We start from the raw sequence: 72089 nt of genomic DNA, 5'->3' as shown, positions 1-72089 counted from the left end.
GTAACTCAAACACGTTTCTCACCCCAGTTGTCGAGCTGCATTATCCTCAACTGGTTGACTCCATAAAACGGAAAGAAATACCAGCACATTGGAATGATTGGTCATTGTCAGGCACTGTACGCCTGATGAATAGACACTGAAATGATGCTGCTTCCATTTAACACCAAGGGAGCGTAATTTTAGTGTGCAGGTATTTCCCTCTTTTTTTATTGATTCATGATTCAATACCAAGAACATGGCCCTACTCTTTTAAATAGGTAGGCAGTCACACACACACATCAAAAAGAGATGGAGAGAACAGCTCACACACTGATTCATGATATACCCATTTATACCTTTATTAAAGGAAAAATACAGTGTTTTGAACCAATATGGATCCTTAAGATGCACAACGTTCCACATCAGGTCAAATCCACAAAGGCAACATTTCAGTCCTATATTAGGATAAAAAACACTTTTTTTTTTTTTTTGGGATGTCCATATGCTACCATTTTCCTCCATGGGCTGCAGCACGGCCTCACAAATCCTGTCCAAACCCAGTAGATGTCATGGGAAATGCATAGTCATTAACCTAAAACACGGCCGTCTCTCTTAGTTCCTGAAAAGGCGACATTTGGAAGTTACGAGCTTTTCACCCCTCAGCAGTGACCTGCCGTATTTCATGAATGTGTATAACTGATTTCAAAATGTGCTTGTGTGTGTGTGTGTGTGTGTGTGCATTCAAATCTATGTCTTCTTGCACACACACGTGTACCCTTCTACGTTTCTCTGTGTGTGTGTGTGTGTGTGTGTGTGTGTGTATGTGCTCCTTCAGCCTCCCTTTGCGCGGGTGGCTGGAGCTAATATCAGATTACGGATGTAAATTGGCCGAGTGGCTCTCTCTCATTATCACTAATAAGACTACGGCCCCGCTCTCTGCCCCCACTCTCTACGGCCGGATAGATGAGAGAGATGAGGCGATAGAGGGAGAAAGAGAGAGGAAGGCCGCCGCAGCCCGATTCCTAAAAGCGAGACGTTTGAAAAAGGCTCGCACGTACACCCGCGTGGCAATGACTCACACTGACACAGCACACACACACCGCAGACCAATATCAAATCATTCACATGTTCAGAAAAATCTTTCTCTCTCCTTCTTTTTCTCTGTGTCTGTCACACACATAGAGACACACTGTGTAAAGCAATAAATTAAACACATAAAGGTCCTCTCTCTCTCTCTCTCTCAAACACACACACAAACACACACACTCAATTACACCAGCAATCCAAGGACACTGCATTAACTAACTAATGCTATTTATTTATAGTTACCAGGGTTTCTGAGGCAGAGCTAACGCTTCATACACACACACACACACACACACACACACACCTCTCCTCGCAGCACAGACTGTAATTGAAGTAGCAATTCTATTTCTACGCATGTATCGTGCTGGAGATATGATTAGGCTGACGGCACCACTGAGACACACAAGCAATTCTGATGCCATTGCAGCGTCAGTCATAATCAATCATTTAGTTGATTGGATATATGGATTTCTTCCAAAGACTTCAGAGATACTACCGTAAGTCATTTGCACATACGCACACGTGCTCATTTGCAAGCATGCCGCAGCTCACACACACACACACACACACACACACACGACCACCAGTGAATGCAGTGAGTTTTTCACCATTCTTGTCACACCATTGTTCAGCCAGTAGAAGTGACCTCTCTCGCTCTCTCTCTCTCTCCCTCTCCCTCTCTCTCTCCCCCCCTCTCTCTCTGTGTGTCTTACTCCTCTCCCCACGTTCATTCAGTAATTACATTACAGCCATTATTCTCGGCTGACATTTCTCTGCAGTTAATCATGCCTATTTTGCCATCATGCACAGGTCAAAGTGTGTGTGAAAGCAAGAGGAAGAGAGTGATGGGGAGTGAGAGAGAGTGAAAGGTAGATAAAGAGAGAGGGAGAGAGAGAATGCGCAAGACAGGGATGGAAAGAGGGGAAAAGGAGAAGGAGCCAAAAATGTAGAAATACATCTATAAACAATATTTGGAGTGTGCAAAATATTGAAATTAGCTGTGCATTTGCATGTCATCTATCTATCTATCTATCTATCTATCTATCTATCTATCTATCTATCTATCTATCTAATGATATCATATCAATCAAAAATCTCACCATGTATCAGTTTTCAGAGTCATTAAATTTATCTCTGTTGGAGAGCCAATCTAATAAATCTCATAATTTCTTTCACAGCATCACTGTAAATAATGTAATATTTACATTTATGCATTGCAGCGTGTGTATGTGTTTGTTTGGCTCTATACTCATGGCATGGCACAATATATGGCCAGGGTAATGATGTGTAAAGTGATGATGTGCAGCCACCCACTCTCACCAGGAGGGTCACAACCCCTGGCCTTGGATGCACTCCTGCATATGCTTGTGTGTGTGTGAGTACATATGCATGAGAGTGCGCGCGCGCGCGTGTGTGTGTGTGTGTGTTTCAAGCCAATCTGGCTGGCGTCTGCTGCCTCCTCTATCCACTGCAGGCCGTCTGCTGTCTTTTATTTCTGCTTTAATGACCTATAAAGGGACTGTTACTTTTTAAATAAACCATAAAGCAAGGGTCATAAAAGGGGAGTGCAATGCTGGGCACGGGCCAAACTCTGAGAGGGGAATGTGGGGGTGAAACAGAGGGAGAGAGAGCCTGTGTGTGTGTACGTGTGTGCGCGTGTGGGTGGGCATGAGTGCACGTGTTTGCATATGTTACCAATGTGCCACAGCAAACTCTGAACTTGACCCGTGCCCTTGCAGATATCGCAATCTGTGAAAAGCTCGGAGCTGTAGCTCTCAATCATTTCTATCAACTGCTCGTCAAATGCAAGTCTGTAATGGGAAACGTACATAAACGGTGACCTTGCTTCACACAGAGCTGAGTGGGAGGGTGAGGAGCAGGTCCAAGGCTAGAGCTTTTTTTTTTTTTCCAAGCCACTGTCTCAGAGCTGCTGTAGTGGGTGTAGAAAGAAACGTGCCTGGGGCTGCTTCAGTAGCACTCTGTACAATGAATAAGTGTCTTTACAGCAACTTGTATCATGGAATACTCTTTCATATTGTCAAAGACCGACAGACGAAGCTCATGAAAGTGCCTGGAAGCGCTGAGAAGTAGTCAAGGCAGGTTCAACCAAGCACTAGTGACAGTAATATATGGGTCCTAATAGGTGCATGCTGGTGATATCTGCAGGAGGTGTAATTTCAGTAACGCTTGTGACAGAAATTAAAAAAAAAAAGAAAGAAAAAAGTTTAGGAAACAGTAAAGCGCCTGTCTTAGAAGAAAGGTCTGTGCGCCATGCATATTTACGTCTTAGTTAGAGGAGTGTGTGGGTGCAAGTCATCGTACCCGTATCTCCTCTACCACCTCCTTATGTGCTGCGATTCCAAAAGCCGAACATGAAAACGGGGGGAAAAAAATAATTGCCCGTTTTAGCAGAGTGTAACGTCGAAAATGTGTGTCGCTCACGCAGAGCTTCAAACGGGCTCGGCGAGGAACAGAGAGCAAATCTTAGCACGCTGCGTTTAGGACATCAAACGGGCCGCAATCAAGCGCTTCACAGGAGGGGGAGGGCAGCTTGGAGGTGAGGGTGGGCGGGGTGGGTGTGAGGGGGGGGGGGGGGGGGGCACGGGGCGCTCATTTCCTTTGACGTTCATGCACTCCTTCTCTCATAAGAATCTCCACTGCTCTTTAACTACCTCAAGCTCCTATCATGAAGGAGAAGATGGAGAGAGAGGGAGAGAGAGAGAGAGAGAGAGAGAGAGAGAGAGAGGGAAAGACTGAATTGGAGGCAGCCTATTGGGAGATAAAGATGTTTTAGGCCGAGATGCTGAACAGGAGCGGCAATCGGTGAAAGGTGGTGCAGATGGATAGAGGTGATGGGTAACACAGGGGAGGCAGAGTGGAATTCATCCTTTTGATTTTACTCCAATGTCATCATCCTTTTGTAATCTTTTTATAATCAGAGGAATCGTCTTTTAATCCACACACAGACAATTTACTGACAAATTGTACTGATATAGCCCTCATAAATATAGCTCTTTTCTTCTGTGGCTGCTTCACTTTTGATCACCTCTCAAGAGAGATCATGTGATGGAAAAACCTCACGTATTAGGGCAGAATAGATGCCGGGCTGGGGAATTCAATAATGGCAGACATGGAACAACAATAAACATTCAACTCTCTGAGAAAACGATACAAGACCAAGTTTAAAAATCAAAATGTTGGCCCCTATTCTCATACAGTATATATACCTTGATCTGTACCTCACAGCGACAGAAAATAATGTATATGCAGAAACAGAGTGGCATGCAATGACGCAAGGAGAATGCTTTTGTCTGTGCCAATGCTTCGTTATAATTGTCGAATGTTTGTCGCTGTGAATGTACCAACTATGCATTAGTCAGAAAACTTGTTTAAATGCATGTGTAGGTTGGACAGCTGAGATCATATCACATCACTTGAAGTCTTAGTAAATCCTCATAAAGGAGTCCAATTTGAAAATGGGTAGGAGGCAGGATGATTTATGTCCATTCTCCTTTTGTAATAGTTTATATATTTTTTTATAATTCTTTTTGTTTTTAGATGTGTATTATGTGTGTGTGTGGCTTTGTTAGTTTTCTATGGCCCTTGAAAAGCATCTGAAACAAAGCTATCAATCAATCAGTCAAAAAAAATATCAGTCAATATGTTGATATGGGCTGCACAATTTGTACCATCACAGTTTGCATCATTAGAGGGAGGTCTATGTATCCCAAATGACAAATTTGTACCTTAAAGGGATATTTTGACATTATGAATTTTAAATAGCCATTTTTTTCTTCACCAGTCACTTGTGATGTAGGAAAATATTTCTACATTTGTCCTTCAGAGTCTCTAAAACAGCCTTTTAGCACGGGGCGTGTGGTGAAGAATGCTAACAATGCAAACGTTATTTAGTGAAGGACTGAAACATTTTTTTCTCCCCAGAATGTGACAAATATCTAGTGACAAAAAATAACCAAGTTAATTCAAAATGTCAAGGTATGCCTTTCTTTTGAAAAAATGCACTTTTTAAAATGGTACAAATTTGCCCTTTTATGGGCACTGGCACAGGGATTTTTTTAAAGGTATTCTTTAAAACACAGTGAAAACCTGCAGAGAAAAAAAACCTCTCCTCCGCATGCTTTCTTCAGGGTAACACAGCCTTTTATTCCATAAACCTGCAGTAGATTGACAGGCTGACAAACTGCAATAAAACACTCTTTGATCCGTCTCATTCTCACAGCTGTACTCCCCTCATTCTAGTCTGCAACTTAACCTGTAACTTTTACATTACAAAGATCCTTGCCTCCAATCACCTCTTCAAACACAGCATCTCTGCATCGCTCTTTCTCTCTCTCTCCTCACCTCCCTTCTCTTTTCCTCTTCGCCCTATCCTGACGAGTTGCTTTGTGCCTTTTCTGCTCAATGTTAATTCACCTGTGATCTTTCCCTTCTCTTTCTCTTTCCTTCTTTTTTTCCTTTCCCCCACTCCTTGCATCTCTCCTGCACTTCTTTTGTCCTTGATTACCTAGTAGTGAGCTCCTGGCTGTGTCTCCCTGCCACTGGGTAATGGACTATTTGCATGCAAATGGCAGTGCCTGGAAAGATTAGACAGGGTGGAGAGGATGGTGGAGGGAGCAAAGGAGGAGGAGGAGAATGAGGAAGGCAAAGAGACAGACAGACAGATTTTATTGAAGGAGGGAAAGGAGACGGAAAAAAAGGCTCAAACCCAGATAAAAGACGGGGCTGAGTGGGTTCTGCTGCCCTTACTTTTTATCGTTTGGGCCGTCTGGAGGTCTAGACGATTGTCTTCTTTAAGATGCTATTATTGACAGTTGCTTTGTGTGTGTGTATGTGTGTGTGTTTGTAAGTGTGCACTATACCTCGTGCATGAAGCCTCTGTGTGTTTTTGTATGTGTGTGCTCAAAGAGCGAGAAGGGAAAAAAGTTTGAGTGCCTGTGCCTCAGTATTTGCATGTTTATGTGCGCCTAACTAGCTTAGCTCCGAACTCGGGGAAGATAGGGCACTGCGGCATCTCTATTTCTGAAAAATTAAAGCTAGAGACCAAAGGTTTTTTGTCTGGAGAGAGAAGCCCAGGCCTCGCTGCCTCCTCCCCCTCCTCCGACTCCTCCAAATAAATAAGAATTTTTGATTACAGTAATCAGGGCCATTAATAATGCAGACGCTGTGATGATGCAGAGGAGATGAAAGATGGCTCTTCTCAACCTTTCTGTGTTAGGAGCGAGGGGAGATAGCTGCTAGCTAGCCACACACACACACACGCACACAAGCACACATGCACGCACGCATGCACACGCACACACACACACACACACACACATACACACACATACACAGATACACGCACAAGTACTCCGCGTCTGAGGAGACTTTGAGACCCAAAACACAACCTAAAAGAGATATAAAGTTTTAGGGCTATTTTCAACCATCTCCCAATTATATTTGGTACAACAGTCCCAAATAGTTTTAGTGTTCAACAAGGGTTACTTTTAGGTCATTGTGAGAGTTGTTGATAGACGTTTCACATAAGAGAAACCACAGTGAGAAGCTCTTTATTTTTATTTTATTTCAGGAGGAGGATTGGCGATAGGAGAGTTGTGAATTGGATTTGCAGCATCTGATTGTTCTCTTTAGCACTTTCTGAATGCTCCCTCTCGCACCTATCTCTCACACACACACAAACAGATACGCACACCGAAGAGATACGCACACTCATACGCACGCACAGAAAACACCTGATTTGAGCGTGTTACCTTTCCTTCCCGTCTCTCTCTTACTCTCCCTCTTACCATCTCTGTCACTCACACACACACACACTCATACACACACACACACACTCTGCACAACACGTACACCTCTCCTTCCCTGAGGGTGAGTTGGCAGTGAGCCAACAGTGGGGAGAGAATGCATAAAGAGCTATTGTGGCTGTTGTCGTTAATCAGGCCCGTATGCTTTCTGACAGCAGTGTGCGAGGAAGGAAGCCTGTCTCTCCTATAGCCTCTCCATCCACTCGCTCACCTCCATTAGCTTACACCAGCCAGACAGACAGTCTCCAGTTACAAAATGCTAACACGTAATGGCACACAATATCGAAAGAGAGAGGCAGAGGCGGAGAGAGGGACGTGGGAGAGGGGTACGTCGCACCAGGGTGGCATAAACTGGATGCCCCTCAGCCCCAGCAGGGTGAAAGTCACGTTTGTGCCAACACTGACGTATGGGGGGGTTTAAGAATGGAGTGGTGCGTGTCTGCCTGTCTGTCTGCAGGTTTGTCTCTCTCTGTCTCCTTATCCATCTGCTGGTGGATCCATGAGCACGTACTCCAAGCGGGCGCCTGGACACGTGCGTTGGGATGCATGCGCGTGGCCATGCATACGTGCTTGCGTGTAAGCAAGTGTGTGCTCATCAAAGATCCGCAGAGACCATGTCAAAGACTGTTCCTCTTACAGGTGTAAGCCCTGAACATCTGGCCGGCACATTTCAAAAGCCGGGGAAGGGAGGAGGGGTGGGGCAAAGCCACGGTGGAGGGCTGTACCACGGCGTAGCGGGAGAGGGGGGACCGCACCACTTCAGCATACACCTGCTCCTTGCACGTCTGTCTGTCTGTCCACAAACCAGTATTCCTCCACTATGTGTGCAACGCAGTGGCCACCCATGGAAAAGGACAACAAGGCTAAAAGGCAGACATCTGGAGCCAATTCTCACTTAAACCTCTGGGGGACTGTGAAGTTTCATCAGCAGTAAAAGAGGAACACCACTCAGTTAAGGAATTCAGATGTTGTTTGCCCCGTATCTCAAACCAATCAGGAATAGTAAAATGAACGACTCTCATTAAAAGAGAACAAAGAGTAAAATCTGTTAAACTGTACCAATTTATAGCCTGTGAGGGTCATGACTTCATGAACTTAGACATACAGCAGATGTCTAAATCTTTATCCAAATGAAATTCATATAGCAGCAATAGGGCTGGCCGATATGGGCAAAATCAAACGCCACATCATTTTTGAACAAATAGCTTGATATCAGTGCTATGACGATATTGTGCTGATGATTCTTGGTGGTTTCATCACATATTTTGACTTTTTAGAAAACAGTCATTAGTAATGTGCATATGGTGACTAAACAGATAGTGGTAAATAACAGAACAGCTGCAACACTCTAATAAGTTCAAACACTTTGAAATAGCATGTCATGGGGTCACCAGAATTGCCAGGTTTAATACTCGAGCCAACATGAATTAACATTATCACAAAATGTTATGGCAATTCATTTTGAGATATACCACTCTGGACCTAACTGCTGACATATAGGCCCCTGCTTCCCAGTCGGGCAAAAAACAACAACAACAACAAAAAAAAAACACTTTTACTGTAATTCAGCCTTTAAAACCAGGAAAAGATCATTTATACCATATCATAACATTACAAGATCCAAAATCCCAGATGATATCTTGTGTAATATTGGGGTATCAGTAATATCAGTGTATCAGCCAGCACTGAATGGAACTGCTCCAAAAAAAAAAAAAAAATCAACCACCTTTACTTTCTGCTGTCACTCAGGATATTATCACCTTGTTCTTTGCAATTCATTCTCTTTACACCTATTTGTTAGCATTGCATCAGAAAAAGGCAAAAAGGTCAGCTCTTGTTTCAGACTGAAGGAGACAGGAATCAGTGTTCACTAATGCAGATTGAAATGTCTCGAGGCATGAGACATACAGCTGAAAAAAACAGTGACATTCCCCTCTAAATGCCCAGTGTGTGTCCAGGTATCCTATGAGAAGATGCTGCAGAGAGAGAGAGAGAGAGAGAGAGAGAGAGAGAGTGAGAGTGAGAGTGAGAGAGAGAGAGTGTGAGTGAATTAATTTGGCACCCTATAAAAGTGGAATGTTTGAAGGGTTTCATTAAGGTTTTGCGAAGCCTTTGGGCTTTACTACACTGAGCCTTCACAAATCCTTCATAAGCAGATTCACGCTACAGGGGGGTGCAATAAAAAGATTATCGCTGCTGGCAGTTAGTGTCAAATGACCATATGAATGGAAAACCACCTTTTTTTTTTTTTATTACATACTGCCTATAGCATCTTCAAATGTACAGCAATGGTCAGTAGAGCCTAAGGCCTTTATGGGCTTTTTATAAAAGACATGAAGAATTATGAAGAATCAGATGCGATGATGTAACTAATGTATTCATTACATTAGAGGCCAGTAGTTAGCTGTGGACAACGCATTGGCCTCTGTTGGTGTGTGGTTACGTCATCTCCAGTAAGGATTAATGCACTGTACACATACACAACATGAGATTCACACATGGATGATGGAGGAACAGGGCTGGATTTAACATTCATACTATAGGCACAAATACGCCAGCACACATCATCTGGAGTTAACCGCACACGCAGAGTATGTGATTCACATGACAAGAGCTGAGAATTAGGCTCGGAGCAAGGATTCTCAATGGGTCCATAGTGTCGGTCGTGTCAGTTCCAATCGAATCTGGCTGAGTCAGATTGAGAGGGTGATGCATGGCTGGACTCTCAATGCGAGCTCTGTTCGATCTCACATCGAGCCCACATGGGTTTAACTCAAAGTCGGTTCCAATTCGCCTCAACGCCTGCCCAGATTTGGCTCAGACTCGCTCCAGTCCTGATTCAGACTGATTCAGACTGGACTTCCACTCGGTTTATCGTCTGTTTTCAGAGTCACTTTATCTGACAGCAGATTCACTCCACCACGACTCAGCATGAATGTGCCAGGCCAATCTACCCCAGTCACAGCCTGCGAGTCGTGTAGCATGTCATCTGATGCCTGCTGCGCCTGCAGATGCCAGACCGGCTACCTCTGTTGTAAGATACTGCCCAGGTCACATGTCCAACCCACCCCTCCCCATCTCGTCCTCTCTCTCACCATTACTCTCTTTTTCTCACTTTTTCTCTTCATCCCTCTCTCCTTCAGTCGCTCTCCCTTCCCTTTTCCTTCCCTCTCTCTCTTTTCCACTCCTCTGCACTTGCACGTTAGTCAAATCTAGCCATTACGCGCTCCGTTGGCCATGCACCGCTTTTTATATCTGGCATAAAACAGTCAATGACACTGAAAAAAAAGAGCTCACAAAAAAACCATCCACATAGAGAGGGGTCTTATGGTTTGGTAGCCTTTAAGTGTAGGCATCAGTGTCATCAGCGTTATTGTTTGTTTTCCTGAAGGCTTCCTCATCATTGATGTGTACAGACTAAGACAGAAAGCTTGTTACTGTAATTATACACTCCACAGTGCAACCTGTCATTGGACACAAAAGACAGGAGAAAATGTCTCAACCAGAGCAGGCTGGCACCAAAATAAACTGCTGGGGTAGATGACTTTGTAGAAGTGCTGCATGACACATAAATAAAACGCACACTAACAATATAGACTTACACTTTATGTAAGATGAACCAGTGTGAACTTTGTCTGCGTGACAAAAAACGAGATTGTCAAATTCAAGTGCGTTCTCTTCACCATTTGGACAAAAACTAAGATGAGACTACAAATCAAATCTGCTGCTATACTCTCTTTTAAATTAAGGTTGGGAACAGTCTAATCCAATTTGATGAACAGAATTGAATTCATGCTTGCTGTTCTCAGCCCCGTCTTCATACCTCTGAATTCATGAAGGTCCTTTAGGTCACAGTGCACGCTGATTGAATGATACATAAGCTTTTTTCTCTGGACATTACGCCCGACAACATGGCTATGAAATTTTGTTCTGGGAGGTCAAAAAATGAAACTACTGGAAATGCAAAAGCAATTCCAGGCCTTGCACCGTGTTGCAACTTTTTGAAATATAGGGCTTTGGCTGTGGCTAGTTGCCTGCAATGGGAGTGAGCTGTGAAGACTATAATCAGTGTCAGCTCACACAGCCAGAACTGACACCACACACTGTGAGAAGCAATCTCTCTCTCTCTCTCTCTCTCTCTCTCTCTCTCTCTCTCTCTCTCTTTCTCACACACACACACACACATACACATACAAATGCAATCACATATGCACATGGTCTCTCTCTCTTTCTCACTGTCTGTCTGTCACAGTCACACCCACATCTTTCTCTCACTCACTCACACACGCACACGCACACGCACACACACACACACACACACAGACTGATGCAGGGATACTATTACAGTGAGTGACCAAGCACCAAGCACAGGCATGAGGGGGTGGGGGGGGTGGGGGGGGCAAAGAGATTGTCACACTACATTCAGTGTGTTGAGTTTGTATTGCTTTCGCCAACAAGAGAATGGCAGGACCAATGTCTGTCTATGTGACAGCGGATGTGATTCCCAGAGAAGACTATGTGTCTGGCGCGTGCATGTGTGTGTGTGTGTGTGTGGGTGTGTGTGTGTACTTATGTGCATTCCTTGCCTTTTATCTGGGTATAGCCTCAGAGCAATTCACAGCCTGTCAGTCACTCTCTAGGACTGGCAGCAAGAGAGAGATAGGGGGAACAGAAGAAGAAGGAGAAGAAGGAGAGAGGGTGAGAGAGGGTGAGAGAGAGAGAGAGAGAGGAGAGAGTGAGAGAGACAGAGGCAGGAGAAAGAAGAACAAGTATAGGGATAAGAAGGCTGAGAGTCAGCGAGAAGGAGAGGCAGAAGGAGAGAGAGTGAGAGAGAGAGGGAGAGGCTGCTTGCTCCCTTGGGTGCATGGGTTGGGGCAGCCCGCGGGCACAGTTGGCATGCAGCTGGGCACACTGTCGCTCTGTCCCCACGGCAGGCTGTGTGCCAGCACTGCCTTCCCTCAGAGAGCAGAGGTCGAAGGGAAAGAGGAGCTTGTGTGTGTGTGTGTGCGCGCGCACGTGTGTGTATGTGTGTGTGTGTGTGTGTGTGTGTGTGTGTGAGGTGCTGCCTCATCAAAAAATGCCCACACTACTCCATGTATCTGTTTATGGGCTCATTGCTCAGTCCTATTGTTGCTCAGGGGGGACATTTGCAGTCACACTTGCACAATGATAATAATAGGGTGAGTTGGAGTAGGTGTGGGTTTGCGTGTGTGTGTGTGTATACACTTACTGTCTCCTTCCTTCCTTGTCTCTATCCGTCTGTCCTTCCCCATCTCACCCGTACTCACACTCTCTGCTGCCTCAACCAATCCCCCCTTCCTGTCCCGCTCCTCCCCTTAACACCTCTCCGCCCTGCGCCAGTCTTATCCTGGGTCCCGCTGCCAAGCACCCACACACATGCCCTGGCATGACCCTGTGGGCACACCGCAAATGCCTGGGCACAGCCCACTTTAGCCGTGCGATGGATGAGAGGTGCAGATTGCATCACCCCCATCGGCCGCCTCCCCTCTCCTCCACAAAAACCAACACCCCACCAACCCATCATTAGCTCCACGCATACCACATTGGGCACACTCATTTTTTCCCTCCCTTCTTCTAATTTTACAGGGCTGGGATTATTTTACACCCGGTGTTTTTTTATTTTTATTTTTTTTAAACCAAACCACAGGGTGGTTTGTGTCTGCATTGCATTTTACAGAAGGAAGGAGAGAGAGAGAGACCAAGAGGGAGAGAGGGGCCCTGCTCTGTGGTCAGATTATATACAACTCCTGCTAAACACTGTATCGTGGGATGAAGCTATAAAGGCTATGGCGCAATGTTTGCAGTGTGTGATGCTCATAACAAATGCTCTCAATGTACAATATTGTTAGACCGGTGTTACAGGTGTCATTTCTGCTTGCAAGGACTTTAACCGTCTCTCAACATGCCTTTATCCAGTTTCAAGGCTGCCTGCTAGTGTATGCTGGTGCCACATGATCCTGCTAATTTAAAATGGCACTGTAGAACAAAACTGAGTCATTTCTATAAAATTTTGTGTTCAATTGAGATAATTACACAATTGTCACTGTGAATACTTGAATCTCTCTGGCTGGAAGGTGTCTGTTAAAGCCCTATATTGTGACACCTCAATACAGTATATGCATCATTTGATTATAGTCGGGGGTGGAAAGTCCGAATTTATGTTATAATTGACATACATGTAACTGACAAGCTTGCTGGTGTTAAAACAAATGCTGAAAATGGCTGATAACAATTAACAAAAAACATTTTTAAAAGCAAGCATTAAAAAGATTATACTATTTTTACCATTGACAGTGTGGGCGGCCCTAGTTTTTAGATCAACAACTAGTGAAAATGACAAGGAACTCTGAATTAAAGTGATAGTTTGGATTCTTATCCATATAGTTGTATTTTCTGCTGCAGGTGCAACACATCCTCCAGGTTTGGTCCATTAAATCCTTCCCTGTGGCAAGAACAGGAGCTTCACCAGGAGTGTGCTGCTCCAAAATAAATGAAGTAGATGCAGACCAGGAAACAGCACGATTGTGAGCGGCGACACAAAAGCTGAGAAATTGTTTTGAAGGATGCACAACACACATTTGCTTTGTTTTTCCTATCAGTGCTCTTTTTAGCGCCTTTCCAAAATGGCAGTGCAACTCCCTGCCCTAGAAACAAATTTTCGGCTTTGTGTAGCCACTCAAAATTTTGTTAGTCTTTGGTCTGTATCCAATTCATTTTGGAGCAGCACACGCCCAATGAAGCTCTTGTTCTTGCACCAGGGACCGAAAAGTAGGTGGACCAAACTTGGTGGCTGTATTACACTCACATGGAGCAGCAAATATGGGTAAGAATCAGAACTATCACTTTAAATGACCAATCTGTTTGAGTTTTGATTATCACACAATCGCACAAATCCTGCTTTCATACCTATAACTGAATGCACCAATAGTTCCTCTCAACAGTTTGTCCACCTTTCTATATCATTGTCCACTAACACGTTTAACTCATATAAAATGTACTGTAGTATGGCCACCATTTGTTTACATGGTTTAAGAATTATTAATAAAGCCATTAGATGCCACAACTGCCCTGTTTTTAAAATCCTGATTGCTTCAAATTGTTATTATTTCCCAGCAATTAACACTGGTGTAATGTTAACACCAATACTGAGCTAGCTGAGCCATTTTTGTATAGACTTGTGCTATATTGAACTGATTTTGGCAAATCCTAACGATAATGCGATGGCTGAAGCTCAGAGGCATTAGTTAGATCAGCTGGTAGCATCTCCCACTTTTCCAGATATTAGTCTGACCCATATGAAAATATCGCAGGCAGGAAATGTTTGTTTTCAGAGCATCAATTAATTAAATCGGCCTAGTATTTAAATTGTTGGCAAGTGGCCGTGATATAGCCTAAGTGCGATAATGCATGAATAGACTCGGCTTCAGCTTTGTCCTCCACCTTGTCCATTTATCCTCTGCTGCAGCATGCCTCAGCGTGCATAATCACTCACTTAGAACCCAGGTTAACCTTCATTACACAAGGTTGTTGTTTTTTTTGTATCCTGTGTCTTACCTGACTTGACCCGTCAGCTCACGTGCTTTTGTGACGCATTTGTTTCGGTATGTATTCAGCTCCCATATCATTCACACATCTGCGCACGCATGGGTCTGTCTGAAATGTGGAAAAACTGTGCGTCTGCCATGCCACATACCTGCCATCTGACAAACCACATTCCTACCATAGCCTGGCAATTAGGAGGCTTTACCTTGAAACCCCCGCCACAAAGCCTAGCCCAGCAGTGAACTGAGAGCACAGAAAAACCATTAAAACGGGACATTCATGCCAGCTTCTTAATCGAAACACATGTAAGCCATTAAGAGTACACTTTGAATTCTTCTCTGTGAGCTACAGGGAGAAGCGAGACACACACATACAGAAACAGAGATGGAAATTAAAGAGAAAATGGGTTTCTCATCTCATTTAAAATGAGGACTTAGAATGCAAAAGGGTGGGTGGGGGGGAGGGGACAGATAAATACAGTGTAGAAGGACAGAAAGTATAAGGGCTTTGATCAGTGGGTCAGATGATAACTGTGTTTGGGGGTTGAGTGGTGTATCTACACTCTCACTGGGTCTTTCCATCCGTGGGTTCTTTGAATTCGGTCCCTGTGGCGGCAGCCCGGCTGGCGGCCAGAACAACACTCCTTCCTGATGCTGTTTGGACGGCAGGGATTACACAAGGCCACTTCTGAGCGCTTGCTCTCTGCGCGAGAGCTTTGAGTCTGTATCTCACCCTGCCTGGGACTCGCTCTCTCTCTCTCTCTCTCTCTCTCTCTCTCTCTCTCTCTCTCTCTCTCTCTCTTTCTCTCTCTCTCTCTCTCTCTGTGTCTCCTTGATGCTCTACCTCTCTGACTTGACAGTGCAGGGAGAATTCATTAAAAGAATTAAAAGTACACATAACCTGAGTGTGTGTGCATGTATGCGTGCGTGCATGCATGTGTGTATGTGTGTGTGTGTGTGTGTGCAAGTGTGTATGCAGGGCCATTTCTGAACATTTTGGGCCCCCAAGCGACATCTCGCAGTGGGAGCCCCCGCACACCCAAACTATTATCATTTTAATATGCCTGAATGAAAATGAATAACTAGGCATACTTTTGTGCTGTATAACCGTTATGCCATAAATCGTGAAAAAAAAAAAAAAAAAATGAAAAATGCAAATTGAATTTCTTTGATAATTTCCTTTACAAAATAATTAAAAAATCTTAAATGGAATCTTTATAGAACATTTTTTCTAATTGCCCACAAGTGTTATCAATCTGGATTCATAATTCTTTGCTCGCTTTCAATGGTCTCTACACATGTGAATCCAGCATTATGCACACACGCACACACACACACACACACACACACACACATACGGCATCCTCATAGGATCTTTCTCTCCATGCAGACACATACACATTTAGAGCATCTGTGTTAGTGTTTGACTGATATGAACTGAAGACTCTACTGATATTTACTCAGTTGAAGCCACCAACATCTGTTACATTGTGTCAGCATTCAATATCTTTAAAAGTAACAATTTCCTTGTCAAAAAATGGAAGAATAAGAAAAGTTTCTTCTTCGAGTTTGACCTAAAGCATGTCCAAAAAGCCTCTTAAACAGCAAACCACACAATGCGACTCTCCATTGAATACCAAGATAGGACTATTAAAAATGTACGCATAATATAATTTTATACATGTTGGCATAGAATCCAGTCAAATTGTCACATTAAAAGAAATTCAATTCAGCAGCTTCTTATTGTCAACCAGTGTAATGATGATCAATTTGGTGATCAACGTGTAATTAAATATACATCATAATGCATCATGTCATCTTAATGATAGGAGATTTTTCATAAAAGGCCAATATCCCATTTGTGTCATCAAACCCAATATATCGGTCTGATACGGTTTGTCCTCTAGAAGGTTTTGTGGAGGCAGACAGAGAAATCAGAACTGGCAGCTGCATGGAGCACGCACGCACACACACACACACACACACACACACACACACACACACACACACACACAATTCTTATGGGCTATTTCCAAAGTTTTCCTCATCCCTCTTTGCTTCTTCTTTTGTTGTCCCTTTGCCTTTTTCTTCCCCTTGTTCTTTTGACGCCACTGATGCTTGTATATTCTTTCTCTTTTTCTCTCTTTCTTGTTAAATCCCCCATGCTTTCTCTTTGAACATGCACACACAAACACACACACACACACACACAAACACACACATCCAAACTCTCATATATACTTAGCTCCTGTCACCTTTCCCTGTGTCCATCAGCTTTTCTTGTTCTGTTTTCATGACTGATAAAATCACTTTCTCTTCCCGCCTTCCTCCCTCATCCATCCCTCCCTCTCTCCCCAACTATTCTCTCTCTCTCTCCACTAAAGGTAAAATAACCCTCAAATAGTCCTGTCCCTCTGTGCATTCCTTCCTCACCTCAGCTCGCTCCCTTCCGTCCCTCTCGCTTTCTCCAGCGCTTTCACTCCTCCCTTTCTTCCCTCCTCTCCCGTTACTCCTTTCTTACCCGCATCATCTCTTCCCTCCCTGCCTGTGTGACTGCCTCCTCTCTATACAGGTGCCCCGTGAGAGGGCCAGGGTGGCCGACTGCTGCGGGCTAGTTGACCAGGGTCGCAGCAGACGAATCCCTCCTCTACACCCCCTTGTTCCCCTATACAACGTTGACATGTCTGTAGTCACACTTACCGCTGGCATTAAAGGCCCTCCTCGCTCCCTGTCTCTCTGTCAATCGCTTGTTACAGTATCTCTCTCTCCCTCTCTCTCTCTCTCTCCGTCTCTCTGCACATTGTGACCCTTTTACACTGCCAGGCGGGTGCACTCGAGGGAAAAAGCCAAGATCAAGGTTTCAGCTCACTGTGTAGGTTTAAAGCGCCTGGGCTTTGTGTGTGTGTGTGTGTGTGTGTGTGCATGTATGTGTTTTGATTTCTTTGTGGATGTGTGTGTGTGTTGTGTGTGGGGGGGGGTTGTGTATATGTGTATATGTTCATATTTTGATTTGCTTGTGTATGTGTGCACACGTATGTGATAGCTGTGGATGCATACTTGTATGTATTTTAAAGTGCTTGTGTGTGTGTTTGTGTGTGTGTGTGTGTGTGTGTGTGTGTGTGTGCGTGTGTTCCTGCAGCTACATTCATGGTATGTTCCCATATGAAATGCTTGCACATGTACTGTATATATATGCACAGTACAGTATGCCCGCCACTGTGTGTACAACCCCCACTCCTTCTGCACACATTCATCCATACACTCTACAGAGCTGTGACAGCCAACAGACGGGGGGACTGACAGACTGACACACACACACACACACACACACACACACAAACAGACCAACAAACTTAAAAAGGCGGGAAAAGAGTGAGAGAATGAGGAAGTTGATGTCAGCTGCCCGGTGACACAGCAGACGGATAATTGTACAGTGGCTGGATTCTTTTGGAGGGGTGCATGTGTGTTTGCGTACGTGCATGCATGTGTATATGTGTGTGTGTTGCTCAGTGTGTGTGTCTGTGTGTGTGTGTGTTTGTGTGCACTGCGGACCCAGGCAGACACTTGGGAGCCTGAGGAGCAGTGAATATTACAGAGGAGTGGACCACAGAGGGACCAGGCCTCCAGCCAACAGACAGGCCCCGCTCATAAATCCTCCCCACACTGACGCCTCTCTCTCTCTCCCACTCCCTCTCTCTGTCTCTCTCTCTCTCTCTCCTCCCTCCTCTGTGTCACTGTCTTTGTCCATGTCTCTCTTCCTCTCTGTCTTTACCTTCTCTGTGCATGTGTCTTTCCCTCTCTGTTGGGCTGTAAAACACATGTGGAAGGGTTTTTCCCATGTGAAATGTTCAAAACCATGTGTCCAGCATGTGAATAACTTCATTCAGGTGGGAATTTCATGTTAAAATCCACATATTTAAAGCATCTTGGTGACTCAGTTAGCTGGAGAACAGTTTGAAACTAGCCTTGGACCTCTGTGCCATCGCAAACATCTCTCTGCTATTGTTCCTGTCTGTCTTTACAGTGAGCTATAATAAAATAGAAATGCCATGGCTTATAATAAATGAATAAATAAATAAAATAATAATAATAAAAAAAATACTCATGACTGTTTTTAAAGATTGTTACTATTTTGTTTCAAACATTTCTTGGTGTGAATTTTTCTGCAACAGCAGCAGCAGTTTTTTTTTTTTTTTTCTGAATAAATAGAAAAACTGGATACTTAGCATGAGAAGTGAAGGCCACTGTGGCTGAACATAAAAGAAAGTGCCACCTACACAAACTTAAACTTTATCAACAGATTATCCAGGGAGTGTTACAATATTGGACACACAAGCTGTGCATGCACAATATTCCTTCTATTCAATTTAAATCCTTCCCCTCAAGATTTTAAATAACCTTCTTACATGGACGGCAGAAAAAGTAATCTGGTCAGATGTGCATATAAGCCTTAAAGCATTTAAGAAGAAGAAAGACACTTTTGGAACATGTGCAGAGTGACTCATTCTGTGGATAGACTTGTCAAAGATGGACACGTATCAGAATAATATTTACATTTCTGATATTGTCTCTAATCTCAGCAGAACATATTCGTCCTGCAGTCATTAAACAGAGGGACGCGAGTGCAAGAAGAGCCTTACAACTCATCAACCACGATAAACCTGATGCCCTTTTCTCCGCCATGGGCCAGGACTCGAAAAAGCGAGAAAGTTGTGACTGAGTTTACCCCAGAAAACTCATCAAGATCCCTTACAAAACCCCAAAGAGGACGAGCACACACTGAAACAATTAAAAAAAAAAATCCAACCCAAGGTGATGATTGATTTAAATGTTTATATTGCTATTAGGAGCTCATATTTCCTGTTAAATGAATGGATTATGAAATGTTTACACCAACCATCTCATGTCGGTTTCCTGTCAGCTGGGCCAATTCCTCCCTCATGGTGACACAAGGCATTTTTATTCTGATCAGGCTATTATTCTGATTATTAGTGGAATATTCCGGTCCATGTTAATGCGATCACTGATTACCAAGTGATTTCTGGGAAGTGCAGTGCAAACACACCGCAGCAACGAGCGTTTAACGTTGAAGATGTCAATGAAACGAGAAAAGGAAGAAGTTTCTGCTCGGCCCTTCTCTGTCCCTCGACATTACTTCCCATCTCTTAAGTTCTTTCTCTCATTTTGCTCGGCCTCTGGCAACCTCTGGATTTTTTTATCGTTTCCGGCAAAACTCTAACTACCCTACTCACTTTCTTGCCCATCTGTCCAGACTCACTTCGTGCCTTTTTCTCTACTCGGTCCATCTTTGAGTCTGTCAAGCAATCTCCATCAGTCTTCTCTATCTATCTCGGTATCTGACTCTGCGTGCACCGAGACTGTCAGGATCAGCAGCTGGATATCAAAGCCAGCCGACGTGTCAGAGAGGCAGAGCTCTTTTCAGCTGGCAAAGTGTTGTGAGTGGCAGAAATGAGATTGATTTTAATCAGAGAGCCTATAATTACATTGCTTGTTGTCGCTGTTGCCGCTGCCGTTGTCACTGATGCTGACAACAGCCAGCCCCCCGTCCGCCTGTCTTTCTCCACGACTGTGTCTGTCGGTCTTGCTGCCCCCGAAGCCTGTCTCACTTTCGCTTTCTTTGCGTTGTTTGTCTCTCACTCCATCCGTCTGGATTCCTGTGTGTCAACCCGCTACCTGCATTCCTGTCTGCATGGTTGTCAGTTTGGCTGCAGTTCCAGCTAAGGTATTCTTTCTCTGCCTGTGTCTTCTAAGGGCATTTCAATTGTCATGTAATAAGCGGTGTAATGAGGAAGTTGCTCTTTGTCCCTCTGACACAGGTACACGTACATTTCGCCAGAGGGGACAAAGGGCAAGAGCAGCCGGGAGTAGCAGCTCAGAGGCAGTGACCTTGATGTGATGCACAGCCCTCTGATCTGCAGTCAGACACACTTCGCTACCACTGTGCCATGGCCCGGCTATCTGTCTTTCTATTTGACTGCCTAAATCCTGATTTTCTGTCCGTCTGCTGATCTATCTGCCTCACTTGTCCATGTGTTTTGCTATCAGTCCGTGTCTCTGTCTCAAAAGAGGCTTCGATCATTTTGTGTCCTGCCCTGTGCAGTGTGTCATCTTATGCAATTTAGAGCCCTGTCCTGTGTGATGAGGGTCTTGTGCTACTATATGGTTGCCGTGGCCAGTCCTGTCCTGTATCCTCTTGGTCCTGTCCATTTTTTTTGTGTCTTATCCTGTGTAATGTCTGCCCCGCACCAGGAGCTGGCTATTGTCTTGACAAGCCACATTGTTGTATGCATTTAGTACAAGGGATCTTCTGTGTAATTATAGGACAAGGCAACACAACATACAAGATGGGACACAAGGGACACTGTCTTTTTTAGTTGTAGCTAGTAGGACTACAGATCGCTCTGTCAGTTGCAGAAATTTAAAAAATTTGTGCCATTGCAAGATACAGCTACACAGACTTATCTGAGCTTTACTTTGGGTTTAGCTTGTTTGGCAAAGTGGAGGTTAGTTCCACCAAGGGTCCCAGATGGTAGGCCACTATCCACCGGCCTGTGCTTTTGACCTAGCATTTAGAAGTTGGTGCTGAATCCAGTCACATGTCACTCAGCGTTTCTTTGTCCACCAGGCTGAGTGTGGGTGCAGGACGGGAGCTGCACGGCATGTTGCACAGCCAGCATTTCTCTGTTGTTTTTACATTTCTTATTTAAATTGGCCAGGGCCACTTGTGTCTGTCAAGCATGGTAAAATGTCACTTTGACTTTTGGGTGCATCTATACACAACGGAGAAATAGAGAATCGGTCTAATTATGTAAGCTTGTTATTTATTGCACCAATAATTCAGCTTTTCAGTTGAAAGCAATGAATGATGATACACTCTCATAAAGTCACAATAGAATCTACCATCAAACACTCTAAAGTTACTAAGTTAAAAAATAAGAAATGTTATAGTGGTTTTTACTAGGTGGTTACAGGCAGTATTTTAGCCTACCTTTTCCCTCTGTGTTAGATTGCTCTGTAGTCTAGTTTACATTTTATCAGTTCTGTGGCTATAAATAAATTTATAGCCTAAAGTAACCTTGTGATTGCACCAAGAGTTCAGTTTCCTCATTGAAGCCACAGTCTGAACCAAAAAAATGTGACGTGACTGCCACACCCTGTGAAAGCGCCATGCTTACATCACAAAATGTGCGCTTGGTTTGGAAACGCCCTGCTTTACATTGATGCATTCATACCTGGGAGCTGCACAGTGTAACCACAGTTATTCTGTCTGCGTGTCTTAAATAGGGATGGGTACAAATAACTGGAATTAAATTGGTACTGGTTCCCAAGTGGTCAGCGCTGAAATACTGATAAGCTCCTGGATAAACAGTGCTGCTCTCAGTATTTATGTAACGATAATTCATTCTAACACAGCTGGCATTTTCAAATTCCTAACCATCCCCTAATGGTGACGAAGCTGGAGGCATCGGGCGTTGCGTGTTTATATTCTGTGCTCTCCACTCTGTGCAATATTATGGGAGCATGTAATGATGGCAGTGTTGCTGATTTTGGGTCAGAGCGGTAATGGACTGTTGCATGCTTTTAATTAAAACAACTGATTATTTTTTAATAAATAGTACAAGTAATAAGTAATATGTAATTTGTAATAAAATGTAATTGTACTATATTCCTTGTTTATAGTGTTTATATTGCTTGTTGCTATTTATTTATTATGCTTCATATTTTGCCATCCACTTTGCTGCTGTAATGCTGGAAATTTCCCCACTGTGGGACTAATAAAGGAATATCTTATCTTATCTTATTGTAACATATAACTTTTTTTCAAATGGTGATACTAACACTGCTGCTTGCAATGTACATGTTGACTTTTTTTTTTTTTTTTTACCCCTGTCTAAGGTTATAAACTGTCTTTTATCAAGGGGGAAGAAAAGCCTGGGCATGGTATTTACAAAGGGCCAACATAGTACAATGTCTATTTTTACAGTCTACATTCACAATGATAGCCAAATAAAACATCGACAAACAAATAGTAGGCTATGTGTGTCCTTTACATAGGTCGAGAAAGTGAGATGCAGTGTATTTTTAGCTGTGACGAGCAGCTCCACAGCTCATTCAGTCGCTCGGTTGGTCCACTAAAAATTTCCCACCCTTTGGCGGCCACAGCGTTCGCCCTGGTAGGCTGAAAGTTGGCGTGGAGGTCAAGTGTGTGTGTGAAGTTGTGTGTTTGTGTTCATGCCACTTGGCTAAAAGGGGGCGTGGCAGTTGGGATGGTGTATCACAAAGGGGAACATAACTCCCAGATGGATTCACAAATTCGCACAACATTTTTTGGAAAGACTGGTCATGAGTCAAAGGACAGGTGATTTACTCTTCATGGCTGCTGGCAAAAAGGGGCAGTGGCCTATATCAAAAAGGGTCACTCCTAAATAGATTCACATAGCATGGCCAAACTTTGTAGAAAGACACACACACACACACAGAGAGAGAGATAGACAGACATACACATAGACACACACACACAGACACACCATTTTGGCACGTCCCCTTTCATAACTTCTGAACTATTTGTCATTGAGCCTTGCGGTAAGCGTCATTGGACTGGAGTGCTGTGGGACTGGGTGGTGTGCTTACATTATAGCAACCGCAACTTTCTACCTATGAGGCTGAAATTTCCCATGGATGTCAAGTGTGTGTGAGGTTGTGTGTGTGTGTGTGTGTGTGTGTGTGTGTGTGTGTGTGTGTGTGAATGCATGCGTGTACATGGTTGCAGCTATTTAGAATTTGCACTTGTTCTCTCACTTTCCCTATGTGGAACTTTGATGAAAAGAGGCATTTCCATATTTTCAGAAGTCTGCATCAAAATTTGACAATTTTAATCGTCTCCCACCTCTGATTACCGCTGACAAGTCACTGCGATCCATGGATGCCTCTTAGCGGGTGTCTGTCAAGCTGCTGTACTTGGTGGCTGTTTGTTGCTGTATTTCTTTATTGGGGATCCCCATTATCTGTATCACTGGAGAGAGGCTTGTCTTCTTGGAGTCAACATAAAGAATAAATTACAAATCTAGAGAAATGGATAAAACCACCTAAATAAAATATAAAGAATTCATAAAAGAATGCGCTAATAATAATTACAAAAACACTTAACTGCAAACACAATAATAACCATGTTTACAAAGTTAGAAAACTAAAAACAAAATGAGATTAATTAATTTGACTTAAATAATGAAATAATCTCATATAATAAAGATAAGGAAAAATTAAAGCAAAAACGGTGGTTACAAAGAAAGGCACTATGACAATATCACTGTTGTCACTGGAAACTATAATTGCTGTTGGTGTGTGTTTACAGCACAAATGACTACTTTGTGGTTGTCTGTTTGGCAGAGCCTGCATTTATGGCCTCTACCTGAGATGCACGTCACTGCAACATGATGCTTGAGAACATGAGAGCTCCTTGCATTATCCTTAAATGTGTTGCGTGCGACGCGTCCACGTGTCAGTGTTTTTCAAAGTGGGTTCCAAGGACCTCCAGGGGTCCTTGAGGGGATTCCAAGGGGTCTTCAGCACCAAAAGGGGTAGTTTAATTTAACAATAATTTAATTCACTAGAAATTGTCACTATATATAAATGTATGAGTGGTTATTTTAATATGTGTAAGTCTCACCACTTTGAATCTATTTCAGTTCAGTTATGGCATCTTAACAATTTAATACCTAACACAGACCAAAATATCTTCTCATGTTAAGGTCCTGCAGCAAAATTACTTTGAATGGGGGTCCATGGCTTAATGAAAGACATTTGGGGATCTGGAGGTTAAAGCCCACCTTTGTATCTCTATATCAGTACCTTGAATTGAGCTGTAAGGTCCAACACACACAGCACTTTGACGGACTAGCAGTCTATAGTTGGCAAATTTTTAATTTTTTAATTCTGATATAACTTACGGGCTATGAAATAACTACCTGCCGTTCCAATCCCCTAATCAAAATTTAAAAAGGGGCTTTTAGACAAATACATTGATTCTGAGTTCATTTATTGAAATCTCTCAGTTTAATTTTGTCTTAAAATGAGGGCCACGAGCCTCTAACGTGAGTAAGGCAAACGTCCCGGGGCACCTCACGTGCTCAGGTGCAAACATTCCCGTGTGTCTGCCTGTTTGTCCACCTCCATGTTTTGGCACGGCAGGGTGCAGTGTGGTGAACCCTGATGCCTGCCTGGTGGTGCAGAGGACTCGTGATACCGCTTATCACCATGCAGAGAGACACCGCCGCCGCCATCGCCGCTGCCGCCGCTGCCGCCAGCATGACGGAACGGTCAACTCTCCTCTTCTCCCTCTGTCACTCCCAGTGCCAGCCAGCAGAGCAGACTCCAAATTAGATGACTGTAATTCCCCCATAAACAAGGTCAATGCAGGGAGAGACAGAGGGAGGGAGAGAGGGAGAGAGGGCAACTTTAGACCAGACAGAGAGATAGAGAGAGAGGGAAAGATGGGACCAGAGAGGGGGCAAGCAGGAGAGGAGGAAGAGAGGCAGAGATTGGGTGAGCCAGAGAGGAAGGAGGGAGCAAATGGGAGGAATAGAGTAAGAAAACAGTGAAAGGGAGACAGAGAGAGAGAGAGAAGAGAAAAGAGAGGGAGGTTTGAGAGACAGAGGGAAAAGGCAGTATTAATATTCACAGACTCCCAGCGCTTCCTAAATATTTTATTACTTCCAGCTGTTTGATGTTAAGGAGACTCACCAGAGACCCCCCCACCTCCCCAACCCCCCCACTCAAACACACACAGACACACACACACACACTTACAAAAATAGATACACACACAACCCAACACAAAGACACACTCACCAACCCACCGTCACTTGTATGTATACATACCAACACACATACAAAACCCAGCAAACACACACAGGTACATACTCAAATAAACACATACAAGCACGCACACCAAAAACACACACAGACACGCCAGCTCACATGCATGTAAACACCAACACCAACATACACGCTCATCGACACATGGAAGTACACACACCAATACACACACACTCACGCACGACAATCTTATACATGTACACATCAACACAAACACTCAAACATATATGGATGTGGACACTAGAACACACACACGGACAAATATGCAGGCTCGCATACATAAACAAAAAGCAAACATGTGTTTACAAATGCAAACATACACACACACACACACACACACACATACACACGTACATGCATCAAACATAGACACACACACATACACATATAAACGCATGCACACCACCACTGACTGTACATAGATCATAATCTGTCTTTCAGGAGTTCTATCACGTTTATTCATTTATTTATTGGTTTATTTATTTATTTGTGTATTCATTATTCGTTGGGCTGACTTTCTTTTTATTTGCGAGCTCGGTTCCGAGGGGAGAGTGGGAGAGCATTCATCTTCTGATGAGAGCAGTCATTAATTCAGAACAGGCACATCTCTCCTTCTCTGCCTCCCTCTCTCTCTCCATCTCTGTGTGTCAGCCTCTCTCTCTCTCTCTCTCTCTCTCTCCCTCTCTCTGTCCATCAGTCTGACTTTCTCCCACGCTCTCTCTCTGTCTCTCTTGCTCTCAGTCTAGGTTCCTCTCTCCTCCACTGTCAGTCTACCACTCTGTTTCCTTCTGTCTGTCTCTCTCTGTCTGCCTGTCTACCTCCATCTCTCTCTCTCTCACTTCTCCCTATCATTCCTTCTTCTGCATCTCTAACTTGTACCCCCCTCTTTCTCTCTCTCTCTTTCTCTCCTCCACTCTGATCCATCTACCCCCCTGTGTTCCCAAGCCTGTTAATCAGCAGATTGTTAATGAAGGCCTGAGTTCAAAGACGGAGACAGAGAGAGAGAGAGAGGGAGAGAGAGAGACAGAAAGGGAGAGAAGGAGAGAGAGAGAGAGAGGAGAGGCACAGAGCAGCAGAATGGGGAGGAGTTTTGGGCCAACTGTCTGTTTGTCGAAACATGTCCGTCCGTCTGTCTCTCTGCCTGTCTTCTCCTCTGATGTGCGTCCCTCAATGAGCTCCCCACAAGGACCACAACACAGCATTTGTTCTTTGGGTTTCCCTTTCATGTTCCATTAAATGGGAAAGAGAAGGAGACAGAGAGACAGCCAGAGAGGCAGAGAGAGAGATTAATAACATGTTTCAATAATGGAGATTAATTAGTATTATTTAAACATTGACAGTATCAACTAGTTGTCAAGCATTTTGCGAGGCACACACTAGAGTTGTCATTTTAATTGGTAAATTTGTGTCTTTTCTGCCAGACTAAAAGTCCTCTCTTCCCTCCTTCCTCATCCCCTTCAATACTGTACATCAACGCCACTGGCACCTCAAATTGTTGTTTACACACATATCATTTCAAGTTTCTACCTGCCTATATTAAGTATTGCAAGCTTGAAATAATCTTGTTGACATTTATCTTTTGCATTTTCCTAGTACACAGATGAGCCACTGCCTCTATGAGAGACAGCAAAGCAAAGAAAGCGGTGAAAGTGGAAATGGTCAACTTAGAAAACATTGACAAGTCAAAGCCTTCCCTCCCCCCTCTTCTGCTGCGTCAGGCCAGGGTGGTGGCATCCACCATAAAAGTGAAAATACAGAAAGAGCGAAGACCGCCAGTCAGACTAAGTGGCCTTGAAGTTGTCACACAGCCCCAGAAAAAGCCGGCACTCTCCAGCCCCGGCCCCAATTTCAGTGACTGACAACAAACGGAGACGGGAGACGGAAAGAAGGGAGTTGCTGAGGAGAGAAGAGAGCGTGAGCTCTGAAACCGCATCCCGACACCACAGACCGACTTCACCCCTTTTAACGGCACCATATTTCCCCCAAAATGTATCAGCCATAGCATGTGACTGCCAAATGGCAGTGAAATCTCTGATAAACATGGGGACTGTTTTTTCTCTTGAGCGAAACTGGGGGATTGTGTGGGCATTTCTGTCTGCTAGAGCATTTACAAGGGAGGGACAGGCAGATCCATCACTGTACAAATAACTAGAATAACTAAAAATAACTGAAATGGGCTGGCACGCACATTCTTCATGGATGCTTATAAACTCTCTCTCTCACACACACACACACACACACACGCACCCATGCAAACATATGCACACAAATGCCCGTACACACACAGACACAAACACACCTGCATGACAGAGTAGGCAAAATCAGGTAAAGCAATTGATTTTCAATGAGGGTGCCTATTGGATGGCGGTTGAGACGGGCCTTACATAACCCTTTTTGCTTTGAACTGATATGAATGAATGCTGCCGGAGAGCAGCAGGTGTGAAGTGTGCACGCGCATGCATGCATGCATGTGTACACCCACACCCACACCCACCCACACACACACACACACACACACACACACACACACACAAGGCCTAAAAGGAGACTTTGGGAGTGATCTCACCAAGCCAGTCTACAAATTAAAATGCAATCATCTATATCTGCCCGCATGTGAGGCCTGTCATGGAGCTCTACCACTACAGTCTTGAAACTGGGATCCAGGGAATGTTTAGCTGTGCACACACGTTCTTTTATCAACAATAACCTGCCTCACATTCATACAGCTACACGCACTGACACCTGGGAGCTGCCCAGTGCAATTCTCTACACTTCTTTCACCTTTGAGCAGCTGTAAAACCTGAAGAACAATGCATAAAATAAACTCATCTGTGCCGACATAGGTTGGTATGAGAGTTTGAGATGCGTACTGAAGTAACAAGATCTCTGGTTGAACTCTCACAAGACGGAGATGAAGGAAGTGCAGAAAAACCAAACAGCGGGCATCCGCCTCATACTCTGCTCTACAGGGTGCATTTGTGTGCGTGTGTGTTTGTGTTGTGTGTGTGCGTGTGTGTGTGTGTGTGTGTGTGTGTGTGCGCGTGTGTGTGTGAGTGCGTGCTTGTGTATCCTTTCTCCAGCAGGACCCCCAGATCAAAACCGCAACCCACTCTCCCTCCCCATGCTTCTCTCTTTCTGTCTCTCTCTTTCTCCATCTCTCCACCCCCTCTCTCATTAAAAACTGCAGGCCCTGGCTTCTAATTAAATCCCACTTGAAAAGTCTTAAAGTCAGACTCAGATTGATTCAATTTGCATTTCTGAACAGAGAACATTGCCTAAAAGGATTAATAAATTGGACGAAAAAATGCCTTCTTTCTGCACCATGCCGTCGGAGCTTGTAAGACAACATCCAAAGAGAAATATTCCCCCTCAACAAACGTCTATCCAACATATGCTCTCGCTCTCTCTCTTGCACGTCCCTCCCAGGATGCCAGCAGAGATGGGAAGTGTGCATGAGGACTGTGTGTGTCTGTGCGCGCATGTGTGTGTGTGTGTGTGTGTGTGTGTGTGTGTGTCCTCGTCTGTGGAACAAGCTCAGAGTCCTCCGAGGCATAGTCGGGAAGGAACACACACAATTTTATTTTCAGTGTGTGTATATGTGCACATGCGTGTGTATGTCTGTGTGTGTGTGTACGTGCACACATGCGTGTGTGCGTGTGTGTGTGTGTGTGTGTGTGTGCGCGTGCGTGTATGAGAGCAGAGACTGTATTGCGTGTGCCAAAATGCTGAGAGTGACAGGGAAGCACAGGGGGAAAAGATCCTTACTGTACCCTCTGTATATGCAGAGGCAAACCATGCTGGTGGAGCCTTGCCATTGGCTAGTGGACACCTACAGCAACATGTTTAGAAATCCAAAACACACCGCCAACTCAGAGAGCCAGATTCAATTAGTGAGATAAAATGAAAAGAGCAAGTAAGGCATTCCAAACAAACCGAAAACTGATAACCACGGCCAAACAGAAAAGAGCAAACACTAATATAAGTGCTGGCATTTGCATTGACACAATAGGCCTTGTTCAGGGCTGTAAATTTACATGTTCTTTGTATGTTTATATAACATGTTACACTGGATCCCTGATAACAAGAGGAAATTAGCTCTGAAATTTCTTCTGATGACGGCTATCAAAAGCATTTGCATCTGCATATCAAACAGCACAGAATTTGTATAAATGATTTGCGTGTGTGTTGGATGTTATGAATAAGCTTTTTGCCAGGCATTTCCTGTCTTACAAACTTCCAAATATTCTGAAAAATTATCTTATCTTCTCTATCTTATCTGTACTAACTTGATCAAAAGCTTATTTTGTGATGAGAGAAACCACAAACTTATGCCCTTGTAATTTTCTAATCTTTAAGTCTGTGATTAAGAATGATGCTTTGCATCTATATTGTTTTTACTATATGAACAAAGCAGTGACTGCAGGTTTTTTCCTCCGTATTTTCGTAAATATTATTTAAAAATATACACAAAAAATGCTCAGATGCTCTACAGTGCTAATGCTTTGTGACTAAAGGGCTCGAAATAGCAGTGTTTTTAACATTTTTTATCCTTAATAACAGCATTTATTTTATTAGACGCACGTGTTTTGTGACCTCCAATGTGTTGAACCTCGACAAAGCGTGTAATGTGAGAGAGACGTTAAATGGCAGAGTGTTGGATGGGCCGCATCCTCAGTGTTATTATTTGCCAGGCTAACTGGCTTGTATAATGGCTGATGGACTTTCATAGACTGCCAGTAGCTTAGTGGTTGAAGCTTTATTAATAAAGAACTAGAAACACATGGAGATCCTGTGCAACAAACAGGGAGACAGTGGAGGCCACACAATACATACACTGCATGTAACTGGAGTACTGTACACAGACAAAGTGTGATATAAAGTTTCATGGTTGAAGAGTAGGCTCAGTATACAAATACATCAGATACAGAATTACCTGAAAAGTAATAGGATTAAACAATTACATAAGCAAAGAGAATTTTTTTTTTTTGCCTGCTGGCATTACAACAGGAGAAAATTAAAGATTAGGAGGATAGTTAAAGACACAGATGGACAATATGCAGTTAATAAACAGGAATGGTAAAAGCTGCACTATGCTGTGTTCAGTGGAAAATATAAGTTCATCAAGCTGAAATGAATACAGAGAGAGGGAAAGAATGAGAGTGGCAGAAATGTTTCCCCCTGCTTTGTATAAAACAACACTGACCCCTAGTGATATTACTTAGGATCATCCATGGTGTGATTTGCATAAAGCCTGTGTGTGTCTGAGTGTGTGTGAAGAGTGTGAACATATACTTGCATCGGTGTATATGATATGGTACTGTACCTCTGTGTGAGTGTTCATGTCTGTGTGTCGTGCGTGTTTGCGTGTGTCGTATGCGTGTTCATGGGGCATGAAACAATAAATGTGTCATATCTTCAGTGTGGGAGTGTGTAAACTCCTACACAAACGTACAATCATGACAACACTGAATCTTAAGTACAGGCTCTGTGTACAGTGCCTGTCCATGAGGTGTGTGCATTGTAATAATGGTGCCTGGTGGACTGGGGCCCCTTTTGATGCGATGAAGGTCGACAGGCGTGAAACAGGTCCAATCAGGCGCGTGGGCGCTGCCAATTAACCCTTTTCACCGTGTGAAACCAAACATAATTGCCTGGGGTGCAGGGGGCCACTGGGCCATGGCCTGCCCAGCGTAGGCTGAAATGGGCATTAGCAGTGCTGCCAGGTGACCATTACGCACAATTGAACTGCTGGGTGTTCCTCCAAATCACATAGTTACTGTTGCTATCCAGACCTAATTGGCATGGCATTACCAAATGGCCTCTATTTCTAATTTTCACACCTACACAATTTATCTGGAATATCTGCTGAGACAGTGTACTGTGCCCGGTATACCACACTACATACTGTATATCAATGATACTGCACCACCATTTCATTCTGGGGGTGCAGTGTTTATGTTATCTTTGAAGTACAATTTATGGCACTTTTTGATGTTACTATAGGTCCAGTGTAATGTCATAATCTCACTGTGAGCTTAATTAAAATAAATGCCAGTTAATAAATTAAGCTTGATGTGTGAACCTATGGCATGAACTGATAATCAAATTTCATTCTTTTAATGCTCAAGGCAAACACCCAATATTTTTAGGCAAACACCCAAAACTGGAGCATGATTTAAAAGAAACTAGATCAGTGCTGGCACTGCTCACACAATAAATTATTTTGCTAAAATAATTTGTTTTTATTAGTCTATAAAAGACAAAATCCTTCTGTAGTTAATTTAATAGTGGTGCTATGAGTAATAACGATCCTCGATATTAATATCATATGGCAAAATGATTATTTAATATTAGGCTTTAACACAAATAACAGAGCTGCAAAACAATGAAAAAAAAATCAATTTCTGCAGTTTACTAACTGGTAACAGCTGTCCTCAAATAACATGGGCATTGTTTGGTTGGCTGATGTTTATGGATGCTATTTTTGCTGGGCACTATTTTTTGATATTTTATAATAACTGTAATAACCAAAACATGTTATTAGTTGTTATCCAGAATGTTTTCAAAAGCCATCTGTTTCAGTCTATGCATGTCTCAGTTTGTATACTACATACCTGAATGTCAAATGAAAAAAAAAAAAAAAAAAAAAAAGAAGAAGAAGAAATACATTTGCGTAATTTAGTTTCATATACCTCAAATGTGATATATATTTAATACACGATGTCTACTATGATAACACAGACTGCTCCATTCATACACACCATTCACAAATTCAGAAAATTCTATATGACTTCCTCTGTCCAGGCTGTTTACCATGTGTTAAGGGAGGTCACTCATTTCTAATAGATTTTTCAAGTTTAAAACCATGGCATTTTATTTCCGAAAATGCATGTTTTGTATTGTTTTGTTTTGTTTTAGTAGATCACATCCTCCCCTTAGCAAAGGCAAATTATCTGTCTGGCTAATTTATGTGGACATTTTGCCAGTACACTCCTAAGCATATACATAAAAAAAAAACCTAACGCATCTTAAATAGAAATGTTGTGGTGAAAACATGAGATACAAAATACTAGAAAGTATATATAAGTTATAGGAATAGAGACTATTAGGCGTTATTTGTGGAAAATAAACATACCTTCATGCAGCGGCTGGATTTCACACGCTTGCAATAGTCATTTCGGCCAGCAGGGGTCTCTGTTTTCCTCTTTCTCCATCCTCCAGCTTGCCCGTCTGTCTGCCCGACAAGCAATGTTGGCAAAACACCCCCTCCTCATCGTGTAGGGGAAAAAATGGCGGACAAGCACTAAATCCACATCAGAAACAAACACGTATTACAAAGCAAGGTAAACAACCTCGGATACACTGAGAAACATCTCCTTTAATGCACGACTTAAGCGTTGTCCCCACACTACCAACTGGCTGAGTCTAGTGCGCTGATATTCTCCCATTTCGCTAATGCTAATATTTATAATCAGGTCAACGAGCTAGCTAGCCATTTAGCATGCTACGTGAGCTAGCATCTGGGCAACTGGCAATGGGCATGTCTGCTTAGCATAGCATGCTAGACGTGATGTCTGCAGGGCTGCACTGGATCCATGCCTGTTTTGTGTTCATTTTGAGAACATGTCCGTTTCATTGAAAGCCTCAGGTGACTCCCTCTGTGCTGTTGAATCGGGAATAACTCGCAATTAGCATCACTGTCCATGCAAATGTAGCCTAGGCTAAAGAGAGGGGGTCCCGTGTGCGTTGGCTTTGTGTTTTGAATGGAGCGCAACACATTTCGGCAATGCGGGAGTTGGTATTTTGGCTATAAATGGCAACATGGCTTGTTTTAGATGTGAGGCAAGTGGCGGCGGCCGGGTAGTGAGTTTTCAACACAGGATAGCAACAGGAGGAAGGTGTAGCCGCTCAGCCCCCCTAATGTCACTCCTGTCACTTCACTTTCCCAGTCGGAAAAACAGGGAGCGGGTCGCTTTAATTTGGACGCCATCCCCCTTGGCGGAGGAAAAAGGCGCACTTCTATTGAAAAGAAAATCAACTGGAGAAGAGGAACGTTTCTTAACTGTTATGAAGTTTTAAGGTATGTTTTTCTCACTCTCGCCCTTTTTGCAGTTAGGGTCCATTGTCAGTGCTGTTTTGCTCATTGATCTGTAACCTGAAATTACAACATCGCTCATACAGGTTAGCCTTTTTATTATCTGCGTAATAACATTTGGCAGAAAGTTGCCATGGCTGGCTGACTTGTCTCGATACTAAAATCACATGGATGGGGTTGTTTTCGCGTACAGTTATGAAAAATACATGAACGTGTGGGGTGTTTTTTTTGTTTTGCTTTGTTTTGTTTTTGCCTAAGACCCAATGCTAGATGAGTATAAACCAAATTTCAGGTATTTTGAAATCAGTGGAAGTCTTAAACTTGTCAGATTGGACTGTGTGCGCCAGCTGACAAGAGAAACATCGATTTAAAGGATTTGTTTATGTCAGTCTGACCTGTTGACCTATGTGTTGTGTCTGGCTGCTGATCTTAGTGAAATCCACGTTTTGGGTTACAGAGGTCACTGAGCCTCAAAGATCCTTACCCTACCAACAAAAGATCAACAAACCCTTTAGCAAGCAATCCTCATGGTATTTTTTTTCTGCAATGGTCAACAATACGGGTTGTCTTTTATTTACTTTTAGGTGTCTATAATTTTAACATATTTATTTTTTAATGCACTTTAGATTTAAAAACAAATGTACGAAGTGACAGAAGCAAAGGCGGTTTGAACCAGGTAAAATATGTGCTAAATTTCAGGCATTTGGCTGATGCTCTCAAACAGAGACTTGCATTGCGCCTCTTGCTCAGTGACACTTTGACAGGTCTCTTGGCTGTGGCTGGGATCCAATTTGTATCCTTCTGATTATGAGATGGTCATTGTAAGGCCAACCTGACACCAGTCAGTCAGTCAGCCACTCGGTTAGCCTGCTGCAGCTTGTTTTGTGTTCGGGGTGACTGACTGGGGTAAGCTGACATCTTGAGCAATATCTCTTTTCTTGTAACCTGTCATCTGCCTCCCACAATGACCCCCTGCCTGCACCAAGCCAAGGACAGAAGGCCAGTGAGCTAACAAGGCCGGCTGTCCAGACTGCCATTAAAACGGTGCACAGCAATATGCCGCTCAGTAGCCTTACCATGAGACTTAATTGCGTCAGTGTTTCTAGTTATATGACCTGCAAATTTGAATTTGGATAAAGAGAGATCGATAGGCAGGCATTTTGTTCAACTCAACTCAGAGGAAAATTCAGTTGTCAAAGCAGGATCAAGCATGTATCGTAAAAAACACAACACTTTACTCACACAATCAAAGACAGCTGTAACATAGCCACTGTTTTCTGTCTTTTTATTTAACTTCTCAGAGTGAAGGCCAGTGTCATTTCGTGAACTCGGTCAGTATTGTTAGAGCATGAGGAAGCCAGTGCCACAGAAAGGTAAGGGTGGATGATGTAATTCATTGCACTTCATCCAATATTTGACTTCTTGGTTATAGCTCAGCAGGTAAATTATTATTATTTTGTCTGTCTCTTCTGTTTAGCTATCGAGTGGAAAGATGCCAGAAGTATCAAGCATGCACGGAGCGGACGGCCCTCCCGTGTGCCGTCCCAGTACCAAGGAGGTACAGCAAATGACCCTGTAAAGGCAGTGAAACAGAAACATTTCATGGTTTATCACTATAATGAAGGTTGATGCGTAAAAAATGAGAAGAAATGTTGAATTATATCTCAAGAGACCCATAAAATTTTGAATTTCTGTTTCTGAGGGAAAAAAAACATCCATCCTAAAACCACTATAATAAGATGTGAACTTCATGTGCACTCTTCCTGTTCTCCTGCAGGTCATTTCAGTTGGGAGAAATACCTGAAAGAGACGGGTGCCACTGCCGCACCTGCCTCTTGCTTCAGACAGGTGAGTGAGATTGCTGGATCATCCCAGAATCACCATATTTATTTATTTATTTATTTTTATTCAGCCTATTTATAAACATGTATTGTTTCATTGCATCCATCCCATGACAGTTTGCCAAGACCCTTTAGTGAGGCAGTGAACATCTGTACTGCTTAAATATTCCAGGTTCACTGTTTTATGGACTTACTTTTTCCTCTTCATTATCCAGAGCTCCTCGCCTCCGTTGAACGAGTTCAAGGCAGGTATGAAGCTGGAGGCCCAGGACCCGCGGAACACCACGTCCACCTGCATTGCAACGGTGGTGGGGCTGACAGGTTCGCGGCTGCGCCTGCGCCTGGACGGCTCAGACAACAAGAATGACTTCTGGCGCCTGGTGGACTCCTCTGAGATCCAGCCCATCGGCAACTGTGAGAAGAACGGAGGCATGCTGCAGCCCCCGCTAGGTGAGCACAAAAACTAATACAAAATATATGGGCTTTATAAACAGAGAGTACAGTTTCCATCTTAAAATAATGATGGAAGAAGTTTTTTCTAGCACTACCTTCTTATATATGACTTTTTCCTCCACTAGATGTCAGTGATTGACAGCAAAGAGCACATAGTTTGATGCCAATGCCTATAAGTAACTTGCTCATACAACTAAGAAAATGTCCTACCCTGGATATTTCAGTATTATTGCACTGGCACATTGTAGTGTGAACAATTAGACATGGTACAAAAAGACTATAACCAAAAACAGGCCCATGTTTGGGTTGTAAGCTTTTCTGAAACCCTATTTCTGCAGGAAGTCTGTACAAAAGTGTTGCTGATAGTTTTAACCATGATTTATTTGTTGAGAAGCAGCTTTCCTCCTTCAGGCCCCAAGTTTTGAAGAAGTGTACTCAGTTCACTACACTACTTGAATACTGAAACCATTATGGTTACAATAACATTTGTTTGCTCCCTCAGGTTTCCGTCTCAATGCGTCTTCCTGGCCCATGTTCCTTCTGAAAACACTCAACGGGGCTGAAATGGCACCTTCTCGCATCTTTCACAAGGTACCTGTACAAGGCTCACAAGCTCAACATGCACAAACACTCATGAACTTGTTGCCATTTATCTATATCAGGGCAAAGTGGCCTGTAGAGTATGCAGACCTATAAATCTGCCCGCCAAAATATTAAACATTTGGCTCGTTTTAGGCTACTACTCTAATCCATGTGCATGCATAAACAAAACCACATTCACTGATGGCAACTTCCATACCTGACCCCCTTCCTCTCCCTCCCTGTTTCCCAGCAGGAGCCTCCCGCCCCGGAGCAGAACTCCTTTCAGGTGGGCATGAAGCTGGAGGCGGTGGACCGTAAGAATCCCCACTTCATCTGCCCAGCCACAGTGGGTGCATTGCGTGGTGTGGAGGTGCTGGTCACCTTTGACGGCTGGCGGGGAGCCTTTGACTACTACTGCCGCTACGACTCACGCGACATCTTCCCAGTGGGCTGGTGTGCCCTGACCGGGGACAACTTGCAGCCTCCTGGCACCAAAGGTTGGTACCTAACTAGGGCCAGGAATGTCTCGGTCAGGACGGTGTGTTGCTCAGGTGATGTTGTTTTGTTGGTAGAAAAAAAAAAGAATAAATTATATCTCCATAGGACTTCAGATGTTGGTCATATAATTCAGTTGCTGCACCTGGGTTATCGCCTTTTCATTGTCCAGATCCACCACATTTTCTGTTTTGTGGTGTAGGCCTACTATTTAGCACCAGCTTGTAAATTCTGTTGCAGAGAATGGCAAAAAGTGGAAAGTTTTTTTTTTTTTTTTTTTTTTTAATAAAATATACTGGATTGTTACACACAGCCTACAAATACAACTGTGCTCTCTCTCTCACTCTCTCTCCCGCTCTCTCTCTCTCTCTCTCTCTCACACACACACACACTCGATGTAATTAACCCGTTGCTGTTGTTGGCACCTCCACCCTCCATTGTTGGGAAGCTTTGAATACCATTGAATTACTGCTTAATTTGCTCAGTCTAGCTCACTGATAATGCTCAAGACACGTTTGTAAAGTTTGGTGTTTGATTTTGACTGTAGACATGACCGAAAATGCTTTTTTTTTTTCTTCCTTCCTGCATGCAGCCAGTTCATTTCTATTTTCAACTTGTGCACACTGCACTATTGTGGTAGAGGAGAGAGCATTGCTTAACAGCAGTGTTTGGTGGTTTTCTTCCGTATGTTTGGCTTTAAATCTGTTGTTGTTAGAAAGCAGCTTGTTCCTAACAGTGACACAACAAATTGCATCAGCACGCCTGTAAGAGTTTTACGATATTGCTTTCATGGAGCTCGTGATTTGGTCATTGCATTGTGGTTTTCAGTGGGCAGGCTGTGAACATTGTATCAGTAACAGTGACTCAAGCCATCAGCATTTGAGTTTATATTTCAGTTTTAACTCTTGTAGTTTGAAATTAACTCCAGTTGGTGATATCCTGCATTATCTAACTAAGCTCATGAGGTGTTAAAGTGATATACTATTGGTCTTTATATGTTGTTTCATAAAATTGTCTTCTATTAATAGCAAACAAGGAGTTTTATAGCCACTCCTGCTTAAAATAAGCTGCTGTTCAGATGTTGTAGCCATGATAACTGATTCGGTATGAGAGACAAGAACTGACCAAGGTCACCAGAGTTATGCATTTTGGAAATGACAAGTGTAAAAAGGAAGAGAGGGATCAGAGGGTTATCGGCCACAAGGTCAATTGTATTCATCATCTGTCAGATTCCTCCACTTCTGTATGTGGAGGACAGGATGTGAAGGAAGGGAAAAAGAAAAGGGAGGAGGGAGGACATGTCTTTGTAGCCAGTTAGTGTTTTATGAGGGCTTGGCGCTCACCCAGTTGGCGCAGTTGGGGGGCATGAGGCGGTTGAAACGAGCTGGGGTGCCCCTCCACAGGCCCCTTGCTGGCACCCTGGTAAAAAGGCACTGATTAGACACCCCAGAGAGGATTTAGTAAATGGGGGTGGTGGGAGTGAAATGAAAAGAAAAGAGACATATGCCGTGAAAGGCGGACTGTTTACATTGTCGGCAGAGGGTGGGAGGAGGGAAGAAGAGAAGGGAGGAAAGGAAGAGAAAGGAGGAGCAACATCGAGAAAGAGTGGGAGAGCAGGACAGGGCAGGATCAGAGGGTGAAGGAGAGGACAGCTGTACAGAGGACCAGACACATTAGACGTTCCTCGGGGGAAGAGAGGTGAGTAGAAATGAATGAAAGAGATAGGACACACTTTGAGAGGCATTGATTAAAAACTCTTGAGAAGTTATCTTACTGTAACACGAAGCTGGGAGTCGTGGTTGTGGTGAACCCGATGAACTCAGTGCACTCAGGGGAGAGGGAAAAACAAGGGATTGCTTGTTGCTTGTTGTGTGCTTGTTGGCGCCTGTGTTGACGAGCATTTGCCATTGATCAGCATGTAACCCACAGCTGTTTACCTCTTTCTAGACACATTATCCAGGAATTATCCAAGGTGTTGAGGATCAATTGTGCCTTTTTTTCTAATTTAGACTCTCATAGGATCACTTATTAAAAGTACCAGTCGCCTGCAGACTAAGCCTTGCATTGATTTGTGTGTCCATGTGAAAGTGTGTTTAATAAGTACAGCGTATTTAGCACCACAAGCCCCACAGGCCAAGACGTGTGTTAATGGATGTGGCCGCTCCTCTCGTAAATCTGTCCGGGGTTGATCCAGGACAAATACCACTGCAGTTTAGTCTATACACCCTGTGTGTGTGTGACCGTTTGTGTGTGTGTAGTCTTGCAGGTGCATGTGAAGCCAGCTATCTTGGATATAGTGTGGCACTGTTTCTTGTGTGACTATGCCTTGTATGTAGGCCCATTGTGCAGTCAAACCTTGAGTGTTTTTGAGTGCACACTTTGTTATGTTGGCAACACATTTGTGTTTATAATGGTTGGTATTCATGTAATTTCAAAATGCTACACCATAAGAAAGGAATGGTGTGCACCCATGGGTGGGAGGTTTGGAGATAAATCTGAACACTGTCTCACAGCTGTCAGCAGCTTGCGTCTTAGGCTTTGTTCCCCGGGCATGCATGGCGTTCACATATTTGTTCTTCTTATTCAAGACGACAGTGATTTGTAAATGGAGCAAAATGAAATGATCTTTCATTTTCAGTGTCCCTTCTTTTGAATCAGAGCTCAGTTTTTTTATGCATTTCATTTATGATTACTTTACAGTTCACATCTTACCCGTTCCTCAGTCGCTGTTCATAATTTATGGATCACAGTTTATGCATTTTTTTTCTGAAAATGAGCAAGTATCCTCTTGAATATCAATAAAAACATGTAAAGGTTAAATTAGCTTCAGCGGTATGATGCCCATTATTCAGAGATGAGATTTTTACTTTTCTCACATCTTCAGTCTATTATTACATGTGATGAAGCTAACTATGGGGTGAAGCAAATTGACTCTTAATTGACCACTCATAGTCTGCTGATCTACTCACTTCTCATTTTCAGCCTTGATTTCTCTTATCTTGCATGTATTTCATGTAATCAGTAAGTAGTTTCTCAAAGTAAACCTGGGGGCTTTTCCACAAAGCAGGATTAGACTTGAGTGTTAATTTTAGGAATGATTCATTCTGTCTTTCATGTTGATGATTACTAATGAACAACATTTCAGAGTAAAGTTTTAAATTAGTTCTCTTGCTAACCCGCTAATCCTGATTTGCGGAATAGCCCCCAGACCTCTGTCCAGTAGTATATAATCAGCAAACCAGTCTCAGAGTTTGTTTTAGTTTGCTTGCAGTACCAGATGGATCGAGTTTGTCACATTAGATAGTAAGGTGCCAGAAGGTTTGGACAACCATACTAAAGTATTTGAAAGTCAGTATAATTTATTTTTCTGTGATTCACAGCTAACCTGACATTGCTGAAATTGTCTTGATCTGCTAAGCGTTCCCCATCTGGCACTCCAAATAGGTTGTAAACAAAGCATTATCTGCAGCTACACCTTTATTTTCTCTCTCTGGGCAACCTGACTAGAAGCCAGAGCTGCACAAATAGTTGTGTGAAATGTTATACCATGGTTTTATTTTCCACAGATCATACTGGCACATTGGTATCTTGGCATAATGAAGCATTGAGAATGTTGGTGGTATTGGAAAATAATCATGTTTATAGGCGATGCCAGAAGAGCAGTTGTCGAAGTAAATTTTGTTCCTGAAATAGTCCAAATTGATAATCATGCTTAACAGGTTTTCGTTGAGTGTCTAGTAAAATTATTTAGGCCATTATCTTGCAGCCATAGTGAGAACATACTCTTATGTGCTAATGAACTGAACTACGAGGCAGGCTGGAAAGTGAATCACACTTTGACTGCCGTCCAGCAAGGTCTAAATTCAGTTAATTTCAGAGGAGTGAGGTGTGCGGAGTGGAGCGTTCAAATGTGCACAAAGAACTGCCAGCTAAACCCTCCGACTTCACTGAAAAGGTTGAATCAGCAAGAGAGCAGTCTTACAGTGCGTACAAGAGCAAACACCGCTTGATGTAAGTGATACAACTACTGTATCTGTCTTGACCTCGCTTGCCCTCTCACCCTCTTGTGCTTTTTCACCCTGTCTGCTCTCTTACTGTTAAACACTGTGCAGCTCTGGCAATGTAGTTTGATCTCCCGAGGTTGGAGGTGTGAGAAGCGCTCATAACTGAGGAGTGGAAGGAAGTGGGAGAGAGAAAAGCTTTTTTTTTTTTTCCCCTGCTGAGATGTGTGACCCTCTCTGCTGTTCAGCTGTCTCTCTGGGTTATTTTGCCACAAGATTCACCAGTTCAGTTGTTAGGGAAGGTCTGTATTCAGTCATTCAGTATGGAGGAACAATTTTGATGACAAAAGTTACTTTTGGTGCTTAATATTGTGATAATGAAGTGAACACAGCTGTTTCTGTGTTTTATTTTCAGTACTTGGAGGAAAAATGGGGAGGGAGGTTAAGTGAGAAGAAAATTAGATGATAAAGCAGCGGATCTGGTAGAAGTTAAGGATTTTGGGCACTGGAAACCTAGCCTGGACAAATTACTAGGCCAGTATAGATGATGCAATAGCCGGGTCTGACGTGGCAGATCATGCTCATTAAATTTTATTCACACATAGAAATCACAAGTTTCTGTTCTTTTGGGCATGGTTGTATTATTTATATTACCTTTGATTACTTACTCAGATTTTGCCTATGTTTTATTGTTACTAGCTCTGGATTGTAAATCTATGAAAGAATCCCAACTTTGTTCATTTGTATGTGTGGTGGTTGTTTTGTGTTGTTTGGATGAGGTTTGATCTGAGTGCAGCTGCTGCTGCTGATGTTGTTTATGTTACCTAGCTACATCTGTCAGTGAGCTTTCCTTTATTTTTCCCTCTCCACTGATTCTTATCTGATGAGCCACAAGCAGTGAGAGTGCAAGTGTTTGTGTAACACAAGCTGCCTCTTTGTTCGCTCCAGCTGAATCCAAACTGGGTTATTGTGGCCTTCAGCACTTTTTCAAGACTTTGGAAGTGTGTGTGGTTGGTTTGTGAGTGTTATTAAGTTTTTGTTACGCAACCACAGGGTGGTAGACTCATTTCTGAATGAACCATTAGTTATTGTTCCTCTCATTGCTTCTGGATTATTTTTCCATATATAATGCTAGTTTAGTTTGGCTGCTGTCTGCATTTAGTCGAGTGTGTCTGTGAGTCTGTCCTCAGATAATCTCACAACCTACTGGGCCTATTAGCCTAAATTTTTTGTACACAGTAATGACTGTATGATGAACCTTGCATGGTTGTGGAGTCATTGGTTCCTGACCACTGGCGCAATGTGTGTAATAAATTGAAACAGATACTGAGAGAACAAGAAAATGCTAAACTCGAGGGCCTTTTGGAGTTTTATGGTAAATTGTTTATACTGTACTGAATTATAGTTGAACCTTGCAGTAATTTATTTTGGAATTTGAAAAGCGTTGGACAATACAGTGAGCTGCTGAGTCTCCCCTGAGTTTTGCTTACCGCATCGGGTAGCCTCTAGCTCAGAAAAGGGGAGATACACCTGGCAGAGATCTGCACTCTACTGAATGCACTCTTCTCTTCGTTTTATATAATGAGATTCAGAAATGAATTAAATCAGAATTCAGAGTTTGGCATCAAAATGTCATGCTGTTAAGGCCAGTCTCTTTAGATGTTTTCATTTATGCTTTAACTTATTTTTTGTTCTTTTTTTTATTACTGTGCCACAAGACTTCTTACCAGTCTCCTTTGTTCTTGTTCGTCTGTCTGTCCCTCTTTGCCTTCGCAGTAGTGTTGCCTAAGAGCCTTGGGGCCTTGACAGACGGGAGTGTGGAGAACCCAGCCATGCACCCCACCCCCACGGTGGGCAGACCTCCAGGTCAGAGAGGACGTAAGCCAGGCCGCAGGAAAACCAAGCTAACGGGGCCCTGGAGCCAGAAGGGCTCAGTGGTGGGACCACAGAGCACGCAGCCAGGCAAAGGTCTGGAGCCCATCAAGATCCCCAAGAAACGTGGGCCCAAGCCTGGCAACAAGGTAGGAACGAAAGCTTGAACTTATGGATGGATGGTTACAGCTCACACTATACATCTCTCATATATTCATTGAACACTACACCTTCTCATAAGAGAATCCATGTATCCGAGCACTGCTGTATGATGGCTTGATGTTGTCTACACTGCAAAAGTCAAGTCAAAATGTAAAAAACAAAATGCAGACCAATATGTTGTAAGCTTCAGCCTCAATTTATATGCTTTGGCTACAGCAAAATGAGTTGAGAAGTAGCAGAACAGCAAAAATAGAGTCTCTGCTATGGGGAAAGGGTGTGTCATGTTCCTCCCTATGCTCAGGACCTACCTAGACAATCTCACTGAATACAATGGAAGTGTTCTTTTAAGCTGTGCTCGTTGTAAAGACGAGGTTTGAGAATTTGCACACACCACATCTTCAAAGACTGAGTGGTACATGGAGCAACTTTTTGGGCAGTTTTCACAGACACTAGTGTTCAGGGAGCTGTCTCAACATTGCAGCCATATTAGCACAGAAACATCTTGTTGTCTAGAGACATTTTAATGGATTTTTGACCTCCAGTCTCACCTTATTGTATGCTGGTTAGAGCATTGCCAGTGTACGTTGCTGCAGCATTTTTTTTTTCTAGCACCTTTCAAACAAATGCATGATATTCAAGGTTCTTTACATCTTGATTGACAAATAAGCATAAAATAAGAAGTGAAAGGACAAGGAGACTGATGCACACTCATAAAATATGGTTAAAAAAAAGGTAATAAAAAGATTTAAAAACAATAAAAACAGCAATACAAGAAAACAAAAAACTCAAGACTCAAGCATTTGCCAGAATTTGCCCAAAAAATTGGATTGTTGTGTCACTACCTTACAAATGTTTCACTTGACTGTTCATATCTTTGTGTGCCCTGTGCTCTTTGTTTTTAGCTGGCCTGGGCAAAGAGAGCTGGTTGGCTGGAGGGAGCCATGGCCGGCCCGGGACGGCCAGTGACAGGCCCAGGGCGACCCAGGGGCAGACTCCCTGCCAACTGGGCACAGAGGATGGCTCTGCAACAGGCCCAGAACCAGGCAGAACCTATCAAGATCCCAAAGAAAAGGGGGCCCAAGCCTGGCAGCAAGGTAGCCATTCCTTACATTTAAACACAGTGACGCTCTATCAGTATACGCCACCTTGAAATTTTATGGATTTGATAAAAATTAAATCTTAGAAGTTTTGAAAAATGAATGGATGGCCTTGGCGGTACTTTTTCAAAATTTTAAAAATAGTGCAATTCATTCACCTCAGCGGTCTGGGCGTCTCTCCGTCCTTGCATCAACACTTCACATCCTGAGGAAAATCCTGCAATGAAGGTTTGTTATTGATACAGTAGCAGTTTGAAAATGATTCATCTCACCTTGATTTCCTGACATGACAAGGTCATGAGTAAAAAATGAGGCTTCTGTGCCGTCCAACCCTGATTAGAGAGTTGCATATGTCAAACAAAGCAGTCGGTACTCAAATTGCAAAGCTAAAAGAAAAAGGCATTTTCTTTCATCATGGAAACATCGGTGTCCTTGGGTTGAAGATGAAAAATGATTGCCATATCCTTTCTCCGTGATTTCCAAGTGAGATGGATCAAGCTGCCTTATTTTTAAAAACCCTGACTTTGACAGTTACCACAAACACACCGGTTGTACACAACAAAAGCTGGTGGCATAATGTTGGAAAAGCAGGTAGGTGACAGCCTCTCGTTGGGTCATGTTTAAGTGCAGGCAAGACTGAGACTTCATCAGCCTTATGAATTTTCCTGAGGTTTTGCTTTGTTTTTCCATGTTAATACTTGTTACATTCACAGAAAACAGTTTTATACGAGAGTTCAACCACTTACAATTCTGTAGGTACTGTAAGAGGCATTTTGGAGTAGTTTAAATCAAACATGGTTTCCCATATAATCTTGTCTTTTGAAAGTATAAAACAACTATTTTATAGGCCCACATTTGAGACTCTGGTTGCTCCCGTTCAGTTGTGTGTGTGATTCTCTGCCTGCTAGACAAATGCGGGTTGTTTTGCTTATCTCTGCTCATGTGCAGTGTTTTATTGTGCAAGTATGTGTGTGTAGCCAACCAACTCTTTGCCTGTAGGAGGCTACTGTGACAGACTTTTGCTAAATTTATCTAGAGGTGGAGTGATGTCGCGATTTGATTTAATTGTGATTCTCATGTCACAATTAGATGTAATCAGGACTCAGTTATTAACTGCCATGTATACAGTATATTTCTGGTTTGATTAGTCTCTTTACATTGTCTTTGCAGTTATCCGTCAATATCTTATGTTCCTGAACTCAACAATGAAGGTTTTATCAGTCAGTATCGTCCTATTTTCCCTGAACTTAGCACAGAAGGTGAAACTAACTTCATCCTGGCAGCATCAGCAGGTCCAGTTGTCTCAGGTTGTGCCACATTACAGCAGCTAAAACTCTTCTCACAACATTTTACCAAACAAGCATACACATATTAGATATGGTAATTATTTTACAGTATACATTTTGCAGATCTTTTCAGCAGGTTTGTCTGTGAATGTCAAGGAAACATTAACTGCCAAACCAATTTTACTCTGAACCGTCTATTGGAAACCCTTCATTATCACCAACACTGTAGGGGCATATGTCTATTGAAATGAAAAAGGCTATGGACAGAGTTATTTTCTTCGCCTGTTCAGAATTGCCTAGAAATATTCTGCACTGCACTCTTGACTGCACTGTGGCCTTGCGGCAGAGCTTCGTGTGGTGTATTTAGCTGTGAGTGCACTGAAACCATGGCATGAGTGAAGATATTCATGAATCAATTCAAATCGCAGAAGATAAGAATTCTGATTCTTGCGTGAATTGATTTTTCTCCCCCTCCCCTAAATTTATCCTCAGTATATTCAATATCACATTAATTCACGAATTCACCTCTGCGATTCTTACAGTTCAGGAACCCATCGAGCCATCCAGAATTTGTTCATTACATTGTCGTGTGGTTAAATAAAAAGATGACGCTGTGCTGTCATTCAGATTCAGATTTTGGGAATGTATAGACTTTGATGGTATTGTGAAAAATGCTAACAACATAAGCCAAAATACAAACATATAAAGCACAAACAGGGCAGTTAGAAGTGTGACAGTGAGTGTGTTTTGTGTGTGTATCCATTCCAGAGAAAACCTCGGGTGGTCCCTAACCCAGTGCCCACGTCCCCCACCAGCAGCACCCCAGAGCCCGACACCAGCACTGTGCCCCTGGACAACGCCACCATCCCCAACTCTGCACTACAGGCTCCCACAGGTACCTGGCACTCTCAGGATTTAACATACACGATATTGATTGCCTAGGTGTTCACCTAGATTTCATGTAAAACTCCTTTGCAAGTGTATGTAATTAAGTATACCTGTAGTATAATCTTTTTTTATGGTTAGACACCACACATTCTAACATTTTGTATCAGCGCGTTGTTGTGTAGTGCTGAAGTGATCTGTCATTTACTCTAATAGTCTGATGGATCATTAATTGATTATAACCTTGATAATCAAACAATAGTTGTAGTCTTTTACCTGTAAAAAATGCTGGTTACAGTTTCATAAATTATAAGATTTGCTTGCTTTTCTCTGTTTCTTCTAAATAGAAAATGAAACCCTTGGGATTTTTGGCAATTGGTCAGACCAAGTAAACACTTTTAAGACATCATTTTGGTTTCTGGTAATGTGTGATGGGTATTTATAATTTTAGGAGATTTCTAATTATAGGATTGACATTTGACAGAAGGAATTATTAATTATTTAACTGAAAAAAAATTAACAGTGAAAATATTGATTGGTTGCAGCTCTGTTGCTGTGTAATGAGTGCATGTTTTGCTTGTGTATACATACAGAAACTACATATATATTGTACATATAAACTGTGTTGAAAGCAATGCTTTGAACATGCAGTGCAGTTGTCATTGTTTATTAGCAAGCCTACCATGAATGTATTCCATAAGCTTATACAAAATCTGCACATTTTAATCGATGTCAGACCTCTGCAATATCGCAATCTTAAGAAAAGTAAAATTTGATTTATTGGATTATTTATTTATTCATTTATTTTTTATCTAGACTCGGTTTTCCTGATGATCACTGCCTGAGCATGTTGTTGTGTGTCCCACAGTATGTGTGTACCTGAACAAGTACGGCAAGGTCGGACCCCATTTGGACCAGCGGCGCATCCAGCAGCTGCCAGACCACTTTGGTCCGGGCCGGGCCTCCTCGGTGCTGCAGCAGTGTGTGCAGGCCTGCGTGGACTGCGCCCACAACCAGAGCACCGTCTTCTCCTGCCTCAAGTCTGGCCACGGTGGAGAGGTCATCTCAGGTATGGATTACACTTTGATTTAAGTTTGAAGTGGTTGGTATGCTTTAGCTATTTTTCCTCCTCCTCTCATCTGCATTTTATTTTTAAATTTTAAGCCTTTAAATTATTATTTGAAGGAGTAATTTTTTTGGTGTTTTTTCTGTCTCTCCTGTCTCTCCTTGCATTCCAAGTTTATTAGTGTGGAATTTTTAATTCAGTATTCAAACCTGTAGAACTATCAGGTTTTGATGATGAAAAAAAAACACCACACTACCACCAAGAGTATTTTCTGGTTATCTTTTCCACTGATTTTATCACAGATTTTTGTTGCATCAGGATATGCAGTACTTTTTCCATTAGTGTTGCTCTTCATTAATGGACATTTCATAGTTTCATATTTGCATATTTCATGAGTGATTTCTTGTCAGGTCTCTTGTCTAACCTTTGCCCTTTGGCCTGTGTGTGTCTCCCCTGCAGGCTACTTTGACCAGAAGCAGCACACTCTGACCCTGCCCACAGTCAGCAGCGTCACCTATGTGCTTCGCTTCCTGGAGAAACTCTGCCACAACCTCCACTGCGACCCTCTGTTTGGCAGCCAGCCTGTAGCCAGAGGAGGCCTGCACTACGACAGCCACACATACACAACAGGTCAGTGCCGCTGTGTGTTTACATGCACGGTGACATTGTGATATAATATGGGACGCTTGCATGCTCTGTTTTGTGCATGTAAATTTCGTAATGTACTTACAGTAGCTTTTATAAGCTCATGCTAGAACACCAAATATGAAAGCTGGGATAGGACAATTTTTTTGCTGAGATAGTGCGTCATGTAAAACTACTTTATACTATCTCCAAGAACTATCAAAACTGCTTTGGTTTATCTGACTATCTATCTATGGATATATGTAAGTGTGTGTGTGTATATGTATATATATATATATATATATATATACATATATATTCAAAGATATAGACATATGTAGTTGTTGTTTACTTTCTATTTTTTTATTTTCTTATTAGATAAAATTGTTCCACTGGCAAAAATGCCTAATTTATGTGGAGATTTTGGCAGGACACTCCCAGGCAGCAAATCCTATACATGTTCAAGGGAGACAGACCATGGGTTTTATACTGTTGTGCAGAGGCAAACAGTAATAACTAGTTTTGCGCGCATTAAACTTAAAAGGTCCATGACTCAGAAACTTCAAAGGTCCAGGACTAGGGTTTAAATTTTATGTCAAGAACAGTTATACTCATAACTCAGAAAACTGAAATTGTGCCGACTGCCTGCTATGCATCCATGCACTGTAATCATAAGTGGGAAAAAAAAGTATGCAAGTCATTTTTCAAGTTTTTTAACTTTCAGAAAATGATGGCACCAGTGCCATCATGGCGCCTATTTTTGTTTTATTGTTGCCATCACTCCCCTTGTAAATAGACTTGTGGTGTGAATCTTTGTTCTTGTGTGTGCCCACTGTCAAGTTCGATTCATGCACACATGAATTGTCGACAGCTAGGTGGCATCAATAAACTGTTGGCTTGCGAGCCCATGTCCAAGTTCGAGCCCATGCAAAACAATCCACAGGCTTTCCAGTCAGACAGGTTCAAGCAGGTCAGTTTTGTTTTCAAAACGTGCCGAATCACAATATTGTGTCATTGAGCATGTTTGGTGGTTTGGTTTAGCCAAGTCTTTTAACCTCAACTCCATCTCAGAAACTACAGCCCTGCTGGTTGTCATTCTAACCATCTAGTCGGGTACTGTTGTGTACACCTTTGGTTGCAAGGTGAATGCATTCAGCTACTTGGTAGGATAGAAACCCAGCAGTAATCAAAGTCCCAAGGACCAGGACTGAGAACCGCTGGGTTAACACACAATGCCAGAAGTCTGCAATCATGTTTTTTTTTTTTTTTTTTTTTTTGTAAAATAGAGCTGAATAAGTTAGGTTTCCTCCAGAGAGAAAGGGAGATAGACAGCAAGAATGAATGTGAATGTGTGTGTGTGTGTGTGTGTGTGTGTGTGTGTGTAACTAGAGAAAGATGAGGTAGACAGAGTGCTATAAAATGAAGGACAGGGCAGTATGTATTTGTGAGACAGCATAGTCATCAGCTGTATTACCTGCTTGTCTTTCCTCCACCTGTGCTGCTTTCAGAGAGGAGAGGTTTTGGAGACGGCCTGACAACTGGCCCCGGCCGAGGCACCAAGCGGTTCCTCCAGGACTCCTACAACAGCCCCCTGCCTCCCAAACTGGCCAAAACCCACCGACACTCCACTGATGGTACAGCACTGTTGCATATTCTGGGTGAACTTCTTGTGTTACGTCTGTGAACTGTTGACTCAGATTTGACTCAGATTTACTAAATGAACACTGAATGTGCTCAGGGTTCCCACCTGTTCATGTAATTTCTGGAACATTGTGGAATTTCAAAAAGTGTATTCCACCCAGGAAAAATCTAGGAATTTAAGGGAAATTGGACTGGGGTTCTCAAGTGTTGTTGATTTATACCAGTTGCCTCAATGTTGTCGCCATGGCAGCTGAGATTTCGAACTCTGACAATAGCCAAGCTGTTCCACCTGTTTTGATCTGTTCCCAGGTAAATTCCTTTCCTCCCGCTCCCCAACACCCACACATAGCCAGGCTGATGCTGACTTGGTGGGTCAGCGATTCTGGTGTTCACCGCATTTTTAGACTGAAGTTCAGAGCCAAACAAATCCAAATAATCCAACTGAAACTCTGTGAGAGCTAAATCCACCGTCTATGTCATAAAACGCGCTTTTTTCTTTATGTTCAGTTTTCAACTGATGGTGGACAGCTAACACTGGCTCAGTCGAAAATACGCTATGCCAGGTCTATTCAACTAGCAGCCTGCGGATCAGATATGGCCCTTTTGATTTTTTTCTATGGCCTGCGAGCAGCTACGAGTAAATCAGGCTGGCATCCTTGACAACCTATGATAAATAAATTAACATAGGCAGCAGGCCTACCTGCGCTATGGTTAGTCTGATGGATGGTGTTTTACTAAATTCATCCTGTTTTCTATCTATCCTGTTTTTCTTTATGGATGTGGACTGGTCAGAATAAGACAATGGGCCTTTGTGGCATGCTTTGTTTTGGTGTTTTGCACAATATACATATGCATTGTGCAGCCGGGGTGCCAACATGGCTTTTTAGAGGAGATGTTACACAGTGAGGCAAAGAACTGAATGTGATGATGGTAGTGCACACCAACGCACGGTAGAGGAGAGACCAGCTGGCGGCAGAGTTGTAGCCATGGAATGCATTTTCTTTAATGCATTAGTTACATTCTTTGCTTGATTTCTGAAAACTTCAGTAATGAATTACATGTCTGCTTTATTTATTCATTTATTCATCTGACACGTTGATTTCCATGAAGATAATAGTTGATCTCCAAACCTCTGTAATGTATTCCACTATAGCCAGCCCCTTTACACTAAACGCGTGTGGGCAAGGCTGTGCTCAGATTAATGAAAATAGCAAGTGAGTTTGGTTTTGCCTTCATTGACCGTGCACAAGGACACAGAGCTTAGATAGTTGCTGCTCTATGTAATTGCGGAGTCAAAACAGGGCCCCATGTCTCCTTGTGTTTTTTTTTTTTAAATGTTACCTAGCCTTTTGTACTTGTGTATCAAGCTCTGCAGCCCTATCTGCTCTTCTTATTTGTGTGGACTGGCTGGATGCTGTCTGGAATTGATTATTATGATGCCAGTACAGTGGAATAAAAGAAATGCACATGGCTATTTTATGTGTTAACATTATACTGGGATAGTAACTATCAGCTATGCTCTTCATATGTTGACAGAGTTTGTACTTATGACACCACCTACTGGTTTGAATGACATACTGCACCTTCTTCAAGGACGTGGCTTCAGTCTCTTACGTAGTCCGTCACATAGTATTGCGCAGCACAGCTAAAAATTTGTAAAAAGCCACTTATCCAACGTGATGATTATTTTCCGTTGTTTTCATGAAGCCAGAATGATGTCCAATATCATCCCACACATACAAGCATTTATGAATACAGGTTCAAAAGAGATAAAGCCTTTCAGACAGGCCAGTCGTAAGATAATTGTTTTTTTTTTAAGCAGAACACCATGTTAGTTGTACTCTGTTCACAGGTGTATTAAGTGACACACTAATAGAAAAAAGGTCACACAAGTTCCAGTTTAACAGTTAGCCAAATATCAACAGTTCAAAACTTATTGGGTGGTTATCAATATAGCTTTTTAAAACTGATATATCAGTCCGCCCCTAATAATAAACTGTAATGAGACCTCTGAATATGAAATGTACGTAAAATTTTGGGCAGGGAAAAATGGTTAGGTTACATTTACATAGGTGCTGGAAATGCAACATCTTAGTCCTGGAAAATTCGGTGAATTTTACATTTGTCAGTGTGGCAGCCTTGTGTACTGCACCTGGCTATGTTTAGACAGACAGTAAATCGTGCTGTAGATATGTTTTTTTTTTCTCCTTCAAATGTGACAGATATAATTTTTATGCCAGAATGAACTGCAAAAAAAAAAAACAATGAATGTGGCATTCAGTGTGGTCCTAAATCAGATATGTATCTGATTCCTGCTGAAGTGACGGCTGTGTGAACACTCAGATCAGAATTCATGTGTTTTCTTTTTTTTTTCCCTGTGAGCACGCTCACATCACTGTCACAGCATCATTATTCACTAATTGTCAGCAGCGGGGGACAAAACATAACATGGAGGACAGCAGCAACAGTGACAGGGAGACAGGAGGTTACAAATATAACAGATATATGAAAGGCCGCTTCAGTCAAAACCTTTTTTTTTTTTTTTTTTTTTGCCTTCTTGCCCTCAGTCCAAACTGACATACTGACACACCACACCCCTGTTAACCACAGCAAAAAACAAAAAACGGATGTCTGCACCACTATTTTATTAATTGTGATGATGGGCTGCCATTCTGCTGCCTATGTTTTGTTGGTCAGCAGCATGTTTGTTCTGTTCACTGTTCAGTGTGAACAGTCAAGGCAAAAGATCAGATATAAGAAAAAAAAATCAGAATTGGCTCACTTTCAACTCTGTTTGAAGGTAGCCTGTGTCCCAGGGGCATCAAGTTACTAAACCCTAAGATGCTGTATCCAATAATGTTTTCCATCGAAACTCTGAACAGAGCTTGTGTCAGATCAATTTCTGTGATAGTTTGCTTTAGTTTTTGGTCAGTGGCAAATATAAAATTTTGGCTCACTTAGGCTTAGGTATGGCGAGAGCCTGTACCTTTCTATATGCACCTGATGTCCATCCTTTGAACTGCTGGATCTGTTTATGTACAAAGTATTCTGCTCAGGGCTAAGAAAAATCTCCTCTTGTTCAGTTGGCTCAGTATTTGTTCCTCGGCTGTGATAAGAGACTGGAAATAAGACTTGGATCAAAGACTGTCACTGATTAAATGAGTTTTCCCATTTATATGTATAGACTCTAGTATTTATTCAAGATCAGTGGGTCTCAATTCTTTTAATGCTGTGGCAAATTTATGTGAGGCACTTAATCCTAAAAACTGACTGCTCAGAATTGTCCAATAAAGTCTATTATCATCATTTAACAGGAGATAGTAAAATATATGGGGCTGTTGGCCCAGGAGCAAATGGCATTAACTTCTGCGACAGGAGGGTTAATCGTTTAATCATAGTCCAATTTCCTTAGGTTTTAATTAAGTTAATGGAATATTTGAAGAGATTTGTTCCTAAAGGAAATATCTCTGATTTGGCGAGGGGGCTTCCACTTTTGCAAAATGATAGAACACACACACACACACACTCACACAAAGATGATGTTTATTTAATTTTTTTTTTTAATGCCTGGTTGTATCACTGTGATATGTCATGTGTGAATAAGTGAATTTTCCAGAGTTACATTCTTGCTTTATCACCTCTTTATATTGTTTTCTTGTCTTTTTATATATACCATACTGTATCTTGTTAAGCTGCTAACCCCAGCTTATTCTTGATGATTGATCAAGTATTGATCTGTCTATTAATGTGACTGCTGAACCATCTCGCCTTGATACTCACAGGTGAGTCCTTCGTGGAGAACGGTATTGGAGGCCCAGAGCACTTAAAGAAAAGCCCCCTCTCCCCAAACTCCGCAGGACAGACCCCCGGCCTGAGGTCCCCCACCAAGCTGCTGCATCACAACTCCACAGGTAGGGGGAGACACTGATACATCAAATTAATGTAACTGTCCACAAAGGTTGCACAGCACTTCAGTACTACCAGTGGCATGACAATAATCTTAATAATACCTGTGACACCAAAGATTTTAAAAGTATCTTGTTAGTAAATGTATTGTAAATAGGGCTCAAATGATGTTTTTTTTTTTTAAAGGGCTATACAAGAACTGATATTAATAGATGGGGGCTGTTTATAGTTGATATTTCATGCTGATGTGTTGTGGAGCTTGTATATTCTGCATATTTAAACATTTCCATTCCAAAATGAAATAAAGATTCAGTATCTGCTCAGTGTTATATTGTTTGCTGGGTGGAAAAATCTTCAGAAACAACGTGTATGTCATGGGAGACTAAAACTTTTCAGTGAAACCCATAATAATGAAATTGCTTTGGCAGTTCCTTAAGATTGGGTGAGTCAGGTTTTACGCACCTGGAGGATACACACCTGGCCGATATTAAATTCACAGTTTAACTTTGATTGTTGGTAGCATCAAGAAAACCAACCTAGCAATTAAAGTTTTTGACAGGACACCACGGCTGCATACCTAAAGCAGAAGAAATACTATTTTTCAGTGTGGTGATGTTATACTAGGTGGTGTTCTGGTGTTTTAAGTAATTTTGCATCATGGTGGGAAAAAACATGATAATTTGTATTTTTCTTTGTCTTGATATTCTTTTTTGTTTCAGGCAGTTTGGACGGCTGCTAAATTGCTCTCGTTATGGGTTTATGATTATGATGGTACATTGTGACAACTCATGCTCTCTTCCCAGGCTCGGGTGGTTTTCGGGAGAGCCCCAGGCCCAGCGGTCAGGACCCCAACCTGTGGACAGTAGAGGATGTTATGCAGTATATCAGAGACATCGACCCAGTGCTGGCCCCACATGCTGACCTTTTCAGAAAACATGTGCGTATTCTCTCATAATTTTGAACAATGTGAAACTTATCTCTTCCAAAAGAGTCAAATGAATTGTCATTTAAAAAAAATATACTCATGTTCAGTATTATAGATAGTGAAAGCATCTTTTTTAAAAAAATATCTAACTATTAGTCTAACTATTGCTATGTCTTCTTGACCTATACAAAAACTAGGGATTTGTCCTATGCAGATCATTTGGATTATTTGAGACCTCAACTTTGATTTAGCACTTTCAGTCACTGGTTTTACACACTTGACTTGGTGGACACTCCTGAATAACAATCCTGTTCTTTTATATCTCCCTCCCCTCTGTTACAGGAGATTGATGGCAAAGCCTTGCTGTTGCTGCGTAGCGACATGATGATGAAATACATGGGCTTGAAGCTCGGCCCCGCCCTCAAACTCACTTTCCACATTGACAAACTCAAACGCCCTTAAGAAGGTCAACTCACCACCCACCACCTTCCCGAGGACTGAACCCACCCCCCATTCCCACATTCAGTATATCATGCACTGCATATGGGACATATACTGAGCATTACATGTAGCAACTTCCATAAGACTACGATATCTGGTATTATATACCCCTTTCCCGGCCTCATCCAATGAGGAGTGTTTTTTGTGTGGCACAATCCAGCCCTAAGGCAGCATGGGATATGCAGGATCACCCATTTCTTGTCTTTCATCATCTGTTTTGCATTTCAATATGACTTGACGAGTCAGACGTGGCCATTTTAACTGTAAAAGGCTATTTTTGGCCTGATTTTATTATGTTACATCTATTCTGTACATTTCATATTTTATACCCCATGAAAATATGGACTTGCATTTTTGCCTTTTTCAGCGTTTTGTGTCAGAAATATTAAAAGGAAAGAGAAAATCCTAAAGGAAGAAAACAAAAAAACACTAAGTTCATCCCAATAGTTGGGAAAGCTTCTGATTGATGTCTCGGTTTGAGGCATGGTTTTGCAATGATGAAATTAACTATGGGGGAAAAAAAAAAAAAAAAACATGTTTTATGAAATGAAAAAAAACTTTATTCAGAAAATACTGCCATGGTTAAATCGGTTTCTTTTATCTTGTTCTGGATGTTGTTTACAATGCCTTGTCTTGTCTATGTTGTTATTTGTACTTTTTTAATTTTTTATACTATATTATTAGAGTTCCTACATTGAGAGCGCTATCATACTCAACATTGTTCAATAAATATATAATAACTCGATTTTGTGTGTACTGGGGAATTATTCATTCAGTGTTTCAATCTGCATTTTTACACCATCTTTTACACACAATCACTCCATGACTGGTTTAGTTTTGGGATTTATTGGCTTAAGGGCATCATTTTCTCCGAAATTCATCAGACTTCTAATTGCAAAGCCTGACAGTACGCATGCCATGTACAGTAAATATGAATTTTACATCTTGATAGTGTGAAAGATGTAACCTGTTTATTAAGATAAATTAGATGGGTTAAAGTTAACTCGTCAAATACTTAAAAACATGCATAAATATACCGAAATAAAATGTCTTGTAAGTTCAGGATTACTGTTTGGAGAAATGCATTGTGGTGTCCTAGATAAATATTTTATTGTGTTTAGTACCCTTTTAATACGTCAGCCTACACAACTGTGGTCTTCTTCACTGACAGATCTTAGACAGCAGGGGGCAGTAGAGCTCCACCGGCTCTGTGCAGTCTCGTCTCCTTGCTGCCTCTCCTTGGGACTCACTGACATGCACTGCCATAGGTGGCCGAGTCTCCATCTGGTAGTCTCAGCAAGATAACCTGAGTCATATTTTTATACCATGTGAAAAGGCCCTCACATGGTTGATACTGAACTGTTAATGTAATCAGCACCTTTGTTGTCCTTTATTTTGAAGAATCCTCTCATTCCATGTTGTTTAACTGATGATTCTATGAATATTTTTTTTTGCATTTTCAGTAGTTGTTGCTTTCACTTGATTGCTGTTCAGCCTGCGGGTGAGATTTGCAGTTGCCTTGTAAATACGAGGACGCAACATATAATACTGTAATTCTAACCACATCCTCATAGTGAAAACAGGAAGACACATTACAGGGTTGAAATCACTGACCAAACCTACTTATTGCAACTAACATGGTTGTGTATGAATGTGTGTTTACTTGTGGATGACAGAGCATGCATAGACACATTTAATTTGCGCAATGTGATCGTGCATGTGAGTGCGTGTGTGTGTGTGTGTGTGTGTGTGTGCTGGGCTCAGGCACATGTGACAAGCTCATGAGTGATGGCTGTGTTTGTTGATGTCTAATAGTAGCCGAGGTGTTGTTCATGCAGCCAGTGCTATTTAAAGAAGTAACAGCTCCTTGTCCTGCATATTGTGTTTGCAGAGGATGTGAGGTGAGTTTCACTTTAGCTCCAAACTCCTGACCTCACAGAGTCAAACGCTACTGTGTGATTTTTATGTGGTACCATTCTTGCTTTGCTGATGTCGTGTGGCCAGCAGAGATGGATTGTTTTTCTTCTTTTAGATCTAGAGTGAAGATAAATATGAAACTCCCCTGCTTGGGTTTCCTGAAAACACATTTGCTATGTAGATAATTTTTTTTTGGCTCTGCTCTGACATACAGTGGTATTATTATTTTGTATACGCCAAGGTGCTTTGGGGAAATCCTACTTTTGATATTTACCAACAATCCTGGGTAGTGCACCTGAGTCATTTTGTACTGTAAATGCCCAACGCTTGTATACCATATAGGGTAGTGAGCCAGTTTCATTATGTATGGGAGGAAGTTCTGCGGACTAGGAGATCAGTCACAGACTGTGAGAGAAAAACATTTCTCAGGCTTTGAGTTTGTATGGCCTGAACCTAATCTACACTCGCACTCATGATAAAAGAAACAGGCTCTTTAGAATGAGCCAGCGTTGCATTGTACAGGCAAGTACTGAGTGTGGGCACAGTTAGAAAGAGAGAGAGAGAAAATGTAAAAGGATAAAGTGCTCAGTCCACCAACTCTTCTCCAGCTGAGTCATTCACTCCACAACTCCCAGCATGCCTTTGGGCTGTCAGTTGAGCCTAGTGTGCAGTCAGTGGGGGGTTCAGGTTTGCCTGGCCTCAGATCCTGAGGGCTCAACCATCAAAAAATCTACCTGTACTTCATTGTCAAGTTAACTTGGAATCAGCTGTCTGATTATGCGCACACCTGGTTTAACATGCATACAGTGCATGCACTTTCCATCTGGACAAAAAAAAAAAAAAAAAAAAGCTAATGCCTCAAGCATTTGAGTGCACTCCACAGTTACCTTGGCTGTAATCTTAATCTTAAACAATTTGCCATTGATCAATGCACTGTGCTCCAAACAAAATGTATTTACTGCCAAATGTCCCTCTGTCAAGCGAGGTTCCAACAAGTCAAGGAAAAGTCCAGACGGGGGAAAGTAAGGGAAATTCCACATACAAATCATGGACTATCATTGAATTATGTCACTCTTAATTGAGACAGGATAATAAACCCAAGCAGGATGACAAACTTACCTCTGAATCTGGAGTGTAATGAATTAAAACACTGAAATCGCCATTTTAGCCATGGAAAACAATGGTAATTTACATTTGACTTGAAGTGGAAATTTTACATTTGACTTAAAGTGGAAATCTTTGTCAAGTCAATGGCTGACAAGTCATGACTGTATAACAAAATTGCTTCTGAAATGAGTGGAGGAGAGTTTTCATATTCTACCAAAGAACTCATAGGAGGTGAAAAAGGTGGGCACAAGAAAAACATGGTAACACCTAAGAACCATGATCTCTCATAGACCCAGGCCCAAACCTCCTTTTTTTCACGAGAAATTGAAAGTTTCACACTGAGATCTCTGCCCACGTGCGTTTCTAAAATCAACTTTGAGGTTCATATCTTTCTATAGATTGAGCCTGAGAGCCATTATCCATTCCTAATTGACTTCATTTAGAAGACAATATCAGCTTGCTGCTTCCCAACACCTCCCCCTAACACCCCAACACACCCCACCAGACCCCAGCCTACAGATGGTGTACACCGGCTCACGTCAGGATTTTTTTATGCTGGGAAATCTTGCAGCGATGTTGTTGCTGGGAACACGGATGCTTTGTCACGTGGCAGCATGGGTATTATCTCTCCAGGGGTGAGAAACCACACACAGAGCTGTATAAACACACAAACACAGGCAAGCACAGGCACACACAAAAATAACATGGTCAAACATATTACACAGTGATACGCACACGTACCAGCAATCACCATGCACATGCACGTACACATGCTGGCACGTACAGCTTTCCCAGGCATGCGCACAATGATATTATGTGGAGAACTGGCCAGCAGGATAACACTTGTAAAGCCTAACAAGAATTAGTAGAGCTGCTCTCTTGCATTTATTCCACCCCCCAGCCTTTTCCAAGTATATAGCCTCCTACTCTCTCTATGGTAGCATGTGTCTGCCACTGTCACCAGATTAGCATACAGGCTTAAAGCCGTGCTCACAAAGACACTGTGTACAGAACACAGACTAATTCTGTTCCTCTGTGCTGTAACTTATAAACCTGCGACTCTGCTGTCTGGCCCTTGTAACTCCTGAGTCAAATATCACTGCAAGTCATTGGCTGATTTTTGTCCCATCAGACAACTTAATTAGCATGAAATACTTGAGGAATGTATTTCAAAAGCAACTGAAACTACTTTTTTTCTCTTTTTTTTTTTTTTTTTTTTCTCAGTGACTGAATTCATTTGACTTGTGCTGATGCAGCAAACCACACCCATCTGCTACTCGAACAAGTTTAACTGTTCAACTCTGCCGGTCCCATCGGTGGGTTCATTATTGCAAATGCAAGCTGTGCAACGAAGCTTTGTTCCAATCCACAGAGCTTTATTTTAAATTCTAGAGGAGAGCTCAAGGCTTCCAAAGATACCAAATAATTCATGTTGAATTACAGGGAAATGTGTATAGAATGATGCACAAGACGGACAGATATTTTGCAGTCGTAGCGGGGTGGCATCTTGGGTTTTAAAATTTGACGCAACGTAAGCATCACATAGCTTCAAGAAAGCATTGCAACAAGCATATACAAAATATGCATATGTTGTTATTCAATACAGAAACATCTTTTTCTTACTTAAGGGGAAATTTAAGGGAAAATCAGAGATCAAGGTTAAAAAAAAAAAAAAACTAAGAAAAGCAAGAACCATTTCACACATTTCTGCCAGCAACAGTGCGTCAGCTCTGTATTTAACTATTACTTAAGCTTACCAAAGTAAACATTGTGCTACTAAGATAGTGTTGGGAAACCAGGGCTCAGTTCAGTTTGGTTGAACAGTGTAAATCACCCAACTCTTAAATATTTACCACCTTCAGACATTGTTGGGACACCTCTACCTGTTTGAGCCGGCTCGGTGGAGAAGTGTCAGCTGTGCGCAGGAAAATAAATTATTTACACCCCCTTCTTTACTTCAAAGAGCTGGCAAACCATTCAACCCCAGATTTGGGGAGGGGGGCGAAGGGGGAGTTGCCAGTCACTAGGCAACCTCCGTGTCACCTGCCCCAACAAGCCAGAGTCAGCCAGCTACCTCTGGAGAGTACATGCAACGGGGAGCAGGGCTGCACTTAAAGGCCTCAGCAGGATTCACAAAATGATTACCGAGACACGGCTAAACTTTGCGGCTCCAGGAGAAGCTTGTGTGATGTGATTATGTTGCTTTTTTTTTTTCGCGTGTGTGGGAGAGATGGAAGGCTGCGTCGCTGCTTTAGAAGACTCTGAGCTTTTACTAAACACCCGGGAGCAATACTGCATTCAACAGTGCAACAACTGATGTTTTAGTGAGAGGGCCCGTTGCATTTACTGTTTGTCTTTTAAAGAGGGGAACTTGAGAGAAGGGGAGGGAGGAGTGTTGTCCGATAAGACAAAACACTAAGAGAAGACACAAGGTGACAGTTGAGCCAGAAAATCAGGAAGTTCGGCTTGAGTAACATGTCCACTGAATGAACCCTGCCCGGAGGGATCTGTTGTTTATTTACCCCCTGCTGCACACACACACACTTGCACACAACCACACACACAAAAGGTGTCTGGCCCCAAAACAAGGCTAAAACATCTATTCTCTTTTGTTAGGATTCAGACATGTTCAAGCATGTGTTCTCAGATAGAGACATGCCCCTTCTGTCAATAAATAACTCATCCACTCATCAGGGAACCTCTGCAAGTTTTCTAGATTCTTCCTCCTATAAGTCAGCGTGTCTCAGTTTGTTTCTCACGTTCACCGTGTTTTTCACTTTTTTGCTTTGATCGTATTTCCATCGGAGGATTCTTGACATGTCTTATTTTTTCCTCTTCTTCTCGAAATGAGCTCTCCAGCGAGAGACAACACGGCATCTAGGAATGTTATACCAATTTGCGCTGACACAATATCTGCTGTGCATCTGTGCGTCCTTGATTCCCTTTATTACCCTATTTACACCGATAATGCACACACAATTGTCTGCAAACATGTGTGTGGGTGTAAAGAACGGACACAATGACCAGAGGTGACATTCAAATCCGGTATCCTTCACTGGTGCCACACTGATATTGAGGTATCCCGGTCAGCCTGTTTGATCAGGTTGTGTGCTGATGTTGTGTGTATGTGTGTGTGTGTGTCTGAAGGACTGGCCATGCATGACAACAGCAAATGACCGCCCATCCATCATCAGTGCTAAGGCCTGAGATTACCAAGAGCTCAGGCAAGGTTCAGCAGCAGCTGGACCACAGCCTGGAAATAGCAACCTATACAAGCGACCATACTTAACATACAGACATAAGAAATGGGGGTTGGATCATTCTTCAATAGACCTGGGACACAAAAGAGGAATGCAATCTAGCTTTAGCATGCCTCTCGTGCAAACTGTTTTTGGATGCTGTTTATTGGAGCCTTTCTCAGGAATCGTAAAAGTGTTTTGGGAAAACCCAAAGAAATCCCCGGGCAGTAGAAAAAAATCCCTCCACCTAATTTCTAATTTCTATAAACTGGAGAAATCCTTGGGTTTTCTAGTTCCTTTTCTCGACTGTTTTTTTTTTTTCTCTCTTTCGCTTTGCCTGTCTGTTTCTCTATCAGAATGTGGCTTCTGGGCTTCTGACTTATAGTGAGAAAACAGCAACCAGCCACAGGAAGACAACGTTGCTTTCAGCAGTTGCTGTGGGTGGGCTGAAAACAAGAGAACGAGAGAAAAACAGAACTAACTGTAAACGTCTCGATGTGTCCCACCCTGCTTAGCCTGCGTCTAGACTGGCCTCTGCGAGACAGGCAGCAGTCATAACAAGGGATTGGGAGAGCAAACAGGGCTGTTTGGCGTTGTGGTCCATTCCATTATGCAGTCGCACTGATTAGGAAACAAAACTCTGCATTTAATTGGTGCTAAACAAGGACCTCGGAGTATAGCACACAATTATAAGATATATGTGGATGCAGGATTCTTTTAACATGCCCCATGTGCCGCTCTTGGCCCTCCAGAAAGACCATCTCACCAGATTGGTACTGGGCATAGGACCTGCTGCAACCGTTACGAAGCACTGTGCCAACACACTTGGCCTACTTAAGAGCCTTTCTCTTCACAAGCCACAAAAAAACTTGCACACCCTCAAGTGAGTTTCTGGTACTTGAAGCAAGTGTAAAAGGACATTCAGGACAATCTAAATCATGCATCTCCATGATAGCATGTTAAAATGTGGTATTGAGAAAACACTGACATTGCACAATTGGACAAATGAAAATAGATGACGCCTCTTTTAGGATGGAGGTTGAGTCAAAAACTGAGCAATCAGCAGGCGCTATTTCTGGTTGAGGGTGACAATAGTGCTCTCATTTTTCCCTTGTTACTCATGATGTTGCTATAGATGCCTGTGTTGACAGTGTGGAGAGCTAAATATGGTGATGACATTCCCAACATGACCTCAATCAAACGTTTCATAGCCTGGAGGCACAGAACAATCCAACAAACTCAGCCACCCCAGAGACTCTCTTTACCCTCATTTAATAATGAATACAGCTAAATGAAGAAGAAATGAATGTAGAGTATTGTTTTACACCAGCTGGCTAAGGCTTAAAATGGAGAGGAGCTTTTGACTTTGTAGTTTGCTCAAATGTACTGATGGCAGCCAATATTCCCTAACTATTCCGTTTTCTCTGACCACCCACTGTGCTAGCTGTGAAAAGGTAACAAATGTCAGTGAGGCAGGGCTTACAAGCCTTAAGTCAGTTAAACCCCCATCAAGGTAAGCATTCTCTAGCCAGTCTCACCTCCCCCATCCAAACACACAACCCTTTACACACGGCAAAGTAAAGACATGTAAACAGGAGTTATATAGACCCCAATGGTCTTCAGCTGCTGCTCTGTATCAGCGACCCAACGTTTACCAGGAGTATTTTATCATAATATAATCATTTTGTAACAGCCAGTATCTGTAATGTCAATCCATGGCATTTGTTTGGGTAAATTACCAAGAATGAAACCCAGGAATAGAAATCTGAATCCTCTTTGGATGTAACTGCCTGAGATGTCATATCAGATGCTATTTTAATTATTCCATACCTCAATCAAATACTGCTAATCTTAGATAAATGGCAAAAGTCACAAGTAAACACCACCTTGTGTGTCAATCATGACTATCAGTAGTACTGTGCCTTATGTTAGCTTTGAGAACAGTAAATCAAGGAGAGATAAGTTACTGAAAACCCAGGAGACCTGGAGTGGAGTGCACAGACCTATATATCCTTTCCAAAAAACATAAATATTGTATCTGTTTAAACGTTTCATCCCTAGACTTGAAAGGAATGGAGGCTTCCCTTCACCCCCAGGTTAACCTAAGCACTTAGCTAGCTCTCCAATGCCTGGGGGAAGAGCTGTGCAATGAATGGAAAAGCAGGCCACACTTCTATCCAGGCCATCTTTATTGATCCCCAAAACCCTTTTCACAAAGACCATCCCCCCATCTTGACCACAAAAAAAGGGGACAATATAAACAACCAATAAATAAGAATCTGCGCGATTAAGGCGGTTCTACATCTCCAATAGAACACAACAGTGTGGACATTTCTGGAGTTATACAGCTTCATACAGCACAAGCAGTAGATTTTGAGAACATCACATCTAAAAGGCAGCACTTTTCCAAATCCAAAAGTGAACCATTTAAAATTTGGATGAGACTCCCATTCAAATGCATGAGATAACATTGTACTTCTCTCTCGTCTCAGTTTTGTGTTAGGAAAATCCAAGCTCTTCTTAGACGACCTTGTCATCTGAGCTTATTTCTAATACCAGGCCAGAATGGAATGGGGAAAAATACAAGAACAGAGAACTTAATTTCAAATTTCTCCCCAGTCCACCCCACCTCCAAAAAAAAAGAAAAGAAAAGAAAAAAGAAAAAAAAAAATTAAAACCACTTGATTCCCAAAATGGAGAATCCCTGTTGGCGTTTCTATATTATTTTTCCTCAGACAGCAATAAATAAATGCACCTTTTTACTGATAAACTGCCATGTCCAAGTCCAGGTGTGGAGGCTACACAGTGTCATAGCATTGTTCAGAGTGGCTTCTGAGAATTTCAGCATTACTTTATTACATTCATGTCCAGGAGACGGGAGAGGTGGAACTGGGCCTTAGGCCAACCACCCTCTGGCCACTAGCACATGCGAGACTTGAGCATTGTGCATTCACTGTGGCTATCCAGAGTTAGCGTCTCTTTTACACACCCAGCACTGCAACTTGGCTTAGTTGTACCGGGCGGTGCTCAAAAAATAAAAAGTGAAGAGTTGAGCACTTGTCATCGATCCTGGACAATTCTCACTCTTCTGTCTCCGTCCATGTCCCTTCTCCAGAGTTCTTGATTGGGTCCTCTCAGCAACTCACGGTGCTGGGCTGTTGTTTGCTGACAAAGTCCGAGATGAAGTCAAACTCATTCTGGCCCAGGAAGAGTTCTGGCAGCTCCTGCACCCGGTCCAGGCCCAGCTCCATAACCAGGGAGGTCAGGACCTCCTCGTCGATCATGTCCGCGTCCATGCCATTCAAAGCCAAGGCGGGTCCAGCCATGTGCTGCATGTTAGCCAGCTGGGCCGGGTTCATGCGGTACTGGGTCGTGGGGCCCATGTGGTTCCCGCCCATAGGCCCCAGCGGGTGTCCGTGGTACTGGGTGTTGAGTTTCTGCAGTTGCATGCTGGCCATGAGCTGCTGGGATGTTAGCCCTCCGTTCATGAACTGTTGCTGCTGCTGCTGCGGGTGCTGGGCTTGTTGCTGCTGGTGCTGCTGTGGATGCATGTGATGCTGCTGCTGCTGGGGATGATGCTGCTGTTGCTGCGGCTGGCCATTATAAATCATGTTTCCAGAGGTCATCTGGTGGTGACCCATCTGGGCCCCATTCAGCTGTCCATTCATGGGTCCTCCCACCATGCCTTGCCGCTGCCTCATGGCCGCCTCCATGTTAGCCTGGGCGCCGCCATAATGCATCATCTGGCCATTGGGCAGCGTCCGCATGCCTGGCTGGTTGGCATGCTGTTGGTGACCTGCCTGCAGGCCACCGTTCATGCCCATCCTGTAACCGTGGAGACTAGCGCCCGCTGAGCTGTGATTCATGGGCATCATCAGATGGTCAGCCATGCCTCCTGTCTATGAGCATAGAGGGGACACAGTTAGGATGTGCTTCTCAGACAATGCATTGGGCATACAATATTTTTGGCAACCGTGAGAACATGGTTGGGGTGCTGGAGTAATAGTGGTGTGCCATGTGTATATCAAGTTGTCCATCAGTGTGAACCAGCATCAACCTGGTTAAGATACACAAAAATAGTGTTGATGTTGCCCTACTGTGCATGAGATGGGCAGTGCAAGGCATTTAGTCAAACCACAGCAATTAAAACTCTTCACCTTAATTGAAATGGAACGAAAACATCAATATAAATATCAATTTAGCTCTAATGCCACAATGTCACCACAAGTCACGCCACCAAGGACGCTTCCTGAAGAAGGAAAAAAAAATCTACAGTCTTGTTTTGCCTTTTGGCGAACACTGAAAAGCTTATTCTTGTGTTGAGACTTGTTAGAATCTCCCCCTCTTTATTCCACGGAATGAACGCCCAGGTTGCAATCCAGGTAACATTGTACGTTGTTAGGATACATTTTTTTTTTTTTTTTTTTTTTTTTTTCAGCTGGATAATTCATGCATGACTGGGTCGAGAAAACAGGACAATCGTGCCTCACATAACGCATCGCTTAAAGCATACAGTATCTATGTTGCATGTCAGTTGAGACAGAAAAATGTCTACTGTCGGTTACATTTTACGCACGTAAGGTTGCAACAAAGAACACTGACATCATGCAACATCCCCAACAGCTGAATCACCAAATTTCGTAAAATTCAACAACAAAGACTCCACGTTTTTATACACTCCTTCCACTCGGTCCGGTGTACGTATCCAATATTATTAGCAACACTGTAGCCTGTTATTATCCTTTTTTCATTCCCGAGTTTTAAACAAGGGAATGCAAACAATGGAGCGGCAGCAGCAGCAGCAGCAGCCCCTGAGACCACCACAGACCACAAACCCCAATTTCTCCAACAAATAAATCCGATAAAAATCACTTACCCGTGTCCGCTACGTTTCACAAAGTTGCGCGACTTTGCTGCGGCTCCGTCTTATTTCACAGTTTTGGTCTGCAAGGCGAGGCTCCTCCGGATTACTGTATGTATTCCACAGGGTTACGCTTCATGCTCAAGCAGGGACGGTGTGCACAAAGACTGCCGCATCAGATCTTGAAACGACTGCCTATTTTCTGGGTCAACTCAGGGATTATGTACATCTAAAAAGCTCAGAGGAAGGCAGTCGGGGAGAGGTGGAGCCTCGGTCCTGCCTCTTCTTTGTTCCTATTGGCCCTACTTAATATAATTGTGCATGGGCGTAGAAAAAAAGGGCTGTTGGAGAACTGTGACACACTATCCAATTTAAATACCCTCCTCCCCACTGTCTCTGGTTTTTTGGACATCTGGTTTGTCTTCTTCAGTAACTGTTGCTCTTGTATTTGCATTTGAAGACAGGGGGACTCACCAACACTTCATCATATTTCAGTCATTTCATAGATAGATAGATAGATAGATAGATAGATAGATAGATAATGCTTATGCAATTGCAAGATATGTGTTTTGGCTTGGGGAAGATGTTTACATGTGGCTGTGTGCATATAAAACAAGCATACCAGCCTGTATGTAAGCATGAATGCCTTTGTGTGTGTGTGTAATACTGGCATGTACTCATACATGTTCACAACTTGTCTGCACCCACTGATCTGTGCGGCCTGTGTGTGCATATGTAGCATGTGAGCATGTGTGTTACCCGCTGCTGTGTGTATGTTACACTTCATCTCCAAGATCACTGTTGGTCCATGTGACCCACCAGTCTGCTGTGCATTTGCCTGAGCGAGGGAGCGGAGGGAGGGCAGTGGAATGTAGCCTGCGTGCTATTCTAGGCCACGCCGGCTGCAGCAACACTATAGCTACTGCTGAGTGTTTGTGTGCGGATGTGTGCGCTTGCCAAACTTTGTGTGTCAACATGCATGTAAGTATGTGTGCATATGTGTGTGTGTGTGTGTGTGTGTGTGCATGTCTGTGTGCGTATGTGTGTATTTTCACTGCAGATGCACGTGTCTCTGATTGCCTACTTCAGTACAAGGACCTCTTGCCTGCAATTGCAATGAATGGAACCACTTGGAGAGAGCAAGCCAATCTATTGTCCAGGGAATTCATCTGTAAATGGGGAGCCATTGGCAGGCATTTGTCATTGTTCGACATTGGTCACTTGTCACTTTAAGCTCATGTTAATAAGCCAATCCCAGGTGTGGGGACTTTCTGAGAAAGTCACCCAGCCAGTTAGTCCAAACACAGAATCAACTCTATTTTGCTTTGATGGAGCATTTGGTGGAGCAGCGTCCTATGCAAGGTTACTTTCCTCTACGACAGTATGAGCCAGATATGCACTGAAAACTGCATTGAAACAGTCGTTATTTTCATTCCAGGGCCAAAAGCTCCTAATGGCCTCATTTGCATGAGAGTGAGCAGGCAACATGTCCGAACCTTCTGGAACTCACCAATCAGATCAAGCCGTCTGTTTCAGACCCAAGATATTTGCATGGAATCCTAATCAGCCATGATTGTGGTGGCAGCTACACATTGTGTAATTATACAGTATATTCCTTGAATGGGCTTGTGTTGGTATAATCAGATGACGGGTCCATTGCAGCCCTATTCATTTAAGGCTGTTTCTTCTGATTGTGTCGGCCTCACTGGTTTACCCACCTCTTTGGCTGTGGTGTAAGAGTTGAGGGAGGAGCTTCCAAACACCTTGCCTTTAGCAGTTTATTGATTTCCATGTGTATGTATAACTGTGTGTGTGTGTATATGAGAAAGGAGTGTGGGGAATGTGTGTATGTGTGTGTGTGTGCATGACACAGGAGTGTGGGGAATGTGTGTGTGTGTGTGCGTGTGTGCATGCTAGTGTGCTTGTGTGAAAGAGAAAAAGCATGAGAGAGAGTTCATGTGACTCTGTTTATAGGAGCAATAGGCTGCAAGTATTGCCTCCAATCCCAGCATGGACACACCCTTGGCACCGCACTGTAAAACATACAATAAAAAATGCTCTGGTTCCAATAACCAGATCTGATATCCCATGGAAGCCCAACTTTGGCTGTTAATTCAACCACTCAAGAGACTCTACCCTCCATGATCACAAGCCTTTTGGGTAAAAGGCTCCTTTATTTCAGTCAATGCGCCTTGGTTTGTTGATATAATGGCAGCAATCACGCATCGCTTGCAGTCTCTAGAGTCAGCATTGTTGACAAGCTGGATGCTTTCATCACAGATTGTCCTGGAATGTGGTTTCTCTGCTCTGTTATTGTAGGCACTCCAGGTATTGGGAAGATGTTGCTTTCTGCTCTCTCTTGAAAAAAGCAGGCACTGTTTTGGCATCAGGTCTTACACCAAGAGAAGGAGGGGACCGTGCAAATTAGCATTCCCCTTTAGTGTTGTTTTTTTTAATTCTCACATTGTTATGTAGCAAGTTTGCAAGAGTATCTTGCTTACACATGGGTGACAAAACTTTTTAAAGATGGTGTATAAGGAAGCAGCTAGAAAAGGTATTAAAATGTCTGATGTCTTGTGCTAGCCTCACATAAATAAACCTACAGTACATGGGGAAAGAAACACAAAAACACTTTAATTATTGGCTTTCTGGCAAGCAATGGGAACAAAAACCCAAGTGGCCTGTTTTGATTGGATCAACTCTGTAGTACTCAGCCATGGAGAAGTGATCAAGACCCCCTGTTACTGTTGAAACCACAAAACATTTTGTTTCCTGCCCCCATTTTACCTTTCTTTCATAATTACCACATAGTCGATTGCAGTGGCAAAAAAAAAAAAAAAAGCAAAGGCTAAGAGAAAGTACAGGTTAGTAAAGTAGTAAGTCAGTAAGTCTCAGATTGATAGATATTGGTGAAAATATTACACAGACCTTTTTCTACCATTCTGTGATCACTGTAATTTTTCGAGGAAAACAGGTCATATCACTGAAAATGGGCTGTCCTATAGTAAAAAGGAAAGAAACAGACTTACTGTATAAGATGCCTACTGTGGTTTCTTGATGTCACTCAAAAAGAGGTGACCTTTTATCCTGCTGTCAAATGCCATCTGGCTCCTGGCTCGAGTTCACTGTGGAACACTTTTAACCTCCAACAGAGCAATCAAAAGGAACATGTTCACCAAAAAGAATTTTATGGCTGATTGTTGTTCTACAAACAGTTTCCTGTTCACTTGCTGAATAAGACCATCAACAAAAAGACTGGCAGCTCGAACTGGCGTCTACTCTGCATTTTACATTCTGAACCGCCACGTCAGATTTTGTGGGAAATCTGCTGCTGTACTGTACGAAGGAAGATTGCTCGATGGCACAAAACAAGCCCTGTTTAGTCTTGCATGTTAGGCATAACTTTATTCTGACTCTTCAAATCCAAAAACACTGGAAGTGCCTTTTGACATACACCATTAAATGTACCTCATTTGATGCACTTCTGCGATGCACAGACATACAAAGATTTGAAGTATCAGCATCGAGGTATTGCCATTGACACTTCACCACCATGATGGGAGGGATCATTTTAAAATGACAAAAATTCTTGAACCTGGTATACATGCTGCATTTGATTGTGCTAAAAGGTTTAGAGTTTCCAGCTGGAAATTCTGATATTATTGGCCATCCTATTGGAGATTTACAAACAGGAGATTGTTGTTTTTTGTTTGTTTGTTTGGTGTACTTCTGAGCACAATCAAATGTAGCAGGAGTCACTCAGATCTTATTTGTAGTCATATATTACTTTTATGGTGTGCTGGATGGCTTGAGCACTTGTTGATAAACTGTTACATTAAAAAAAAAAAAGGTCACCAACAAATGTAAAGTTTCTCTTTATCTACTTACTCCAGTGCTGGCTGAAACACAAGTGAAGTGTCTTTGCCTATGCAACACACAGGGAGGTAGCTAGCACAACTCCATAGCATCCTTCTCCAAAACCAGGCTGGTTTTTCAGAGTTATTTAGCACAAATCTTAACTCTGTCCTGTAATAACAACACAGTTCATGCTCGCACACCCCCAAACCTCACATGTCTCAGTTCTGGACGAAGAGAACTTGTGAGAATTCTCTTGTAAAAATTCATGACCAACTCGTGGTAAACTGATTGATGTGGGATAGCTGCTGATACAGGCCTGAAAACAGCACCGCTTTGAGAGGTGACACAAAGTTGAAAATTTGAAAGATGAAAGTTGAAAACAGCAACACACATTTGTTTTGGTTTCATGTTCGGCGCTCTTCTCAACCACCTGGTGTCCAAAATGGCAGAACCATTTTACAACAGAAAATAGTTCCAGATCTCGTTCTTGCATCAAGGAAGGAGTTAATGAACCAAACTTGGTGAATGTATTATATTCCCATACACCATCAAATGCAAGTATCTGAACTACCACTTCAACATATAAAACAAACAAAAATATAACGTTGCCTCAAAAAAGAGGATAATATTGTTTACTGGGAGTGTAGCAGTGTGCAAGCTCATTCCTTTGTACCCTGCATTGAACATTTTGTATCTTGCCCCTGAATAATTTGCCTGGATGTGTGGACATTGGGTCTCTCTTCTAAATCTGTATAAGTACCACAGTTTTGCTCAGCTCCAAATCAGTCCAGTGCTTAGATGCACTTTGCTTAACCCATTTGTGTAGTAACGCCAGTCTCTCTGTTTCCCAGGCTGAGATGGGGGAATTATCCTGTGTTTACAGTACCAGAAGATTAGATGGACAGCCCGATGGGCAGCTATGCCCCCCTGTCATCGTGCGCTAATCAGCTGCCAGTAGAAACTGATCTTGTAGTTCCTAAGTCATCTTTAATCTGTTTCTTCATCTCTCTCTACAGCTAATAGCCACTGATCTAGGACCAGCTGACTCAGTGTTAATCCTACCCACGCTCTCTGTGCCAGTAATGAGTGGCGGCATGGTATAGAGCCTTATGGCTGACAGGGAGCTGTGGGCCTATAGTGTTGGGTTAGCCATATGGCTGAGTGCTCAGGAAAAGCTCCCACATGCTGCAAAATGAATGGGCTCCACTTGTGTCAATGGATTGGCTAGCATCGCCTGAAAACCAGGTCATGCCTGATATAAAATGTTTGGCTCATCTCAGCAGTCACTGTATGTGTTTGCACATACAGGGCATCAATTGACCAACTGTTTTTGGACAATGCACACACACACAGAGACGCTACTGCCTCGTATCACTCCTTTGGACTTGCTATTTTGACTGCTTGTAATTTTGGTCATCTTGGAATCCGATTTTTTTGTTTGTTTGTCTTTATTGTTGCACTCACTGCAATAAACCTGTTTAAGAGCATCAGCTAAATTCCTGAAATGTGAAATTGGAAATGTTAACAGAGATTTAGAAAAATTACAAACTGCCCAGTTGTTGGACATTTGTTCTTTGATTCTGAATTTAAAAAGGTGACATTGTATGAAGTTTTGCTTGATTTCAACCTATTTCATTACCATTAGGCTACCTAACGAGATCAACATGGAGGGACAGTCAGCTTGTTCAGCAAAACAAAAGTGTGGATACAGATTCCCCTGAGATGTGAAACCAAAAGTCAATATGCGTTGTTGTCAGTTTAAGTTCCGCCACTCTCTCTCTCTTTCGTGGGGGAGGGTTGTTATTGTTCTGGTAAATTAGAGAGTCTCTATAAATACTCCGAAGGCTTCCTTCTCCATCTCAACCACCAATCAACAGTCACTGTTCAGCTGAGCAGCTCAGAGAGGGCAATAAGCCTGAGTCAAGGCTAGTGCGGGAGGCAGTGGGGGAGGGTCTGACTCAAACCACTGCTGTGCTGAAGAAGTGGGTGAGGGAATTTGGAAGAGAGGGAGGGGGAGAAACCTGGTAACTGCCACTCATGGCCCTGGGGCCAGAAGGGAGGAGGGGGGGCAGGGCTTGAGTGAAAGTAATGATTGGGGGGAGGGAGGAGGTCTGGACGCTCCAAATTAAAACAGCTTTCCAACAGCTTTTGGAAGTGTTCCCTGTGAAGTCAACTGAACTGCTGTTGTTGTTTTACTGGCCAAGACTTCTCTTCTGTGAACTTTGATCAGTCACTGTTTGCAGCAGTTATGACACACTGCTCCGGCGTGTTTTTATTCACTCTGCTCTTGTTTCATGTCACTTGAAAAGCCCCGTTAGCATTCATCT

General features: G+C 42.6%; 2 protein-coding genes across 5 annotated transcripts; one reads left to right on the top strand and one right to left on the bottom strand.

The window, feature by feature from the left end:
* The first annotated feature begins 32556 nt into the window (after positions 1 to 32556).
* On the top strand, positions 32557 to 55525 carry LOC115373916 (polycomb protein SCMH1). Of its 4 annotated transcripts, none has more exons than XM_030072557.1 (17): positions 32557 to 32691; positions 33298 to 33428; positions 34745 to 34816; positions 34921 to 35001; positions 35221 to 35291; positions 35500 to 35734; positions 36240 to 36328; positions 36573 to 36816; positions 42592 to 42836; positions 43752 to 43943; positions 46001 to 46127; positions 46986 to 47186; positions 47643 to 47813; positions 49316 to 49441; positions 53231 to 53359; positions 54158 to 54291; positions 54622 to 55525. In XM_030072557.1, the coding sequence occupies exons 3-17, from the start codon at positions 34792 to 34794 to the stop codon at positions 54739 to 54741; spliced, it is 2190 nt and encodes a 729-aa protein (XP_029928417.1). In that variant the 5' UTR covers positions 32557 to 32691; positions 33298 to 33428; positions 34745 to 34791; the 3' UTR covers positions 54742 to 55525. The 4 variants fall into 4 exon arrangements, with proteins under 4 accessions (XP_029928417.1, XP_029928414.1, XP_029928416.1 ...); XM_030072554.1 differs by having other exon boundaries at positions 32558 to 32691; positions 36570 to 36816; XM_030072555.1 differs by lacking the exon at positions 32557 to 32691 and adding an exon at positions 32900 to 32996 and having other exon boundaries at positions 36570 to 36816.
* A 7689-nt stretch (positions 55526 to 63214) lies between these two features.
* Positions 63215 to 66141, bottom strand: cited4b (Cbp/p300-interacting transactivator, with Glu/Asp-rich carboxy-terminal domain, 4b). The gene is made up of 2 exons (XM_030072588.1): positions 65920 to 66141; positions 63215 to 64942 (listed from the first exon to the last, which is right to left on the bottom strand). Exon 2 carries the CDS (start codon positions 64931 to 64933, stop codon positions 64178 to 64180), a length of 756 nt encoding a protein of 251 aa, XP_029928448.1. The 5' UTR covers positions 64934 to 64942; positions 65920 to 66141; the 3' UTR covers positions 63215 to 64177.
* Positions 66142 to 72089: the final 5948 nt, after the last annotated feature.

The sequence above is a fragment of the Myripristis murdjan genome, chromosome 16 (assembly GCF_902150065.1).
Source record: "Myripristis murdjan chromosome 16, fMyrMur1.1, whole genome shotgun sequence".
NCBI lineage: Eukaryota > Metazoa > Chordata > Actinopteri > Holocentriformes > Holocentridae > Myripristis > Myripristis murdjan.
The sequence above is the reverse complement of the archived record's forward strand: the minus strand, read 5'-3'. Positions and strand labels throughout refer to the sequence as shown.

Bases quoted from the DNA above. Each gene is read 5' to 3' on its own strand.
- cited4b (XM_030072588.1), bottom strand. From the start codon at position 64,933: ATGGCTGACCATCTGATGATGCCCATGAATCACAGCTCAGCGGGCGCT.
- LOC115373916 (XM_030072554.1), top strand. From the start codon at position 34,792: ATGAGGAAGCCAGTGCCACAGAAAG. The intron at 35,002-35,220 runs GTACAGCAAATG...GTTCTCCTGCAG, and splicing joins GCCGTCCCAGTACCAAGGAG to GTCATTTCAGTTGGGAGAAA. The intron at 54,292-54,621 runs GTGCGTATTCTC...CCTCTGTTACAG, and splicing joins CTGACCTTTTCAGAAAACAT to GAGATTGATGGCAAAGCCTT.